Source organism: Labeo rohita, chromosome 12 (genome assembly GCF_022985175.1).
Source record: "Labeo rohita strain BAU-BD-2019 chromosome 12, IGBB_LRoh.1.0, whole genome shotgun sequence".
In the NCBI taxonomy this organism is placed as follows: domain Eukaryota; kingdom Metazoa; phylum Chordata; class Actinopteri; order Cypriniformes; family Cyprinidae; genus Labeo; species Labeo rohita.
This window is the reverse complement of record NC_066880.1, coordinates 13,073,487-13,145,575: the sequence shown is the minus strand read 5'-3', so window position 1 is coordinate 13,145,575 and position 72,089 is coordinate 13,073,487. Positions and strand designations below refer to the sequence as shown.

The window sequence follows — 72,089 nt, the reverse complement described above, 5'->3', positions numbered from 1 at the left end:
ATGCTAATCGTGTTATCAACATGCTAATCATGTTAGAAACATGTTAGCAACATGCTAATCATGCTAGCAACATGCTAGTAACTTGCTAATCATGCTAGCAGCATGCTAACCATGTTAGAAACATGTTAGCAACATGCTAGTAACTTGGTAATCATGTTAGCAGCATGCTAACCATGTTAGAAACATGTTAACAAGCCAGTGACATGTTAGCCATGTTAAAAACATGCTAGTAACATGCTAATCATGTGTGAAACATGCTATCAACATGCTAATCAGGCCAGAAACGTGCTAGTAACTTGCTAATCATGCTAACAACATTCTAGTAATTTGCTAATTATGCTAACAACATGCTAATCATGTTAGAAACATGCTAATCGTGTTAGCAACATGCTAATCATGCTAGCAGCATGCTAACCATGTTAGAAACATGTTAGCAGCATGCTAGTAACTGCTATCAACATGCTAATCAGGCTAGAAAAGTGCTAGTAACTTGCTAATCATGATAACAACATTCTAGTAATTTGGTAATTATGCTAACAACATGCTAATCATGCTAACAACATTGTAATCAGCCTATAAAAATACAAGCAACACGCTAATCATGCTAAAACATGTTAACAACATGTTAAGTCATGTAAGCAATGTGTTAAATCATGCTAGCTGCTTTCATAGTTTTACAACTGCTTCAAACTTTCAGGCTAGGCTTTCTCAAGCCAACTTAAAGTTTGTTCTCAAACTTTACTCATCTAGTTATGTATTATCTGTGAGTGTGAACACACTTTGTAGTGCAGTTTTATCGTTTACTGCACGTTGTTATTCTTCACAATACTTCCCTATGTAAGCTAATAAACCGGAAGTCTCACCCATAGGCTTACTTCTGCATTGAAGAATAAAGCGGACAGTTCATGTAATTTAAATGTAATATACACTTTTATAAGCTCCCAAAAAAAGCACTCAAGTGGGACTCTTTACAAGACAGATTTTAATTTAAGTTGACATCAAGATGACTCCAAGATAATATGGCAGAACATAAGCTGTAACAATATCAAAAACTGCAGGACATTTCCATCCCCCATTGCTTCCTCTAATAAAAGAGCTATAATACAAAATCTCCATTGTGGTCCAATACACTGATCCTGTGTGGAGTTGGTAATTTAAACATTAAAACAGAAGAGAGGTCCCAAATAAGGATGAGATCTGTGTGATAGTGAAAGTGACTTAACATCCTGTTCACTTGTACATGACCAGACCTCCACAGAGGAACTAACTAAATGAATAAAAACCCTTTCCCTCTCAGCACCAGACGGATGTGCTGTCCACACATTCTACAACACAAATGGGTCGTTCCAGAGAATCTGGATGAAAAAGAGCTGCACTATATAAAATGCAAATAACTGATTTATGTTAAAGGAGTTGCTTTTTAAAAAAAAAAAAAAAAATTAATTGTATTTAGCATTCAACATATGGATAAATAACCAAGGTAATTTCATTTCATATTTTGATCCCTCAGGTTTTGTATTTTTTTTTTTTTTTTTTTTTTTTTTTTTAATACAAAGGTAGGGATAAGTTCAATAATAAATCCCAGTGAGCCATGAAAATATTAAATGAAACGCTTCAGTGAAAGTAGAAAATCAGATTAGCTATAATTTTTGAAGGAACATCTCCTTTAAATTCAAACATGTTGTTTACAGTAGTGGAAAGGATCGTACTTAAAAATAAAACAGGGCATCACATGCTTTTTATACACAATTTTAGCTTCTGTCCATGTTATCCTCCACTCTGCCGACACCACAAAGGCAACATTTTGTTCAGCAGCAATATTGGACACTTGCAGTCTATAAGGACCTTGTTTGAAGGTTCTAGCGTCGTCTGAAGGCTCTGGATATTCTCCAGGCATTTGGTTCCTCGTAGCGATTGTAGAGGGGCTCCAACCGCTGCTGTTTCTTCTGCTTGCTGAGGCGAGTGGGATCAGAGACTTTGAAGAAAGCTGGAGCAAATTCTACAAGCCACCTCGGGTCAATGGTGGTCACTTCCCTCATGTACTCCTTGGTGGTCAGCACAAGCTCATGGTACACCACCCTGGGGAGAAGAACGCAGTAAAACTAGCTTTAGCACAAGCAGCATGGAAACTAGTTGTATTATTGATCTCTTTGCAAACATACCATTCTGGTTGGCGATTGAATAGCGCGCTGGAAGGGTGGATGTAGACCACCTGCTGGTCTATGAGGGTTCTGTAACCTTCTTGAGGGTCCTTTTTGGCTGCGTTTCGGAAGAAACCACTGCAGATGGCCTTCTGTACACGTACCGTGGCTTTACCACATGACACCACATCCAGCTTGTGTCTGAAGACAGAAAAAAAATGTAATTACGGAGTGTAAAATCCCAAGAATGATAACTAAAGTTTTAAAAGTAATTATATTCTGTTAGAATAAGGAAGTCTACACAACAACTGCTGTCTATGCAGGGTCAGAAAGCTCTTGGATTTCATCAAAAATATCTTAATTTGTGTTTCAAAGATACAAAGAAAGGTCTAACGGGTTAGGAACGGCATGAGGGTGTGTAATTAATGACAGGATTTTCATTTTTGGTCGAACTATCTCTTACCTGTCCATGATGCCCAGCATCTGTTTGCGGATATCCTGTGCACGACGGAGAGATCGTGCCTGGATGAAGTTTTCATAGCACCAGGGATTGGAAAACTTGTTGTTCTTCCAGGAGTTGTAGACAGCCAACAAAGTCAGGTGGTCCCCCTCAGGCTGGTGAAATTTAGCCTTCTTCTGGTCTGCCAGAGCTTGTTTGTCCTGAGATTTAGAGGAAAATCATGATTATCATCTTTGGGATCAGTCTGCTTGGATACCTAAAACTCTATGTAATGATGTTCCTTGACCATTCGTGGATCTGTTAACGTGTGTGGGCTAAAGAAGTACCTTTGGTCTGTAGAAGACATTCTGTACTGAGAGCATAGACACAATGGTCAGCATCTCTTCACTGCAGCCAAGATGGACGGACATGATCAACATCTTACAAAGCATGGGCTCCAGAGGAAACTCAGCCATCTGATAGGAACAGTGACAAGAAACTTAATACTTCATTTCGAAAACTGAACATTTACAACTAAAAGTAAGCACACATTCACAAACATAAGAAGAGAGACACATGCAAACTTACTCTACGACCAAGACGTGTGAGCAAGCCTTCATCATCCAACGCTCCTAGAGTGTACAGCTGCTCCATAGCTGTGATGAGAGTCTCCATAGGTGGAGCATCCATGAAATCAAATGACAGCAGGTCATTGATGCCCATTGCCTGATTGGAGGAAAATAATTATCAGCTTATCTGCGCATGCCAGAATTTTAATATTGTTGCATCCCTTAAAAAAACCCCAAGATGGCTCAGCATTAGAACTGTTGAATTGTACCTTTAGAGACAGTACAGTGCTGGCCAAGTTAGTTCTCTGAATCTCAGGTACATTGGTGGTGAGCATCTCATCTCTGTAGGCACGTTCTGTGTAGAGTCTGTAGCACTTCCCCGGGCCTGTTCTACCTGCTCTGCCTGCTCGCTGCTTAGCCTGGGCCTGTGGACCACAAGAAAGAGGTTTAGGAGAAAAGTGTACTTGCAATGTACAGCTGAGGTCAAAAGTTTACATACACCTTGCAGAATCTGCAAAATGTTAATTATTTTACTAAAATACGAGGGGTCAAACAAAACGCATGTTCCAACAATGACTGGATGGTTTTGAGATCCATCTTTTCACACTGAGGACAACTAAGGGACTCGTATGCAGCCATTACAGAAGGTTCAAACGCTCACTGATGATTCAGAAGGAAAAAACAATGCATTAGGAGCCGGGGGTGAAAACTTTTGAACAGAATGAAGATATGTACATTCATTTGCCCTACAGAAGCTACAGAAGATACTTACATGTTTCCAGACGACAAAATAAGTTAAATTTCGGCCGATACGTTTCGGTGCATCCCTAGTTAAATTTACCCCTACCTTCAAATTCAAAAAGTTTTCACCCCCCTGCTCTTGATGCATTGTGTTTCCGTTTGAACCTTCTGTAATAGTTGCATACGAGTCCCTCAGTTGTCCTCAGTGTGAAAAGATGGACCTCAAAATCATACAGTCATTGTTGGAAAGGGTTCAAATACACAAAAATGCTGAAAAACCAAATAATTTGTGGGACCTGAAGGATTTTTCTGAAGAACAGCAAGCAGTTTAACTGCTTTTTATAAATTCAACTTTTTTTTTGTGGTCTTTTATGTGAAATATCTTATTCAGGTCAGTACTAAAAAAAACAACAACATGCATTTTGTATGATCCCTCCTATTTTGTTAAAATAATTAACGGTGTATGTAAACTTTTGACCTCAACTGTATACCACATGTAATCTGGGTCATTAGGAATGGCCGTTACCTGGGAGATGGGGGTAACCACTAGCTGATCAATGCCAGTTTTGGAGTTATACACCTTCTGTTTGACAAAACCTGGATCCACTACATAGTAGATTCCATCAATTGTCAAAGAAGTCTCTGCAATGTTAGTAGCAATGACCACCTATAAAATAAAAAAAAAAAGAGCATAAAGTTTGTTAAGTGATCCAAATTTTCAAGCAAAGATGTTTTTTTAATGTCAGAGGTGACCATAGAGACAAGTAAGCATTAATGGTACCTTTCTACTTCCAGGTGGTGCTGGGTCAAAGATCCTAGTCTGCATTTCACTGGGCAGGGCAGAGTAGACTGGAAGGATGATTAACTCTGGGACATCAGGACCGAGGGATTTCATTCGTTCGTACAGGATCTCACAAGCAGTGTCGATCTCCTCCTGACCCGTCAGGAACACCAAGATGTCACCTGCACATTAAATAACTCTAATTACAGGAAGTTCATTTTTAAAGGCTATTCTGTGAAAAATTTCACAGGTTCAGAAAAAGTTACCTGGCGGTTCAGTCAGGTGAATCTGCATGACTGTGATCAGACTGGCATCCAGATAGTCAGTTTCAGGTTCTTTAGTGTACAAAACCTCTACTGGATATGTTCGACCAGGGATAGTAAAAATAGGTGCTTCATAAAAGTATTGTGAGAATTTCACGGCATCCAGCGTAGCAGAGGTCACGATGAGCTTCATGTCAGTTCGCTTCTGTACAGTCTAAATAAAACAAAAAAAAATAATAATAATAATAATTAATTAAAAAGATTGACAAATCTAAGCAATCTAAGTTTGTCACTCTCAAACAATTTTGCCCCATGTTTTTTTTAAGGATAGACAGCAATGTACTGTTTACTATTCTTAATAGAAAATTCTTCTTAATAAACACATATTTTATTACTAACTTAAAACAAAAATTTTACTGTTCAAAAACTTTTGACTGGTGGTGTAAAATAAAGGTTTTCTATTTTAATACACTTTAAAATGTCACACAATCCTCCAGAAATTGAATATGATGATTTGTCACTCAAGTAACATTTCTTCTCTTTCAGTAAAAGCTGAGATACATTTATTTGAAATAGAAATTAATTGTAATGATGCTAAAGTATTTACTATCACTTTTGATCAATCTAATGCATCCTTGCTAAATAAAAACATTTTTTCAAATAAACAAAAAATCTTTACTGAACCTCATCAACTTAGTGGACAAAGCCTCAATTTGCAAACCATACCTTCTTGAGCAGGCCAAAGAGCACGTCTGTGTGAATGGTTCTCTCGTGGGCCTCATCCAACATAATGATGGCATACTGGCCTAGATCAGGGTCAATCAGACACTCTCTTAACAGCATACCGTCTGTCATGTACTTAATGACAGTCTCAGGACTTGTGCAGTCCTCAAAACGGATGGTGTAGCCAACCTGCACAGACACAAAGAAATTAAGGCTCCGTTTCAAAATATTATGCTCAAATATTAAATTATTGTTGACTATTCACCTACCTCTTGACCTAAACAGCAACCGTACTCTTCTGACACTCTTTTAGCCACAGACATGGCTGCCACTCTTCTGGGTTGTGTGCACCCAATCTTCCCCCGTGTTGTGTATCCAGCCTCAGCCAAGTACTGAGTGATCTGAGTGGTCTTTCCTGAGCCAGTCTCACCAATCACAATCAAGATCTGGTTGTCATGGACAGCCTGTAAAGACAGATTGATTGAATCTATGAACATAACCAAACAGAAATCTAGCTCTGGATGAATATACATATAAGTTAAAGTCAAACCTGAATGAGCTGCTCTTTCAGCTTGTAGATGGGAAGACTTTCTCTTTGCTCAAGGATAGAAAGTTGAGTCTTTTTTCCATATGACGCCTTGTTGCCACCAAAGGCGTGTTTCTTCCATTCTGGGATGTCATTGGGCATCATACCTATGCCCCTCATGTTGGCAGCAATCTGCCTGCCGTCGGCTGTATGGATAGTGAGCGTGTGAAGACAGAAAAAAGCATTTATTAGAGATGCACAAACATGATAACAGACAAGAGCTCATACAAAGCCAGAGGGCTTACAAGCATCAGAGATAGGCTTGTTATGCGCAGACCAGCCACCATCTGCCACGATAGCAGAGCTCAGGAAATCAGATGGCCATCTATGAACTCCCCAAACCACAGTATGGACAAATAGGAAGGAAGTTTATCTGGAATTATCAGTGTCTTTCAAATTACATAACTGCTTGTCCTTTTTTTTTAAATAGAGGACATGGACTACAAAGCTTCCATTTGCTCACACAATCCTAGTTCAATATATGCTCAATAAGACAGTTTTTAATTTTATTCCATAAATGTTACTACTGTTCTGTGCATGTCCTGTTCAATATCTCAGAATTTATTTATCATATGTACACTGTCAGTGACAATTTGCACATTGAAATGCTTAGGTTGAGGCTCAGGCATTCTACATTAGTGCAATACAATAAAAGTGCAATATAAAAACGAACAAAAAAAACCCCCACAAGTTTAAAAGTGCATGTACTATACTTAAAGAGGTTATCGGATGCCCATTTTACACAAGTTGACATGATTCTTTAGGGTCTTAAAGAAAAGTCTATAATATACTTAGCTTAAAAATTCTCAATGGTAGTGTAAAACACCCTTTTTACCTTGTCAAAATGAGCTCTGCAAAAATCATCCCATTCTGAGGAATTGTTCCTTTAAACGCAAATGAGCTCTGCTCGCCCTGCCGCTCTCTACTCTCTGTGGAGTGACGAGCTGCTCTGCTCTGAGAGATTGTTTACTTTACGCAAACCTTGCTAACTAGCATGTTATTAGGAAAGGTGATTGCAGTGATTAATGAAAAAAAAAAAAAAACTTATATTCACTTCTGCTGTAGGTGAAGCTGGATCACAAATGATTCACGCAAACACAGACGTATTTATATAGATCGGGAGGCGCATTCCCTTCACAAACAAACGTAATCCACTGCATCTTCAGAAGCTCAGATGTCGGGGGTAAATGACGACCACTATGTTCATTATTACATCCAGCAACACAACACCACAATCGGAGATATTGTTGTCTAATTTACATCCCTGATCCGGCATTGAAACAATGGAGGTCAGACTGTTAAAGCTGATCTGAGGTAAGACGCTCATGTCAATCAACCATCGTGGGAGTGGCCTCTGTCGGTGTCACAGAGCATCTGAGAATGGCTCGATTTAAAAAAGGGGATATTATTTTTACAAATTAAAAACCACTGCATGGATTTTTATCATTATAGGGTAGATTTGTACATACACTGCCAACACACATTAATGTTCAAACGTGTAAAAGTGAAGTTTGCATCCGATGACCCCTTTAAAGGAATTTAAAGGAAAATAGTCATCCTAAGGTATATGTTTTTGTACACATATTTGTAAAAAGTGTAGAGAGTACTACAAAGTGTTTAGAGTTCTAATGGCCTGTAGGAAGAAGCTGTTGTTCAATCTGCTGGTTCTGGATCGAATACTCCCATAACGCCTGCCTGATGGCAGTTTAAAAAGCAGGTTGTGTGCTGGATAACTGGGTTCACCAAATAATTTTGTGAGCCTTCTTCAGACATCGTGTGTAAAAGATGCCCTGTAAAGTAGGTACTTTGGTGCCTATAATGATTTCAGCTGCTCTCATGACTCTCTGGAGAGCCTTGCGATCACTAATGGAGCAGCTTCTATACCAGACAACCAAGCACCCAGTCAAGATATTTTCAATGGTGCATCCGTAAAAGTTTGAGGATTTTGGAGGGGAGGCCAAACTTCTTGAGCCTCCACAGAAAATAGAGTCTCTGACAGCCAGATTTTACTAGTGACGTGACATGCAAGGACCAAAACAGGTCATCAGAAAGATGCACACCAAGAAACCTGATGCTCCTGACACTTTCCACAGCAGTTCCATCAATGTGTAGGGGAGTGTGGCTGTCCACCTGCATCCTCCTAAAGCCCACAATTATCTCTTTAGTTTTGCTAATGTGTTAAAACAGAGATTACTTTCCTTGCACCAGAGCGTTTTTACTTCATCTCTATAGGCTGTCTCATCGCCATTCGTAATGAGTCCCAAAATGGAGGTATCATCAGCGAACTTAAAGATGATGTTCGTGCTGTCTAGCAATACAGTCATGCGTAAACAGAGAGTAGAGTAAGAAACTTAAATCACAACCCTGTGGAGCACCTGTGATTTTGACGTGTTGATGCATTTTGTTGATATTTAAAAGTAATATTTACCATTAAAAATCTACAAGTATGCTGCCAAGTTTACAGGATGACTTACACCTCTATTAGATTAGGAAGTGCAACTTGAAGTGGCATTCCATTGCACATTTTTTAGAGTAGGAAGATATTTTGACTTCCTGAATTAGAGTGCTTCATCATTCCTCATTCAAGATTGCAAGGATGAAGTTTGAATATCTTACCGTCAGGCAGCGGGTCCACCCAGTGTTTGTTAAGGCCCATGGGGATTGAGTCCATTTCAGCCTCCCGTTGCGCCTGTTTTACCTCCCGTCGCTCTTTGGCCAGGGCGCTCTGCATCATGGCTGCTTGGGAGAGAGATCCATCGGGGTTCTGCCACAAAAACAGAAAATATTCAAGTGTAAAAATCACAGACTGTGTCCTGTTTCGTGAAATCAATAGCTTTGCTTCCTACATTGCTCAGGTAGCTGTAAACTGAGAGTTTCGGTGGTTTGACCTACCTTGACAATCTTGACAGGACTCATGTCCATGCTCTGTTTAGTGTGTCCCCTCAGGAATGGAGGTTCCTCTTCCACCAGCTCAATCTCCAAGTCCTCATCTGAGAAACAAACCACAACACAAAGAAAACTTGAGACGGCTACTCAGGCAGCTAGAGGTATTTCAACAACTTTTGTGATTAGAAGCAGGATTTTATTTATTGGCATGGTAAAAAGGATAATGCAACTCATACCCTCCTCATCATCAACTTTAGGCAGAATTCCTGTCTCTTCATCAAAGTCTGGGAATTCCTCCTTAGACAACACATTGGCAGCAATCATCTAAGAACAGACAGATCAAGATGTTAAAATATGAACACAAGCAATGAATGTTATAATAAGAAATTAATAAAAGATGACCATGCACCTGTTTGATTTCCCACTTCTCCGGATCGGAGATCTTGGTGAGTCTTTTGCGTTCCAATGTGTCATCCTCTACCTCTGGAGCATGACCCAGGTTGAGGTTGCTGGGTTTATCAGGATTCCACATGGTTGACTCTTCCTGACCTTCTCCACCCACATTTCTCCTCCTGTTAGGGTTCAGGTCTTCTCCAGTGTCCTGGTCAACATCCTTGTAAAAGCAAGACAACCCAACAAAAATTAGCCCACATATAATGCACAGTGATCAGTCAATATATAATCAGGCTGAGCAGAAATTGTCTTTTATAAAAGCAAGATATAAGCTAAATATACAGTCAAATAATTAATGTATACAGAGTCTGAGTGAAAGTGCTTAATACTACTACTACCACTGCTACTACTAATCATAATAAGCAGCAATAAAGTAATATTCATTATTATTATTATTATATTATTACAACCATTTTGATTTTCACTAAGATTGCAATTTACTACAAAAAGGAATTTACATATTTAAATTTGTGTTAATAATGATAAAAAAAATACATATTTTAAATTATTATTATTATTAACACATACAAATTTAGACACTACAATAATAATTGATGTTGCTGCAACTGCTGATGATGATAATTACTGCTAATACTACAATCATTATAATTAACATTATAATGTAACAATCCAAACTTTGTACATTTATTTTTGTTTACTGGCCTGAAAATATGCAGAATCTCCAAAATTAATTTTATTTATTTATTTGATTTAGGAATTTAACAACTTCTCTAAATTGGTGATTTTTGTACCTCAATGGCCACGGACACACCGCAAGTTTCACGAGTGACAACTGCGTTTAAATGCGGAAGTGAGTCCTGTAAATTAATGTTTCATGTGTATGGATCAGCAGTCACTCCCGCATTTGTAACCATAGTAACATTTCGGGGTCTTGCGTAAGAATTTAGCTGTTTGTTATCTGCCATTTTTTGGCTAAAGATTCTCTTTATCCAACGATTTTAACTAAACTACCGCTGATAGACGTGCTATGTTTTGTTTATGCTCGGGAAACTGCTTTAGAGAGCGCCGTCTTGCAGTGTTGCCATATCCTCATATTTACAAGCACTTGTAGGCATGTTGTTTCATCTTAGCTCATAAAGCTAGGCACTTTATGGAGTTAATAAAATGGTCTGTTGTGGACATGTTGCGGTTACAAAACAAAATATTTGGGTGTTATAGCTTTTTTTGTGTTTGTCCTTGTTTGTTGTGGTTTTTTTCTATGAAAATCTGGCAACACTGACACTTTACCTCAGGGCTTGTGAGAGCAAATAGCCCCGTGTCAGAAGGTGCCAAGATTACGACTTCTTTCACTATTGCATCTCACGTACAGATGAAGACACATTTCTGATGTGCGTTTAAATACGTCATCAACAACTAGCTGTTCAGTTCAGTTCCGTACACACCGTGTAGAATTTCTCTAAATGCAGTTGCCACTACCTGTTTCTTTCAGGAGTTAATGCGGTTGTCGAATGCAGTTGTCACTCCCGTATTTTACTGAATTGTGTGTACAGAATGCAATTAGGGAGTAAACGGTGAACTGAACACTGAATTTAGCTGCCATTAAGAGCTCACTCACCTTCATACTGAGACTTGTTTTGGACCCAGTGAAGGACAACACCTTGACTTTGACCCTTTGACCTTTGCTGACCACATCTGCCACATTTGCTACCCGACCTTCTCTTCTGAGCTCAGAAATATGGACCAAGCCTTCCCAGCGTTTCCTTTATACAAGAAAGATGTGAGTAAAGTTGTGTTTAAAAACAAAACTAAAGAATATCATTAACATTCAGACTAATTTCATTAGTCCTAAAAGTAGATTTAAGGCCCGTCCACGCCAAGAATAACAACAAAGATAACTACGTTAGTGTCCACACCAGCGGACAATATCGTCTGTTTATTCTAAGCGTAAGCTAGTCTGCCGCTTTAAATTCTCAAGCTGGTACAGCAGGATTGATTCTGATTGGCTGTCAATGTTTTTATCCTTCATCAGCTGGAGAAAAATCATTCTGAAAGTGTTTCTCTGTTCTTATTGTTATCATTCTTGGTGTGAACAAGCCTTTACTGTATCTAAAACATACCTGAGCCCTTCCAACTGCACAAAGCAGCCAAACTGCATTATGCTGGTGACTTTGCCGTTGTAAATATCCCCCACAGATGGCTCCGCCGGTGGGGGCCGGTCCACATGTTTGTCCTTCCAGCGGTCCGAGCCTTTGTCTTTGTCTTTGTCTTTGTCTCCACGTGCAGGACTCCTGGACCTGCTGCGAGAATGCCAGCGGCTCCTGCGCTTTCTTCTGTCTCTATCATTAGAGCGAGATCTGGAACGGGAGCGAGAGCGATGGCGTCTCCGTCTGTCTCTGTCCCTGTCCCTATCTCTATTTCTATCTCGATCCCTGCTCCGACTGCGGCTTCTGCTCCTCCGCTTCTTCTTACTGCTGCTGCTGGTTTCAGATCTAAAATGGATGGCACTTGCATGTTAAAAACCAACAATATTCAGCTAAGCGGCATCTATTTTATGTTTGAGAAGGTCCTTACCTGTGTTTACTGCTGCTAGGTTCTGAACCACTAACACTGGGCATAAACATCTCCAACTCTTTCATGGCGTCAGCTGCAACTTTCACATCATCCTCATCCAGCATATTCTAGTTAGAAGAACAGATATGGTTTACCATCCATAAGTAAAAACACATTTACAGTTATTTAGTAATAATACAATGTACAATCAAACTTACCCTAGTACTAGGATTGTCAGGTCTGCATAGAGCTGGAAACAGCTCTTTAAGCTTGTCCTTTTCATTCTTTGGCTTAACTGCAGAATGAGAGGCTGTGCAATAAAGATCACACAAGAAAATTATTATCAGAAGATATAAAAATATAGCAATATGGCACGAAAATGGCATACGCTTGGCCTGAAGATAAAACCCTGAATGCGCTTACCTTTACTGGTAGATGCTTTTGCAGGAGGACGCATGGTTTGAATGAGACGAAGCAAATTGCTGACAAGCGAATCCTAAAGGACAGAGATGACACAGTGGGTTAGATATCCCAAAAACTCCAAATGTAATTACAACACACAAAATCAAAGGAACAAAAAAAAAATATCCTTACTGTGAAGTCGGCTCCATTTTTAACCAGCACTGACTTAAATGCATCAATGTTTGGATGTTTCTCAGCAAGACTGATTACAAACTCAGCTGAAAAACACATAAACCAACAGACTGTTATTACAGACTTCATACAAAAAAACTGTGCCTGTGTCTTTAACATCACTAAACCAGCCCCTTACCAAAATTTACTGTGGTAATCAGAGTCTTTGTCAAAAAATATTTGATTAAAGTAATTGTTTCTACCGTACAAACAGCTTTCAAATATCAAAATAAGAAAAAGAAACAACAAGAAATGCAGTTCGACCACATAGTAAAGACGACCACGCTACTGGCAGCAACCAGCCTATTTTTTTTCTTTGAAATACCAAAGTATTCTAGATAAACGAAAGGTGTAACATAATTGAGACTGAATCGTATTTAACAACACAAACACATTTGTATACAAACACTGAATCCACAGGTAGAAACATGCTAGTAAGCTATTTACGACACAGCTAAAACGTGACACGCGGTCAAGTTAAATTTATTAACTTACCAAGGTCCTTATCGTTGATTCCTAAATGGTTATCAAGTTCAGTACAAACTTTAGACACCAAAGACAAATATTCGAGCTTTTTGAGCTCGTCTTCTCCGACCTCTGCCATGTCTTCAGCAATGTTGTTATTTCGTTCACCGGAAGAAAGCGGCCACGCTTCCTCTTGTTCTGTAACTTCCAATTCCGGGTTACATTAGAAGCCTCCGCTAACGGTCAAATGAGGAATTGTTTTGAAGGGAGACAAATCCAAACCTGTAATGAAATAAAAATGACATTTAAATTACATTTTCACATAAACTGTGAATACTTAGTACTCGCGTACTATAAACTTTGATGTTCGTAATATCACGTTAAACGTTAATAACGTTTATTTTCTCTTTCACACCTTTAGGAAATCACAATACACTGAGATAATATATTCAATTATAATTTAATTAATTTCATTTTAATTACACTAAATATTTTAAAAAAAATAAACAATTATACTGTGATGTTTGGTTAAAAAATCGTCATCAATTTGTCTAATACAAATACAAAAAAACAGCTAAAAGCAGTAATATTGTGAAATATTTTTAGTATTTAAAGTAACTGCTTTCTATTTGAATATATTTTAAAATGTAATTTATTCCTGTGATCAAATCTACATTTTTAGCATCATTACTCCAGTCGCAGTGTCACGTGATCCTTCATTCTAATATGTTGATTTGCTCTTCAAGAAACATTTATTATTTTTACTATTATTATTATCAATATTTAAAATAGTTGAATACATTTTTTCAGGATTCTTTAAAGAATAGAAAGATCCAAAGATCAGCATTGGAACCAGTATTTATTTATTTATTAGAAATTAGGTATTTATAGAAATTAATACTTTTATTTAGCAAGGGATGCTTTAAATTGATAAAAAAAAGTAATGATAAAGACATTTATATTATTACAAAAGAGTTCTCTTTCAGATAAATGTTGTTCTTCTGAACTTTCTATTCATCAGAGAAACCTGAAAAAAATCTACTCAGCTGTTTTAAACAAAAATAATTAAGCAGCAATCATTTTTAAGCAGCAAATCAAAATATTAGAATGATTTCTGAAGGATCACTGGAGCAATGATGCTAAACATTCAACTTTGAAATTACGCACTATCCTTGTAACTCTTTTATTAACAAGTTTAGAAAAGTTGTCTCACCTAAATGTTCATTTTGTAATTTAGAAAATAAAACACTTACACACTTATTTCATAATTGTAAATACTCTGAAGATTTTTGGAAGCAGGTATCTAGGTTGGTTTTTGATATATTTTATAAAATAATTAAAATAGAATGATCTTTTTTTTTTTAGAACTGCAATACTGGATCAGATGTAGTAGATAACACTTTAAAGGTGTTAATACTTCTTGGGAAGTTCCATATACATAAAACAAAAATAATGTCTATTACTCCCTCTTTTCATTTTTTTGTAAAGACCTTAATATATGTGACCCTGGACCACAAAACCAGTCTTAAGTCGCTGGGGTTTATTTGTAGCAATAGCCAAAAATACATTGTATGGGTCAAAATTATAGATTTTTCTTTTATGGCAAAAATCATTAGGAAATTAAGTAAAGATCATGTTCCATTAAGTTATTCTGTAAAATATAGTAATATACATTGTTACGAACATTATTTGCAGAACTGTAAAGGTGATTTTCTCAATATTTTGATTTTTTTGCACCCTCAGATTCCTGATTTTTAAATAGTTGTATCTCGGCCAAATATTGTCATATCCTAACAAACTATATATCAATAAGAAGCTTATTTATTCAGCTTTCATATGATGTATAAATCTCAATTTTGAAAAAATGACCCTTATGACTGGTTTTGTGATCCAGGGTCACATATTTTATGACTCATTGATCTCAGGTACTACGAACAAGAAATGTATAAAAACGTCTCTAATATTAAAAAATGTTGTTTGTAAAATTTAATTTTTACCCTCCATGATGCATACTTGTTATATGTGTCCCCCACTTCTGTTTATTTTATGTTTGATGTTAAGTATCTTTGTATTTTTGTTCTTGAAAGAGAAATAAATAACAATAATAATAATAATAATAAAAGCTTTGAAATTACGGGAATGTATTACATTTTAAAATATATTCAAATAAAGAAAGTTATTTTAAGTAGTAAAATATTTCATATTTGTACTGTTTTTGCTGTACTTTGGATCAAATGAATGGAGGCTTGGTGAGCAGAAGAGACTTCTTTAAAAAAAACATTAAAAATCTTACTGTTCAAAAACTTTTGAGTGGTAGCGTATATTTTGCGTTAACGTAAATTAATACGTAAATTAATACGAATAATTTGGAAATAATTCTGTAACTTACTCTAAATGTCACTACAGACAGATCAGGTAAAAATGCTAATATTTTCATTTGTTGATTTTGTTTAGAACACAATCTAGTGCGACATCTAGTGCCGCAAATATGAATTTCAGGTCACTCCACTGACAGTTCACTGCGTGAATCCGCACCAAGGGCAGGTCGGTGCGGATCTATGATGCTGAGACTGGGTTTCGCGTGGTCTACATCATCAACCACCACCAAACACATCGCACAGGCCAGACTCTTCACCGGATCCCTTCTGCGAAAAGACACTCCTCATACTTTACACAACAGCCGGTTCTCTGGACCACCACAAGCCCCCCAGGTTGGCCGAAAGTCAGTGCTTGCCAGTACCAAATTGTCCTGGGACAGCTTCAGGTAGGCACTGACCTTTGACACCGTCATTCATTCACACCGTGCTTCATGTCTGAACGCGTGCTTGCACAACCGATTATAAAACGTCTCAAGCTTCGTTAGCACTGCAGCTAATACAGAGACCTTGATTATACGTTTCAAACAAGTAAGCTGATGCCCAAAAATTCTGTCTAGGACAAATATTAATGTTAAATGCATACAAAAATGCTATCTAGATAGACAGCTTTGGAACTTTTGAGACACAGCCATTGTTTATGCGCAGTATAAACCTATGCTATGATACTGTGACTGTTCCAAAGTTTGTTTACAAACAAAAGCTGGCATATCCTCCCTTAAACTGGTTTCCTGGCTAGTTTAAGCTGGTCTTAGCTGGACAGCCACCTGAAAAGTTCTCAAAACCATTCTAAATTTTTATTATTTCCTCACCCCTGTTTACCAAGGGTCCCCCAGAGAGTGGCACACAGTTAGAGCACTTTCAGTATTTATTTCATTTACCACAGATGTATTCAATGATTGTTTTAGGTCTTCTGGAGCGGTTTTCTTCAGCATGGCATCTGGGAGTGATGGACCGGGCAGACTAAAGACCCCAAAACACACCAATCGCCTGAGTAAAGAGAAATCTTCATATCTATTACAACATGCACACAACCCTGTGGACTGGTGAGGGGCTCTGAGATCTTCAGGCTTACTGTAAAACAGTTTAGATTATTAATTTTTGGAGTTATTGTCAAGAATAAGCACCCTGTGAATGCTTTCTGAAACTCGCAATTCCTAATATATCTTCCCTGTATTAATGTATTGTGACTTTCTTGTATTAGTGTATTATCTCTTCCATTAAAAAGCATGGAACTTTAACTTGGAACCTTAATATGAGTTTTATTAGATTTTAATTTAATTTAAAGTAATATGTATACATTGGTCATCACTTTGTCTTATACAAAAGTGCAATATTTTACACTATATTTTGTGTTAACTTAAATACAAACCAAGTTTAGATCATGGCTGATATGTTTTACCAAGTATTTTGTTTAGTCATGTTCTGGTGTTTTTTTCTTTACCAGGTATCCTTGGGGACAAGAAGCTTTTGATAAAGCAAGGAGTGAAGACAAGCCCATTTTTCTTTCAGGTAACATGATCCATGTTGTATTAGTGTTATTTAACACACAAGCCTAAATATTACAGCATGTTTTTACTGCTTATTATTGTTATAGTGGGTTATTCCACCTGTCACTGGTGTCACGTGATGGAGAGGGAATCGTTTGAAGATGAGGAGATTGGAAAAATCCTCAGCGAGAACTTTGTCTGTATAAAGGTGGACAGAGAGGAAAGGCCTGATGTGGACAAAGTTTACATGACATTTGTGCAGGTTTGGATCAGTAGAATTCATTTTTGTCAGTGCTGGAACATGCAAAGTGTCATGTATAATTGAAATATGATGAATGCTTTCTGCCCAGGCAACCAGTGGCGGTGGTGGTTGGCCAATGAGCGTGTGGCTTACACCACATCTCAAGCCATTCATAGGTGGTACTTACTTCCCACCCAGAGACAGTGGAAGAAGACCTGGACTGAAAACTGTGCTTTTACGAATTATATCACAAGTAAGAGCTATGAATAAAAGTTATTATATATTGATTATTTAAAAAAACAGTGTAAACAGTACATTATGTTTATAATGTGATGTTTAGCAATAAAAAAAAATTTATTTAATTTTTTTAATATTTATAAAATATATATTTTATTTCCCGCCTCCCTGTATACCAAGGCCCCCTAGTGAGCGTTGGCACTCAGTTAGGGCAGGGGTTTTCAAACTGTGGTCAGGTAGCCACAAGAGGGTGCTACGAGATCCATGGAAAAGTGTACTAATAATGCTAAAAATAATAAAAATAAAAGTAATAATCATAATGACAAAATAAGTTTAACAAATTGGATATTATAACAATTGTTTAATTCTATTAACTGTCAAATTTTCTAGTTTATAAATCTAACAGTGGTCTTAAAAATATCAAATTAATAGAAAGTATTTTTTTCCGGATAATATTTAATATTATTTATAATTTATAATATTTAAGTTTTTTAAAAGTAAATTAATACTTAATGAATTAATAACTGCATAATAATTAGTATTCAGGAATGATGCAATGACTTGATCAAAAGTGGCAGTAAATACTTTTACTTTGTTATAAAATAAACTGAAAAATGCAGTTCTTTTGAACTTTTTATTCTGAAGAAAATATCAGGATTTCCACAAAAAATGAATCAACTGTTTTCAACATTAATAATAATAATAATAATAATAATAATAATAATAAGGTTGAGCACTTTAGTAAATTAGCATATTAGAATGATTTCTAAAGGATCATGTAACACTAATGGCTGCTTAAAATTCAGCCTAAACTAAATTTTTAAATATATTAAAATGTGTTATTTTAAATTGTAAGAACTTTTCACAATATTACTATTTTTCTTGTTTTTACTTTTTAAATGCAGCCTTGGTGAGCATAAAAGACTTTACTTCAAAAACGTAAAAAAAATCGTATAATATAAATATGTTTTAACAGCATTATGTTTATTTTTATTTTTATTTTTTCAAATTATAAATGGGTCTTTATACATGAAAATATACTGCCATTCAAATGTTTGGGATCTGTAAGATTTTTAATATTTTTTATTTAAGTCTCATCGAGGCTGCATCTGTTTCGTCAAAAATGCAGAAAAACTGAAAAAAAGCAATAATGTGAAATATTATTCCAATTTAAAATAATGATTTCTATTTTAATAATCTTTAAAATATAATTTATTCCTGTGATCACAGCTGAATTTTTAGCATCATTATTCCAGTATTTAGTGTCACATGATCCTTCAGAAATCATTCTAACATGCTGGTTTATTATTTATTATTATTATTATCAGCGTTGAAAGCAGTTGTGCTGCTTAGTATTTTTTTGCAACCTGTGATATTTTTTCAGGATGTATTGGTGAATAAAAAGTTAAAAAGAACAGTGTTTATTCAAAATAGAAATCTTTTCTAACAATATAAATCTTGACTGTAACGTTTTATTATTTAACTCATCCTTGCTGAATAGAAGTATTTAATAAAGAATTCAAATTTACTGACCCCAAACAGAACGGTCGAGTATATCGTTCCATTTATTTTAAATAAATGCTGTTTTTTTATTTATCAAAGAATCCTGAAAAAAAATAATATTCTGATAATAAATTAGAATATTAGAATGATTTCTGAAGGATCGTGTGACACTGAAGACTAGAGTAATGATGCTGAAAAATTAGCTTTGATCACAGGAATAAATTATATTTTAAAGTATATTAAAACAGAAAACTGTTATTTCACATTGTTATAATATTTTACAATATTACAGTTTTTTCTGTATTTTTGATCAAATAAATGCATAAGATACATCTTTAAAAAACAGCAGTGTATATAGCTGCCTTTATATCTACAATGGCATCCTTTGGTTGAAAACCTTGTACTTTGGTGCTCTGATATCTGAGTACCTTCATACTGTGTGATTTAGTGGCAGAGCAACAGAGAAACCCTGGAATCTAGTGGAGAGAGAGTCCTGGAAGCCCTCAGGAAGGGGACAGAAATCTCTGCCAGCCCTGGAGAAACTCTTCCATCCAGCCCAGATGTTGCCAACAGATGTTACCAGCAGCTGGCTCACTCTTATGAAGAAGAATATGGAGGTTTTCGAGAGGCACCGAAGTTCCCTTCACCAGGTAAACAAAACACTGAAAGGATTTATCACTACAGCTTGTACAGTATTTACAATCTGTCATAAATTTATTAGAATACAAAGAGTCACAAAGAGAATAAACACAATATCATGTTGTCCACCTGTCTTGTGAGTTAATTACCTGTCAAATACGCACCTGCATTAATAATGTAAATGGGACTTGTGTTTTTCTTTTCTGCAGTGAACCTGATGTTCCTGATGTCATTTTGGGCAGTAAATCGGGCCAGCTCTGAGGGAGCAGAAGCACTGCAAATGGCCCTTCACACTCTCCGAATGATGGCATTGGGAGGCATTCATGACCATGTGGCACAGGTGACATGCAAAAACTGTGTATACAGAACCAGTGTCGACTATTTCAGAATTACAAAACCAAACACAATAAACTTCTTTCTTTCAGGGCTTTCACAGATACTCCACAGACACCTCCTGGCATGTTCCTCACTTTGAAAAGATGTTATATGACCAAGGCCAGCTTGCTGTGGCCTATATTACTGCATACCAGGTGGGAATATGTATGTGGGGGTACTCTGTGTGTTTAATATATTTTATTATACAATATATTTCTGTGTTTCTTATGTCACTAGATAATTGCTTATGGCCAGAAAGCAATAATAAAACACTGTGGTGTATTTCTGGAGTTTGTAAACAGAATAAGGACTTTATACTTTATATATTGCTTATTCTGTGGTTCTATATCAAAAGCCTAAGTTAGAGATTGTTTACCCGAAAATTAATACTTCCTCATCCTCAGGCCATCCAAGATGTAGATGAGTTTGTTTCTTTATCCAAACAGACTTGGACAAAAATAGCATTATTTACATCACTCTTCAATTGACCCTCTGCAGTAAATGGGTGCCATCGGAATGAGAGTCCAAACAGCTGATAAAAACATCACAATAATCCACAAGCAATCCACATGACTCCAGTCTATTAATTAACTGTATATGCTGTTTGTTTGTACGTTTACCAAGGTGTTTTTTTTTTTTGGCGAAAGTACTAGTCCTCTATCCATAATATTGCTTTCTTCAGTGAAAAGTCATCTCATCTGAATCAGGAGAGAAATATGCACTGTTCTAGACAAATATGTGGATGGATTTTGATTTGAGAAGACAACAGTGGATTAACTTTTTTGTTCTTGTGTATTATTTTGATGTTTTTATCAGCTGTTTGAACTCTCATTCTGACGGCACCCATTCACTGAGGATCCATTGGTAAGCAAGTGATGTAATGTGATTTTTTTCCCCCCTAAATCTGTTCTAATAAACAAACAAACTCATTTACATCTAGGTCGGCCTGAAAGTAAATTTTCAGCGAATTTTAAATTTTGGGTAAACTTTTCTTTTAAGATGATTTTAAGATTTGTATAATGAATCAACAAAATGTTCTATAGTTATATATGTGGCATTGGCTTGGCTGGGTGTGGTGTTATTATGGTTGTTTATATCCGCAGGTGTCTGGAGAACGGCTGTTTGCAGATGTGGCTCGTGACGTGTTGCTTTACGTCTCCAGAGACCTAAGCGACAAGGTGAGTCTTCTTCTCCCTCATTAGATCCCACATTTGGCACCAGTCATGCTGAATCAGCACTAACCCACAAATGCATTGAAAAATCGCCCAGGTCAGAGCCCTTTTTGAGGTCAGCCCTCTTCCATTCTGCAGGGTGCCAGCCATCTTGTGATGATGAATGGTTTGATGACACACACAATTAAATTTTAAAAATCGTATTTGTAAAGATTCATGGAGTAATTAGGTACTAACAATGCTTACCTTGAACCTTATTTATCTAGGATTTTTTGGTTGTGAGAGTTACTTAGAGGTCAGTGTTTTTCTTTGACCTAAAATATACATGTTTGTACAAAGAAAGTTAACATTCTTGCTGTACTATAAATCACCCCCCCTTGTTGTTATTCTGTAAATAACAACCAGAGGTTCACTGTGTGCTGAAGTTATGTAAAGTAACATGTTTTAACAAGAAAACTTGTGGCTAAGAAGTAATGACCCTCTCAAGAAACCACAATGTACTTCGAAAACAGCCTACAAGTGGCAAAAAAATAAATAAACCACATTTGATTATGAGCATTGTGCTGCCCTCTGCAGTCTGGCGGCTTCTATAGCGCTGAGGATGCAGATTCCTTTCCTACGGTGGAATCCACTGAGAAGAGAGAGGGAGCGTTTTGTGTGTGGACAGCAGGAGAGATCAGAGAGCTGCTTCCTGACATCGTGGAAGGCACTACAGGAGGTGCAACACAGGCGGATATATTCATGCATCATTATGGTGTAAAAGAGCAAGGCAACGTAGACCCCGCTCAGGTTTGGGAATTTGAGGTTTTTATGAGAGCCATAACCTTTTTAACTATGTTAGAAAGATTCTTGGCTACAACACAAATTCTGTTTAATTTCCAATTTCCAATTTTGTCTAGTAGGTGGGTACCAGGGTCAGAAATGAACTTTTTCATTAAGGAAATATTTGCCCCTAGGGGTATTTTTTAAATTTGTGAGAGCAAATTTTATAATCACCTTATTATTATAAAAACCATATTATGTTGTCTTTAATGTCAAATAATTAATTTTACCTAATTACTTTAATCAATATTTTAAACGGCTTTCAAATTGTATCTAAATTATACATGTAAAAATCAGGTGCTCATAGGGCTGCAATATTATTACAAAAATCATTATTGTAGATTATTGCTTGTTATATTGCAATAATGATTATTAATATTGATATAGAAAACAATATAAACCGTTTTGTTTCATTTTCGGCACGTGGCTTCACAGACACACGTCGGTCCATGGTGTTAGCCAAGTCTAGCACAAGTTATGTAAAAAGTCCCGTTATAATCATTGAAGCTATGAAATTAGTCTTTTATTTACATTGTATCTGCACTGTGTTGCTTATTATGAGGCAATTGGCGAGCGTGCGCACTCAACAACAGCTCCGGTGTTTTTTAGCGCTGACTAATCTAAGAGCCTCTGATTGGCCAGTGCATTCTTAAGTTCAACAGAAACACGTTTGATTAGTTATAAGGCTCAATGCTGTACAAGAAAAGCGTGTAAAAGCTGATGCAGTGTGAGCAAATATACAGTAGCAGGCGAAAGTTTGGGAACCCCTTGCAGCATCTGTGAAAATTTTAACAAAATAAGAGAGATAATACAAAATGCATGTTATTTTTTTTATTTAGTACTGTTCTGAGTAAGATATTTTTGTAGGAGATGTTTACATATAGTCCACAAGACCAAAAATGTGGGGTGTGGAGGGGGTGAAAACTTTTGAACAGGATGAAGATCTCCAAATTTTTCTTATTTTGTTAAAATATCATTTTCTTCCATTTAGTCCTGCCCTTCGGAAGCAACAGAAGATACTGTTTCCCGAAAGACAAATTGAGTACAGTTTACCTTGATCTTCAAATTCAAAAAGTTTTCACCCCCCCAGCCCTTAATGCATCGTGTTTCCTTCTGGAGCATCAGTGAATGTTTGAACCTTTTTTAATAGTTGTGTTTGAGTCATGCAGTTGTCCTCAGTGTAAAAAGATGGATCTCAAAATCATACAGTCACTGCTGGAAAGGGTTAAAATATACAAAAGATGCTGCAGGACCTGAAGGATTTTTCTGAAGAACAGTGCTCGGTTTAACTGTTCAGAACAAACAAGGGACTCATGAACAACCATCACAAAACAAAAAACAGTCGTAGATCTTTCAGGTAACTACACACAGTATTAAGAACCAAGAGTTGCCAAACTTTTGAAGGTGGTTGTTTTAATAATTTCAGCTATTTTTTTGTCTTGTGAACTATATGTAAACATATTTTACGTAAAATATCTTACTCAGGACAGTACTAAATAAAAACACACAGTTTGTATGATCTCTCTTATTTTGTTAAAATTATTCACATTTTCACAGATTCTGCAAGGGGTTCCCAAACTTTTGCATGCCACTGTAAATGCAGTTCCATGAATTGACACTTTTCATTCATTTTAACATTTCATTTAATCACAACAGTCTTAATACATTGTTTAATTGTGCAGGGACATTTTTTGCCTCTTTGTCTTGAATTTATGGGTCATTTTTGTTCATTTTGGTGGGTTTTTTGGAACAAGCCCTCATTAATTTCCAACATGAATTTGGTTAAAACAAATAGTATGTTTTGTCTGATTTATTTTGTCCCTTGTTTTGAAAATCAACGGTTAGCATGTAATGTATGCAATACCTAATCTGCAATATCTTTGTTTATGTGCATTTAATGATTTGATACTAAATCTTATGCTGCTGGTGTTTTTGTAGGACCCTCATGGTGAGCTGCAGGGTCAAAATGTGCTGATTGTGCGTTATTCAGTGGAGCTCACCGCTGCTCACTTTGGCATCAGCGTGGACAGACTGTCCAATCTGTTGTCCGACGCCAGGACCAAGCTGGCTGAGGTACGGCGAGCGCGCCCACCTCCTCACCTGGACACCAAAATGCTAGCATCCTGGAACGGTAAGTTTCCCGCATCCTGATTGGAAGAAATGAAGAAATTAAATGTGTCACCCAGTAATATACTGCTGGAAATCCCAGAGCACTGAACCAGGAAAAGACTCTAATTAGAGTTAATTGCTTTTCATAGAGTGTTTTGAAATGGAAACAGCCATCAATTAATCAATGAGAGGCTGAGGCATGAAGAAAATTCGCAAAGCTTGCATCCCCTGAAGCTATGTGTACCCCCTTCCTATCTTTGCGATTTTATTGATTTCGTTTTGCGAACAAGGTCCAGTGTTCGACAAGCTCTGTAAATGTTTTTTTTTCTCGACTGGGTTTGCCTTAATAGCAGCACTATAATGTTAGAGTTCTTTCATGGGGTGCTTAGATGTGGTGCCAAGCCTTTAAAAGCCCACAGAGGGGACCTCTGGGTTGTGGTCTTTGCCCTCGCTGTCTTTAATGAAAGGATATCAAAGCCTTCGCAGGGTGCCAAGGCCCCTCTGGAGCTCTGGCTGACAAAAGTGCTCAAAGAATAGTGACTAATGAGCTGATATCTTAATTAAAGAAAGCCTGAGACATTGTTTAATGAAACTGTTCCTTCCAGAGCTACGCTCCATTACATTCTTAATTCATACCGACTGGATATTGCTACCTGCAGAGTAACCCTTCGCATTAATCAAACCTGATAGGCCCACTCGCATAGCTGTGAGACATGTCAGGGCTACAGGCACATGGAGCTCCGACAGGACTATTGTTAGTGATCCCCAGCCCTCCGAACACATTGTACTGTAGATCTTATAGTCTTAATGTCTCCTTTCAAAGCTCCTCTGTCTTGGCTGGCACCTATTGCACTTTTATCAAAACGTTTTTGGGGGGAGTTTCATTATCTGAGAGGCAAAACTCTTCCCTGCGAGTTTTAAATTATCTAGTTGCTGAGTTTGTTTGCTCATGTTCTTTTACTGCAGAAACCACAGACAGAAAATGGCATTCCAAGAAACTTGTTTTCTGAATTGAACACGCTCAAGTTTTCCAAAGCTTGTAATCTGTGTCCACTCCCATTTCTTTGGTTGGTCAGGGCTGATGTTGTCCGGGTTTGCACGTGTCGGAGCCGTGCTGGGCGACAAGGCTCTGCTGGAAAGAGCTGAGCGGGCAGCTTGTTTTCTTCGAGAACACCTGTGGGACGAAGAGGGCCAGAGGATTCTCCATTCCTGTTATCGTGGAGATAATATGGAGGTGGAGCAAGTGTAAGGATTATTTTTGGCTTTCCCAAAATATGTATTCAGCCTCCAAAAGCACCGAGGCTGATATAAGAACAGCTATGGATTATAAACAGCTAGTTTGTTAGCTTCAGTATAATTTCCCATCATTATGAAGGGAAAAGCCTATTTGGCCAATTTGTAATTGGAGGATGTAAAAAGAGTAAAAATGACAAGCACATAACACAATTACTGAAGAAACTATCAAGTAATTGTATACAAATAATACTAAAATACCACTGATTATGATGAGGGTGTATGTGCCTTTACAGTAGGCCAGGAAAACTAGCACACATTCTGTCTTCCTTCCAGGTCTAAATTGATTTGGCACATATCCTGCCAATGTAGAAATGACCCAGAATCAGCACAATACAAAGCTTTTCACGTATGAAATCGCCCACTGACACACACACAAATTCGCTGGCCTCATTCTTGGGGTAACCTCTCATTTGTACCTCTCATTAACACACTGTGTCAGCACATCGGTCATCCCACAATGCTGAGCGTGCTTCTCAGGTCACGCTGATCATTTTTATGAGTTAACCCACACACCATTTATGACTGATTTCAATTGGCTGCTTTCAGACCTTTTTAACTGAGCGATCCGCAATGGGGTAATGAAGAACTAGCTTTGTCATGTTGTTAAATCACATAATGCTTAATCAGGAACACTCCCTCTGTAATCGTCTGATTGAACTTTATATTCTGAATTTAGCGTAGGATGTGATGTTCCTTCTCCTGTAAAAATCTGTGGTTTGTTTTTAATTTCCTTTCAAGGATTTCCCTCGCAGGGAATAATTTACCAAGCGTCCCAGTAAGAAGATGAATTACTGGGGAATTAGTTGTGTTTCTGGCCACCTGATTTCATCTGTTGAAGAGGAATACTGTCTTGCCTTATTCCTGATTTTGAATATTCAACATTCATGCACAGGGATGTTCTTACAAAATGAAAATTTCATTATTTACTCACCCTCAAGCTGTTTAAGATTTTGTCAGAAATTCTCAAAAAAAAAAAAATGTACTGGTTGCTGTTTTCCATGCAGTGAAAGTGAACTGGGGTTGAAGCTTTCAAACTTCGATATAGGATGCAAAAGCACCGTAACTGTATAATAGACATAAATTTACATTAAAACAAAATAAGGTTTCATTTACAAATCATGCATCAGCTACTTCTATTCAGTAGCGTTTTCGCCGAGGAGGCAAGGGAGGCAGTGGCTCCTCAAAATTCATAGTAAAAAAATAAAAGAACGCCAGTATTACAAAATATAATATTAAAAAGTAGAAATCACTTGTTTTTCTAAAGAAACATAGCGACACCAGCAGATAAAGTTACAGCGGGAATCCTCGTCTCTCTCCCTTGAGTTTTAACAAACCCCCTAAAGCGTGCTGTGAGTTTGTTGGGGGGTAAATAAGAATGAATGGGGGAAAGTTATGTGAGAGGAGGCCATGCCTCTATCGCGACATGATTGAATATGACTGGTTATGACTGGCTGTGATTGGTTCATGCGGTAAATCCCACCTCTTGTGTTTGTGCATGTTCCGTGTCCGCAAATCATTCTGAATGAACAATATAATGCCGTTAATGGGAAGAATAACTTAAAAAAAGTAAATAAACAACTCACACACTTTCATATAACCACTTTCTTATGGCAAAATAAGACTTAAAGGGGTCATCGGATGCTAAGTTCACTTTTACATGTTGTTTGGACATTAATGTTTGTTGGCAGTGTATGTACACATCTACCCTATAATGAAAAAAATCCATGCAGTGGTTTTAAATTAACCTGTAAAAATAATATCCCCTTTTTCAAATCGAGCCTTTCTCAGATGCCTGCCCTTGTGGCGTCACACCGACAGAGGCTGCTCCCATGATAGTTGATTGACATGATTAGTTGTAACAGCCCAGCCTCCATGTCTGATGCCGGAGCAGGGATGTAAGTTAGACAAGAATTGAGCAATTGAGGTGTTGTGTTGCTGGATGTAATAATGAACATAGTGGTCGTCATTTACTCCCGACATCTGAGCCACTGAAGATGCAGTGGATTACGTTTGTTTGTGAAGGGAATGCACCTCCCGATCTACATATATCTGTCTATGTTCGCGCAAATCATTCGTGATCCAGCTTCACTTACAGCAGAAGTGAGTATAAGGGTTTTTTAATGAATCTTTGCGATCGCCTTTCCTAATAATGTGCTAGTTAGCAAGTTTAGCGGCTAAATGCTAAATGCGGCTAAAGTAAACATGCTCGTCACTCCACAGAGAGAAGGCAGGGGCGGGGCGAGCAGAGCTCATTTGCATTTAAAGCAGCCTCAACCAGAATGGGATGATTTTTGCAGAGCTGATTTTGGCAAGGTAAAAAGGGTGTTGTTTTACGCAACCATTGAAAATTTTAACCAAAGTATATTATAGACTTTACATTAAAACCCTAAAGAATCATATCAACTTGTGGAAAATGGGCAGCCGATGACCCCTTTAAAGTGGCATAAAAACATGATCTGTATGAGTTTTTAGTAAGTAATCAGTTTGGTGAAATTAAAAGTAAATCTCTGTCTGTGTCCAATATTTACAGAGCTTTGATAACTGATGATCCAAAAAAAATGTAAAAATAGTTGAAAGAATATTAAAAAGAATTTTTCTTTTTATTTATTTTATTTTTATTCTATGAAAAAGAATAGCTGGACATAAGTTCACAAATAAAAAATATTGCTTAAATTGTTACTGCCTTGAGTTATTTATGAATAAATGTAAAATGCTTAAAAACAGTAACTTGATGAAATTCATTCTTTGCTTTAATAAATAGAATGTTCATTACATTGTTAATGTAAAACTATAACATAGTTTTTTTTCTTTTTGTGATAGTGTAAGACAAGACACAGCAGGTAAATAGGGTAAAAAATAACTAATAGTTATCACCTTACTTACCCAGTTGATTGATTACATTGAAAATTGCATTTTTTGTATTACAAGTTTTCTCAAATGTTAGGTTTAAATATGCAAACGAGGCATTATTTAATTAAATATGCACTAATTTGCATACATTTCTAGTACAGAAATTTAAACACTGGATGAAGTCAGTTTCAAATGTTTTACAGAGGGAGTTCTGGGTCTAATTTTTGTCATTCCATAATTCAGAAAATACTTAGAACAGACAGAAAAATATTTTCACGTTTTTTTAGGGAAAAAAAAGTTGTATATAATCAAGCAAATTATATATGAACAAATCCATCTGTAAAAACCTTCAGGACATAGACAGGAATAAAAATGCAAAGTTTGGTGTGTAAGTGCTACTGAAGTGGAGATTTATGACTCAGTGTAGGAGAAAAAACTCGTTTTGAGAAAACGGCCTTTAAAAAATATATATTGTAATTGAAATTTATTGACAAAAATAAATAGACTGACAAAAAAAGAAACACTTAACAGTATTTTTGGATGTTTTCTTTCCACTAGTCTGAAAAAAAAAAAACTTTATGAAAAACAGGCGCATTAAAAATCAGTGTCTCCCCAAGAAAATGTGACTGGGACATTATTTTGCATTTGAAGAAAAAAAAAAAAAACTTTAAGGACTTAGCTGATCCTTGGTGAATTTAAGATTTTCAGTGAATGCTGGCTATTACGCTTTTTCTCACACAAAGCTATCGTATGACTTGGAATATAGTGTGTGAGTCATATGGACCATTTTTATTATACTTTTATGGTGCTTTTTAGAGCTTGAAAGCTTTAGACCCTGTTCTTTGTAATTGCTTGGAAAAGAGCATGGAAAACAGCCTTTGCTTTTGTCTTGTGCGGAAGAAAGAAAGTCATGTGGGTTTGGAACGACATGAAGGTGAGTAAATGATGACAGAATGTTCATTTTGGGGTGAACTAATCCTTTAAAGAGCCCTGTGCCATGCAGTGAAAACATTTAGAGCGAAATCTGGCATGAATGTTTGATAAGAACGAGACAGGTTACCTGACTGTTGTAGTTCTCAAATGGAATTAAGGGCCTTTTATTGTAATAGAAGAAATATGCTATAGTCTCTGGGCCAGGTAAAAATGTAGCGCCAGGTGAATTATTCATGAACCATCCAGTGGCTGTGCTGTTATTCCAAGGAATGTGGCAAATGGTCCAAATCTTGTTCAGCTGTATAAAAATCATACTGCATTGTGAGTAGATCTATCAGTTTGGAACAAGAAGCCTTCTGGCTCCTGAGATAGATAGAGGTTAGGCTCTTTTTTATAGCTTCGGTCTCCTGACAGGTTTGTGTGGAAGTTATGATGTGGCTTTGCTGCACTTTGAAGAGACTGTATCACCTGGTGAGAATACAGAGAACGAATAAGGAGGGAATGGAAAAATCCAGGGAGAGCTGTTCATTAAAAATTGACTGGCAGGCTGATTTGTTTTGTTGTCTTACTGAGAAGGAACTGAAACGGAGGAGTCATATTTTTCTCTGAACCCATAAACCCAGCTGTGGGTCGAGAATACCTGAGAAGAAACATGCCTCATGGTTTTATAAAGATCTAGTTAGCATGGACCGTTTAGCCCCTGCTGCTAAATGCCATAACCATCTAGACCCAGACCCATTTATATTGCAATAGATATTTTACCATCTTGTGCTCATATTTCGTATTAGGGATCAACAGAAGATCTTTGAAGCACAAAGGTTTAGTACCTAGTCACCAGGTTTTAATCCAAATTCACCTGGTACATGACATTTGAATAGTCCATTCGATCTGACAGCTTGAGACAATGACATGGCAGGGGTCAGATGTTGAGGGCGCTCTTCTCACAGGCACCTCATGACATTTTTCATCCCTTGGAATGTCAGTTGTTTGAACTAAGAACTATGGAGGTTAAGTTCCCAGCGTTAGACCCGTCTCGTCCGTCCTGCTGCCGACACTGTGCTATCTTCAGACCTGTCACTATCTGTTTCCTCACACTCAGCCGGCCACAGTGCCACCTCTGTTCAAGGGTCTGAAGACAAGGGTTGAAGGGCCTTGATGCGATCTGAATCAAATTTATTTTAGACTTCAAAGACTTTTGCAATCTTATTGGTTGACATCACCTCAAAAGGAATTTCAAATGGCTTTTATAACACAAAGGTCCTGCTAAATGTCTTTGTATGCATTTCAGTCAATGCACAGAGCTTAGCTTAGCGGCATCTCGCAGACGGACTCTTAACCACTTGATTTTGCATTGATTTTGCCAGGTTTTTTGGCGAGCTTTCCTTTTAATAATAGAAGTGGAGCGACAGACAAAACGACTGCTCCTGACATTTCCCTCCAATTTCATGTCATGGATTGCAACAGCCAGTTCTGGCAGCAAATCAACATGAAGCTCTCTGAAATAAGAATAAAAGTACCATGTGGACATGAGCAATTGTAATAGACTGAAACAGGATGTAATTCATGCAGTAACTTTACCCTGTGAGTGTGTGTGATGTGTATTTTTCCCATCGGGGCTGTTACGTGTTAACACGGCGCTTCGGTGAGGAAAAAGATTCACTTTCAGTAAACAGAGACTGCTCTGCCTCCACTTTCTTATTTTATTAGACAAGTAAGTTTAGGTGAACTTCAGGGGAAAAAAACTACTTCCTTTGGTTTTTAAAGGACTTTGTAAATAAAGAGTACATCCGGCCATAGAATGTCATGAGCCTGTGTTGGAGTAATATAGAATTTCAGGTCAAAGGCATCTCTATAGATTGCATACCGTCAACAATTCCTGCTTGTCCTTCAATTGATTAAACTGGTATAAAATGGACTTTCACCTTATCAATGCATCTTTTTGTTCTTATTATGAGTGATTCATCCATATATTTTTACATACATTTTCATAACTCAAAGTTTCCAGGTAGGGGTGTGCGATAATGACAAAAAAAATTATATCTCAATATTTTCTGGAATTTGCAGTTCAAATGCAGCTTCAAACAATCCCAAATGCGGCTGTAAACGATCCCAGCCGAGGAAGAAGGGTCTTATCTAGTGAAACGATCGCTTATTTTCATTAAAAAAAAAAAAAAAAAATAAAAAAAAAAAAAGGGTAAAACAACGATATAGGATGATTTTGAAGTTGAGGGAGAACATGAGATGGGAGTTTTTTGACATACCCTAACTGTCATGAACCGGAAAAAAAAACAGAGTTCAGGGAAAGTAAGACAAGACAAGCGTTTGACATTAAAAGTATATAAATTGTATTATTTTTAAGAAAATAACTGATCGTTTTGCTAGATAAGAACCTTATTCCTCACCTGGGATCGTTTACACCGCATTTGGGATCGTTTGAAGCCACATTTAAACTGCTTTGTAAGATTTTGTAAAAGAGCATAATAGCACCCCTTTAAAATAAACGTTAATTGAAATGAAATAAAATATAAAAAGTCAACTTTTGTTTTATTATAGCCAGTTGTAGTTTCAGCTAATTTGAACTTAGTCCAACTTGGTGAACTAAAATAGCTAAAACTAAAACTGAAATAAAAATGATTTAAAAACTATGCAGATATATTTAAAAAACGAATAAAAACCTAAACATAAACAAAAATGACAAAAACATAACAAAAATATTTAAACATTTACCAAAAATTAAAAATGGAAAATCTAAAAATTAAGTAATTTAAAATATTAATAAAAACTGTAATAGTTTTATAATGATACTAACTCTGGTTAAACTTTTTTTCTGTATATCTGAATTGGATGTGGCACGCATTCACAGTTGTAGCTTACTTCCGTATTTCAAATAAGGTTTATACAAGGTATCTGTAGAGTTTATGAGTTTCAAATTCCTGCTGTAAACCTTCCAGACAAGAGTCTGCTAGGCTTCTGTTGATACTTGCATTACTGTAAATGCGTTTGCCATTCTTTTGGAGTTTAAATTATTTCTGTGGTAAATTGGCAGCATGCCACAATTGCAGTCAATAGAGCTTATGTTATGTCGATCAGCACAGCGTAGCTTAGCCCGACATTATTACATCGGTCAACCCGACATTAATAAGAAATTGAATTTGTATTTGTGTAAGAACAGAAAGTCTTCCCCTTTCCTACTAATGTTCTCTATAATATTCTCCCCAGTGCATCTCCCATCGCAGGCTTCCTGGATGACTACGCCTTTGTGGTGTGTGGGCTGCTAGACCTGTTTGAGGCCACGCAAAGGGTCCGCTGGCTGCAGTGGGCTGAAGAACTCCAGCTGAGGCAGGATCAGCTCTTTTGGGATTCCCAGGGAAGCGGCTACTTCTGCAGCGACCCATCAGATCCGACGCTACTGCTGGCTCTCAAACAGGGTAAGGAGTAAAAATGTGACATCATGTGTGACGCTACCCTGTATTATGGGTGTGAAAAGCCTATGGATCGAGGCTTTTGCTTTGGGAATGCGTGGGTGGCTATGAGTCACGGAAAGGATGATGAAGATCTGTAGCTGTCAGTCTACATTCTACATCACTCCACTGCTGATAGCACCACCACACTGCGCTCTTATGGACCCTCGCCTGGGTAACTCTGTTTCAGCCAGACATGCCCTGCTGAAACCGCCCAATTCTCTCCTTATGTAACCTCATCACTGTCTTTTATTATGCTGTAATGTCCTTCTTTCTATTCTATCTCACCCAAACACACTGCCTTTTTCTCGACACTTCTTTTCCAGTCCATCTTCTGATGAATTCTGAAATGTTCTCCTCCGCCCTCTCCGTGTTTCTGGGTAGAACTTGACCAATATAGCAGACTGATCCAGTACATCAAAGACTGCTTTGTTAAAGCAATTGATATTTCCTTGAAGTAACACCACATCCCTTTTATTTCACGCTGTGCACCATTCATCACCTTCTGCGTGACATTGCTGTGGAAATGGTATGAGAGAGTGATTTTTCATTCTTTTTTTGTCTCCCACGACAACACAAAAAAGAAAAAAAAGATCTGCACACATACTTCGAACTGTATAAGTGCCGGGGCTTAATGTCCCGAATGGCTTGGCTCCATATTTTCTCCGCAGGAATTGGAAGTACGAGCTGATGTGAGTGAATAGTCGCACCAGCGTGCCTGGGCCGTGACTGATGGCACTGTGAAAATGGCAGTGACACCAATGAGATATGGATGAGGGCCGAGAAAGCTAACTGTTATGTTTTTGTTGTTGCTTCTGATAAATTAAAATGGACATAAGACAGATTTTTCATCTTTTCTGAGTGACTGGGCCATTATATAGTGAGCCAAGCGTGCAGAGTTGGCTCCATTAGGAGCCATGCGGTGCTGTCACGTGTCAGAACCGAGTCCCTTCACCTCTCTCTGCCGGTGGAAGACGGATTGCCTCCCAAAGCATCTGCCACTCTACATTTTACGCCTTGCATAAAGTAGACAAAACCAAAACGAGTCAGCTTTGCCGTTTCGTAAAAGGCACAGACAGTCTAGCCACAAATTTTTTTTTTTTAAATAAAGCTATTGGGTTTCTTTATTTTGGGCTTGAGTCCTTCAAAGATTTTTGTTGCAGTATTTCATAGAAGGCTGTTTTCCATATTGACCACATGCAATGCTGTGTTCAAGTCCTCCTGCGAGGTTCTACATTATGAGTGATCATAGTCATAATTCATTTAGCTTTTCGCTTCCACACAAGGACAGGAGGCATTTTAGGAAGCTGCATTACCATTAAAAACTTTTTCACAAGACGTGAAAAATGTAGCGCCATGTACGTTTCTTGACATATTCGATGTGAAATGCCCACTGAGTGGCACTAAAAGAGTGTTCATTTTTCCCCCCAGAACGTATGTGACCGTTGAGTGGTGCTATAACCTCAATGCTCTGTGACGTTTTAAAATAGTGCCATCTGCACTACACCTAAACCTACCTCATAGTATGAACAAAAGCAAATGTGATGTAAAAATCTGATCGCAGGCATGCCCTTTTAGCTTGTTTTTCGATCTCTCATCTTACGTTTTTCATTGTGATTCATGTTTTTCACGGGATTCGTACCCAAGGATTCAACATCCTAAGTCCAGTTCTGTGCCGGCTGAGCTACCGAGCAAGCTTGTTAAGATGGTGTTGTGCCCGTCGGATTGCCCGGGGGTTAGAATTAGGCAAAACACCAGAAAGCGAAACATATGGAGCTGTAATCATAATTGTGTATGAAAGCGATTACAAGTGCACGCTGTTTAACATTATCACTTTTTTTTTTCAAAATCATCTGCTGTCTTATGCTGTCACACATTCTGCATCTTCCTCGCCTGTGTTTTTGATTAGGAGATTCTGGACTTTTAAATAACAGAAAATTCTGTGTTTGCCAGGAAACGTTGTCTCTTAAATAACAGAAAATTCAGTGTTTGGCGGGGAAGCGCCTCTTAAATAAGGGAAAATTCTGTGTTTGGCGGGAAGCGCTGTCTCTTTTTAATGGAAAATTCAGTGTTTGGTGGCGGGGAAGCGCTGTCTTTTTAATAACGGAAAATTATGTGTTTGGTGGGGAAGCGTTGTCTCATAAATAGTGGAAATTTCTGTGTTTGGCAGGGAAGCATTGTCTCTTAAATAATGGAAAATTCTGTGTTTAGTGGGAAAGCGTTGTCTCTTAAATAACGGAAAATTCTGTGTTTGGGAAGCGTCTCTTAGTTAACGGAAAATTCTGTGTTTGGCGGGGAAGCATTGCCTCAAATAGTGGAAAATTCTGTGTTTAGCTGGAAAGCGTTGTCTCTTAAATAACAGAAAATTCTGTGTTTGGGAAGCGTCTCTTAGTTAACGGAAAATTCTGTGTTTGGCGGAGAAGCGTCTCTTAAATAACGGAAAATTCTGTGTTTGGCGGGGAAGCGTCTCTTAAATAAGGGAAATAACACTGTCTCTTTTTAATGGAAAATTCCATGTTTGGCGGGGAAGCGTCTCTTAAATGACGGAAAATTCTGTGTTTGGTGGGGAAGCGCTGTCTCTTTTTAATGGAAAATTCCATGTTTGGCGGGGAAGCGCTGTCTTTTTAATAACGGAAAATTATGTGTTTGGTGGGGAAGCATTGCCTCATAAATAGTGGAAAATTCTGTGTTAAGCTGTAAAGGGTTGTCTCTTAAATAATGGAAAATTCTGTGTTTGGTGGGGAAGTGTTGTCTCATAAATAGTGGAAATTTCTGTGTTTGGCAGGGAAGCATTGTCGCTTTAATAATGGAAAATTTCTGTGTTAGTGGGGAAGTGTTTTCTCATAAATAACGGAAAATTCCGTGTTTGGTGGAGAAGCATTGTTGCTTTAATACCATAACATTTTGTGTTTGGTGGGGAAGTGTTGTCTCACAAATAACAGAAAATTCTGTGTTTGGCAGGGAAGCATTGTCGCTTTAATACAGAAAATTTTGTGTTTGGCAGGGAAGCGTTGTCTCAGAAATAACAGAAAATTCCATATTTGGTACTCCGTATTATCAACTGTTAATTGTTATTGGATGCTTTATGTTTTTGTGGAAACTTAAGTATTATCTTATTTCAAAACTAAAATCGTATTGAACCTAAACTTTCTAACTGTAGTGTATTTCAGGAAAGTACAAAGTAAATGCAACACAAAGGATGCACATTTGTGGCAAAGTAGGAGTATTTTCTAACAAGCTTTATCACTAAGCTATACAAACTAACCAGTACTTATTTTATTCCACCATAATTTGTAAACTGACACACTCCCAGCTCGTCAAGCTTTAAGAAAATCCAGATTTGTGGTGCCGTTAATGTGCGATCAGCTTGTAAATACAATCATTCTGACATGACTTGCACGCAGTAAATGGCCATGTGTGGTGCATGTGTCTTCTAAGGAGCGGCGAGCTACCTGATATCATCTGCATGAGTTTAGTTGGGACAGCATTGCTGCCTTTCATCAGTCATCGCTTCCATCCCTCTCAGCTTCCAGATGCAATCAGCTCATTACATTGTGGCACGAGGCACGGGAACCCACTCCCAACACCGCCTTTGCACATACACAAACAAAGAGCAGATAAAGTAAATCAACTCACAGCTCTAGAGCCACTTCACTTGTGATATCAGGCACTTATAGCTCTGCTTAACCTGATAAATGGGCCCTGGTTAAATTGATATTGGAACCATCAATGTTATGATGCCATTTTTTTTTTTCAAAAGTCTGACTGTTCACATCAGTGTGTTTGAAACTGGACTTTGCTGGACTGGTTATCTGACTGGAAGAGCATTGTATCTTTTTTCTTTTCTTTAATTTTTCAGATCAGGACGGTGCCGAACCCAGTGCGAACTCTGTGTCAGCCATGAATTTGCTGCGACTCTCCCACCTCACAGGCCGGCAGGACTGGACACAGCGCTCGCAGCAATTACTGACTGCCTTCTCTGATAGACTGCTTAAAGTCCCAATCGCCCTGCCAGACATGGTCCGTAGTGTCATGGCCCAGCATTACACTCTCAAACAGGTAACTGCAGTCTGGTCTACGACTACTGAATGTGAAGTTTAAAAGTCCAGTTACACTTGTCACATCATGTCCAAATGATGCAATGGCAATGAAATGTTTTTTTCTTTTTTTTCAAGCCTCCTTGACTCTGAATACTACAATAAGACAGACATGTTCACAAGTCCCTATGGTAGAATCAGACTTCAATCTCAAGTCTTTTAAGGCTAGGTTTCTAGCCTTTGGTCCAAGTCAAGTCTTGACAGTTTTTCACTATTTGCTCCTGATTAGTTTTAACACTTAAGATTTTTAATATTTATGATTTAAGTAAAACTTATTTAAACTGTAAAACAAGTATTTATTTATTTATTTAGTTAGGTAGTTAGTTAGTGTTTTTTTTAGATTATTTGTTAATTATTTATTACTTCTATTTTACCATTATTATATTAATATTTTAATGTATTATTTAACATTGTTTTACATATTAATGAAAATAAATAAATGAATTTTCATGATTCATTATATTTATTTATTGTTATTATATGTAAATACTTCTTAACATATAGTAATAATGTACAAATAAAAAAATAATAATTTGTGTTATTATTTTTATTATTATAAATGTATAATTTAACATATTTACATATATATATAAATAAATAAATAAATTAATTAAATAATTAAATAATTAATTGTGTTTATAGACTGTTATATGTTAATATTTCCTAATATAATATGTGTATTGTTTTACATATTCATACAAATAAATATTTAAGTATTTAATAAATAATTAAGTAATTAATTAATTGATTAATTGATGATATTTATATATAGTTATTATATGGTAATATTTCTTAATATAATAATAATAATAATAATAATAATACATGTAAATAAATAAATAAAATATTTATTATTAATTATATGTATTTTATATTATTATTATTATTATTATTATTATTATATGTTATATGTAAAAGTTTATTAACATAATTATTATTATTATTGATGTACTATTTATTGTTGTTTTACATATTCATATTTATTTATATATTGTTAAACGTAAACCTTTTTTAACATATAATAATAATAATAATATTATTATTATTATTATTAATGTATTATTTAACATTAATTTAAAAAATAAATATTTTTTGTTATTAATTAGTTATTTATGTAGTTAAATGTATTTATTTTTTAACAAATAATAAAAATAACAACAACAATAATAATGTTATTATTATTATTATTTTTAAACATTGTTTTACATATTCATCTAAATAAACACATATTTATTATTACATTTATTTACTTATATATTGTTGTTATATGTAAATATTTCTTACCATAATAATAATAATAATAATAATAATAGTTATTATTATTGTTGTTGTTATTATTATTATTAATAAATATTGTTTAGAAATGAGTTCTTTTTTTTATTGTCCAGAAGTGTACTAAATAATTAGTGAACAATGCTTTTTGCCTTAATGAAAATTAATTACGACTCCAGGCATAACTAAACTGAACTGATAGACCATTGATCAGGCGACTCAGTTCTCAATGATTTTCCTGTTCCATCTGGTGTAGATGTCCTGCAGGTTGACCGATACACCCGCGGTGTTATATGCAGCTGACCGCACCGCACTCTGCATGTCCTTGCGGTCCAATGTTTTGTTGCTACTGTACCGGATAGTAATACAGCCTGACAGGAAGCTCTCAATTGTGCACGCAACTTTAATGAACTCAGCATCTGGAGAGCCGTTCTGAACTTCCCTAGGCACGTGTGGGCCATGCTAAGCCTTCTGGAAGACTCAGTTAAAGGCCCTATTGATTATAGTTGTGTCAAAACCAGCCAGTGAATCTGGTTGACCACAAAAGGCTTGCTGAATAGAAAATCTGGCAGGGAAAACAACAAACCAGCAAGCGAGACACAGCATATGCTGGTGACAAACCATGGCTGGATGTAATGAAGTCCCACTGAAGAACCTCCTCACTTCATGCTCTGGAAACCTGGAAGTGAACTTCTCTCCAGTGGGGACTGTCATTTCTAAATGCATCAGCCTCGAGGAGAGACGGAGTAGATTGAGTGCCATGCTGAATGATTTTTCTCGGTCCTTGCCAGATGTTCGTATGTCATATTACTGGAAATAAGTATTTTGCATCACATTTTGGTTTCAGCTGATCATTGAATGATTTTTTTGTATTTATTGATATTTCCATCCATGTTTAATGCTATAATAAACGAAGATATAAAATATAAAATAAGTATATAAGTATTTATTTAAAAAATAATAATAAATAAATATTAAGGGGTCCCTTGCTCCAAAAAGATTGAAAAACCCCTGGTTTTACATATTCATATAAATAAATAAATAAATAGATTAATTAATTAATTGTTTGTTTATTATATGTACATATTTATTAACATATAGTCATAATAATAACAATAATAAATGTTATTATTAAATTATTATTTAATAATTATTATTAAATATTGTTTAAGAAATAATTGATGCTTTTGTATTTAAACTGTAAGTATTATTGAATATTAAATAGTATTTATTAATGTATTTATTTGGCATATTTGTTAATTACTTATTTAATTTTACAGTTACATTATTATTAGTTTAGATGTATTGTTTAACATTGTTATACATCTTCATTCATATAAACAAATAAATAAAATATTTATTAATTATATTTATTTATATATTAGTATTATGTAAATATTTATTAATTATTCAATTAATAAATTAATTATATTAATAGTAATTATTAATTAATAATAATAATAATGTAAAATGTAAAATATATAAATAAACAAAATATTTATTAGTAATATTTATTTATATATTGCTATTATATGTATATATTTCTTAACATATAATAATAAAAATTATTATTATTATTATTATTAAATATTGTTTACAAATGGTTTATTCTTTTTTATTTGAACTGTATTACATATTAAATAGTATTTATTAATGTATTTATTATTATTATTTATTTATTATGTATATTATTATTTTAATGTATTGTTTAACATTGTTTTACATATTCATATAAATAATTAATAACATATTTATTATTAATTATGTTTATATATTAGTATTATATGTAAATATTTATCACCATAATAATAATAATAATAACTCTATTTTTAAAGTATTATTTAACATTGTTTTGCATATTCATATAAATGAATACAAAATAAATGAATAAATAAAATATTTATTATTAATTATATTAATATATTGTTATTATATGTAAATATTTATTAACATGTAACAATATTAATAGTTATAATAATAATAATTATTACTTTTAATGTATTATTTAATGTTGGTTTACGTACTATGTATATGTCTATTTTTATTATGTGTAAATAATTCTTAACATATAGTAATAATAATAATAATAATATATATATATATTTTTTTTTATTTATTTATTTATTTTTGTCCAGAAGCATAGTAAATAATTAGTGAACAATGCAAGTAACATTTCTTACTACTATTAATGTTAAAAACAGCTGTGCTGTGTTTAGTATAAGCTGTGTTTAATATTATTGTAGAAAAGTATAAAAGTATTGGGGAAAAAAATCTTACCGACCCCAAACTTTTGAAAGGTATTTGTCTGAACCCTAAGCTAAGCTTCTTTGGGATATCAGTATGACCCTTGCTGCTTCTGCTATAAAAGTACATCCAGTAGGATTGATAGCCAGTTCATCAGTCCTCACTATGAGGACCGTTAGCGCTTGGATCTGTCACATATCAACTAGAATGATGCTGCTGGATAAAAGTTTTCCCTGTCAGGCCATTTTTCCAAAGTTTCCTCCTGTTCCCGGACAATTGTATGAGCTGTGAACATGTGTCATGGCCATCAGAGCTCACCAGCGGCAGAGAATTCATCAGAGTAGGAGGAATAACAAGCTAGAGGTCCAACTAAGGGCAGCCCGCTCCACATCACACCTGCCCACCTCATTACAGCACCATACAAGCAGTCCTGACCCTTTCTTCTTCTCTTTCATTCTTTTCGCATTTGTTCATTTGGTGGTTCATACAGCATGTTGTTTTTTTTGCTCACAAGTTTGTTGTTCTGTTATGTGTAACAGTCTCTTTTTTTCTTGTAGATTGTTATCTGTGGCCCGTCTGATACTGAGGACACTGCAAGTTTGATTTCCTGTGTCAACTCCCTATTTCTGCCCCATAAAGTAAGTGTACTTTACTCTCTAAAGAACAGCACTGTTAGGACTATTAAGGTCACTCTAATTGGGTGTTTCAATCAGTCAGTTTGACTTTAAAATACTATATGAGACGGGGTTATGTATAGAAGCCTGTTTCCGCCACTGAATAAAAAAAATAAATAAATAATTGCAACTTTTTATCTCACAATTCTAACTTTCTTTCTCACAATTTTGAGTTTACATCTCACAATTCTGACTTTTTTCTCTGAATTTCGAGATATAAAGTCGAAATCGCATGATATAAACTCGCAATTCCGAGTTATAAAGTCAGAATTGCGTGATATGAACTCACATTTGCAAGTTATAGTCAGAATCGTGAGACATAAACTTATAAATCTGACTTTTTTTCTCAGAATTGTGTCATATAAACTCGCAATTCTAAATTTTTTCTCAGAATTGTGAAATATAAACTTGCAGTTGTGAGTTATAAAGTCAGAATTGTGAGACATAAACTCTAGGGCCCTATGATTTCTGAGATTCGAAAAACAGATTTAACAGTTTAACATGTTAAAGTTTGGTTGAAATAATCAAAAGTAGGTCATTACACTTACATCGTGATATGGACTAATATTTGTAAATATTAAGCCACAAAACAACTATTTAAATATAAATTCTGCGTGTCTCTGTGTTAATGAATCAAACTCGCAATTCTGACATTTTTTCCTCAAAACTGTGAAATGTAAACTCACAATTGCAAATCATAGTCAGAAATGCGAGATAAACTCTTATATTAATTGCAAGTTTATATCTCGCAATTGTACCTTTTTTCTCAGAATTGTGAGTTTATATCTTGCAATTGTGACTTTTTTCTCAGAATTGCAAGTTTATATCTTGCAATTGTGACTTTTTTCTCAAAATTGTGAGTTTATATCTTGCAATTGTGACTTTTTTCTTCGATTTTCTTTCTTAGAATTGCAAGTTTTTTTCTGCAGTTGACTTTTTTTCTCAAAATTGCGAGTTTATGTGTCACAATCGTGACTTTTTTTCTCAAAATTGTGAGTTTATCTCAATTTTGACTTTTTCTCTAAATTGCAAGTTTATATCTTGCAATTGTGACTTTTTTCTTCTATTTTTTTTTGTCTTAGAATTGCGAGTTTATTTCTGCAGTTGTGACTTTTTTCTCAAAATTGTGAATTTATATCTCACGTTTCCTACTTGTAATGATTTAGTCCACTGAAGGACAAGTTGAAGTTAGAACTCAAGTGCAGTTTATTTACAGTGACGACAAAACATAATCCAAAAGACTTGACTTGACCTGAACAGACTTGACATAAACAGACTTGATTTGGCTTAAACAGACTTGGCATGAACAGACTTGACTTTGCAAAAACAGACAGAAACAGACTTGGCCCAAACAGACTTGACTTGGCAACTCACCAACAGCAGGGTTACAACATCAATACACAACAAGAGACAATGGCTACATAAGGGGTATTTATATCAAACAATGAGGGTCACATGACAAGAACCAACCAATGAGAAACAAGACATATGACTTGGACAACCAATCAGAACATGACACATTGAACAGAGGAACCAATAGCAGGTATACATGAGGGCAAGGGAAGCAAGACACTAACAGCATAAATCAAATTATAAAATAAAAGACATGAAAACAAGAACATAAAACAAACCCCACGTTACATTACTTTATAACACAGAAAATCTCACAATTCTGAGATTTTTTCCTCTCAAAACTGGACTTTATAACTAAAAAAAAAGTCAGAATTGCAAGATACAGACTTGCATTTGCGTGAAAAAAGTCTGAATTGACAATTGTGAATATCTCACAATTCTTGTTTTTTTTGTGAGTTATAAAGGGGTTTTGAGGGGTAAAAAAGACTGATATGTTTTCAGAATATGCATTTCTGAGAAGAAAAAAGTCAGAGTTATGAGATGAAAAGTCGCAATAACTTAAAAATCAGTGGCAGAAATGGCCTTCCATAGTTATAGTTTAGCAAAAACTAAAACCAATTTATATATTAAAAAAAAACTTGAAATAAAATAAATGTTAAATGAAATAAAAAAATAAAAACTTCTTATTGCAGCTAGTTGCTGACACTGGAGACTGTTCTCATTTTAATTTAGTTTAACTTGATATACTAAAACAACTAAAACTAAAACAAAAATCAATAAAAAGACACACACACACACACACACACACAATTTTTTAAATAAAAATTACAGCTTAATTAAAAACAATGCATAACACAAATCTGCCCACAAGTGACTTTTTTCAAACATCACATATTTCAAACATTTTTTTTTATGTTTTCTCAAATGATTTGTTTATTTCACAAATGTTTACATTTTAAAAAATCCAAATTGAAGAAACAGCCGTTTTAAAATATCTTTTTAAGCTTTGTTTTGAATTTCTTGCAAACTTGTGTCTACAGATATGCCAAGAACTAAAATGAAGGTCTTTTTTAATCTAGACATACATACAATAAATTAATTTGGAGCAACACTGGCTGATTTAACATTTGACCTTTTTTCAGATTTTACTGGCCCTTCACTGAATGTAGATTTTTTTTTTCTCGTACATGACACGTTCATTGGTTTACACAGAATGCCTTGTGCATTGGAGCACAGTCATGCTAATGAGTTCACTAAAGTAATCTCCAGCGAAAGGTCAAGTTGTCAGATTTTTAACCTATGCGTGCCGACGCACACACTGCGAGGCAAAGGGCCGGGACAACGGCTACCCGCCGCACCACATTTTAAATTTCGGAATAATTAGTAAATAGTTAAGAGTTTTCTGTAGACGTTAGCCTTAGGCTTGGCTTTGTGGGGATTTTTTTCTTTCGCTAAAGGTCATAGCTCAGGATAGCATTTGCACTCTTCCTGCCCTTTTCCCCAGCGCTTCCGTGACTGCTCTCTTCTCTCACACGACGACAGAAAGAGCAAACACACACGTGCTCGCCGCACCTGGCCTTACGGGTTTTAAGTGTGAAATACCAATAGCAAGCACAACAGAATACACACCGGGGTCTAACCTTTTGCCATTTATCATGGTAGTCTAACATCTTTTATTGTATGTGAAAACCCCTAGAGAAGCAACCCTCCGTTTTCTAAAGGCTGGAATAATGAGTTAGTTTTTAAACTAAATAGATGAGAGGCCTTGTGAATGGAAAGTAGGCTAGGGCCGTCCGGTTTCTCTCTATTTCTGTTGTTACAGTAGGTGGCTCTGTAGGATGGTGTTGGGACAATGTAAGCATGTGACCTTACACTCCATCAGTGAACCCTGAACGTCACATTTTGTGTCAAAGGCTGAGTTTGATCTCCTCATGGTGCATCATTTATTAACATCGTTCCTCCCTGGTGGGGCGAAGGGGTTGGCACATTCATCTTCTTTCTCATTATACCCGCACTTATGTAATCTTAATGATACCGACTCTGTGAGTGAGAAATATAAGGTCACGTCGCATTCATTCATTCAGCTGGCTCCGTGACCTAGAGGTTTGTTTTTGTTTGTATTTTATTCGAAGACTTAATTTAAAGATTTATTCACTTTAATATCCTCTTATTGTGCGTGTTTTTGGTTTTCATCCCTTTCGTTGGGATTTAATAACTTTGTTTGCTTCTAAAACAAATTTTCTGCTGACATAACCAAATCTGTGTAGGTAGAGAAAATGAGCAGTATAAAAATATTATTATTAAACCAGTTCAGATTGAAAAAAATCAAGTGCTTGTTTTCCATTGTGTATTCTTTCAGAAGTGTGTCACATTTTAAAAGTTAATTGCATTATGAATGTTGTTGTAGGGTGTTTCATATCTGTATATTTTGGTCTTATTCGTAGTAGTCTAATAGGTTTCAGAAATGCAATGTCTCTCGCTCCTGGCCAGATGTAATATATAGCTGGTTATTTATGATCCCTTTTTGCCATGTGCACAATATGCAGCATGGTTTTCTTTCTGTGTTTCGGAGATACTGGGATGTGTGAGTGTGTGTGTGTCTCCTGGTGCAGGGAAATCCTGCTTCTGTCAATGATTTGTGCAAATCCGTCTCTGCCAGTCAGGTCACAATAAAGCACATTTACTGTTGGTTAAGTATGGGAATTTAAAAACACAGCTCACCCTGTAATGAACATTTATTTGCTTAAATTCATGTCATATAAATTACTTATGACAGATTTTTCCACAAAAGGACATTTTTAAATATATCCTGGTTGTTCTGTTTAATATAATGATAGTAAATTGAGGATCAGGTCTGTCAAACTCCAAAATGAGAAAAAAATGACAAAAAAGAGTTCAAGCCAATGGTTTAGTGATCTGTTGTGAATAATGACTTAAATTTCAGCCTGTTTGTCACACAGCTATTGTATGGCTTCAGAGGACTTGGAATATATTGCATAAGTCATATGGAATACTTTTATGAGTACTTTTATAAGCCCCAGTCCTCACTTCTGTTATATTGTAAAAGTGTCCAGGATATGCTTAAAAATTCACTTCATGAAGTATGTCCTGCAAAAGAAAGAAAGCCATTTGGATACTGAATGAAATGAGAGTGAGTTAAATAGATTGTTCATCCAAAAATGAAACTTCTGTCATTATTAAAGGGGTAGTTCACTCAAAAATAAAAATTCTTTCATTATAAAAAAATAGTTCACCCAAAAATTTAAAATTCTGTCATTTTTAAAGCATCAATTCATCCAAAAATGAAAATTCTGTCATTATTAAAGGATTAGTTCACCCAAAAATGAAAATTTTGTCAATATTAAAGGGTAGTTTGCCCAAAATGAAAATTTTGTCAGTATTAAAGGGGTAGTTCACCCTAAAATAAAACTTGTGCCATTATTAAATGATCAGTTTGCCCAAAAATGAAAATTCTGTCAATATTAAAGGGGTAGTTTGCCCAAATATGAAACTTCTGTCATTATTAAAGGAGTAGTTCACCCAAAAATTAAATTTCTGTCATTATTAAAGGATCAGTTCACCCAAAAATGAAAAATTCTGTCATTTTTAAAGGATCAATTTGCCCAAAAATGAAAATTCTGTCATTGTTAAAGGATCAGTTTGGCCAAAAATTAAATTTCTACCATTATTAAAGGATCAGTTCGCCCCAAAATTTAAATTCAGTCAGTATTGAAGAGGTAGTTTGCCCAAAAATGAAACTTCTGTCATTATTAAAGGATCATTTCACCCAAAAATGAAAAATTCTGTCATTAGTAAAGGATAAATTCGTCCAATAATGAAAATTCTGCCATTATTAAAGGATCAGTTCACCCAAAAATGAAATTCTGTTAATATTAAAGGGGTAGTTCGCCCAAAAATTAAATTTCTGTCATTATTAAAGGATTAGTTTGCCCAAAAATGAAATTTCTGCCATTATTAAAGGATCAGTTCACCCAAAAATGAAAAATTCTGTCATTTTTAAAGGATCAATTTGCACAAAAATGAAAATTCTGTCATTGTTAAAGCATCAGTTTGCCCAAAAATTAAATTTCTACCATTATTAAAGGATCAGTTCGCCCCAAAATTTAAATTCAGTCAATATTGAAGAGGTAGTTTGCCCAAAAATGAAACTTCTGTCATTATTAAAGGATCATTTCACCCAAAAATGAAAATTATGTCATTATTAAAGAGGTAGTTCACCCAAATATGAAAAATTATTAAATTATTATCATTATTAAAGGATAAATTCGTCCAATAATGAAAATTCTGCCATTATTAAAGGATTAGTTCACCCAGAAATGAAATTCTGTTAATATTAAATGGGTAGTTCACCCAAAAATTAAATTTCTGTCATTATTAAAGGATCAGTTTGCCCAAAAATAAAATTCTGCCATTATTAAAGGATCAGTTCACACAAAAATGAAATTCTGTTAATATTAAAGGGGTAGTTTGCCCAAAAATTTAATTTCTGTCATTATTAAAGGATCAGTTTGCCCAAAAAAGAATATTCTGCCATTATTAAAGGAGTAGTTTGCCCAAAAATTAAATTTCTGTCATTATTAAAGGATCATTTCACCCAAAAATGAAAATTCTGTCATTATTAAAGAGGTAGTTCACCCAAAAATGAAAATTCTGTCATTATTAAAGAGGTAGTTCACCCAAAAATGAAAAATTCTGTCATTATTAAAGGATAAATTCGTCCAATAATGAAAATTCTGCCATTATAAAAGGATCAGTTCACCCAATAATGAAATTCTGTTAATATTAAAGGGGTAGTTCGCCCAAAAATTTAATTTCTGTCATTATTAAAGGATCAGTTTGCCCAAAATGAAAATTCTGCCATTATTAAAGGATCAGTTCACCCAAAAATGAAAATTCTGTTAATATTAAAGAGGTAGTTCACCCAAAAATGAAAGTATTATGAACTATTTCTACTTTATTTCTGTTACAAATTGTATTTTTATGCATTATTCTACGATATAAAATCTCATAGAATTAAAGTAAATGTCTGGACTGGTGATTCGCCTTGGCGAATGGAGTGAATGGAGTCTCACTCATTTGTTCCCGGAGCATTTCAGCTCAAACAAATCCATCATAATGACATACACTGGAAAGAAAGACGGCACTGAAGGCCTCTGAGAGCTTGCTGTCTTTCACTATACTTTCAAATTCAGTTCCTGAATATAGTCCTACTTGTCATTTTGGAGTAAGAACGTCTGCTAAGAGCATAAATTGTACAGTCTCTGGGATCACAGCAGCCTGGTCCCGTTTTCAGTTTTAATCTAAATTCAATCATATGTGCTCATGTGTTCAATTCATGTGTTAAACAGGGCTCACATATCCCTTGGATTTAATACAAGGAGAGCAGAACTTGGCCCCGTTGCCTAGGCACAGCAAGACGACAACCAGAAGAGGCTGCAAGTAATGAGTTAGTGTTAGTGAAGCCAGAAAAAAAAAACAGCACAGAATTTCATCTGGTCAGGGACTGATAAAGGAAATGCTCACACGCACACACGCTTCTCATTGCCTGGCTGTGACGAAGCCTCAGATGGACCCTGGTCGGAATTGTTTGTTTAATTGACTTGGACATGATCGAAAGATCCGCCTGCATCAGGCCGTTGATTGCAAAGTCGGAAGGGCATACTGAAAAATAGATGACACTGTGCTATTGAGTTGAACCAGCAGTCAAAACATCATGCCAGCCTTAAATCCCTCGAGTATCACTATTCTGCGACGAATGAATAAACTGCTGCTTTACCATGTTGTATTCTGCTAAGAGACCAGCTTAGACTAGCATGGTTCGAGATTTATGCTAGTTAGTGTTGGCTTGTGCAGTCAGTATTAGCATACAATGCTATTGTATCCACAAAAAGTAGGAAATACTGCTGCTGCACATATAATATAAACCCCTATATATAATATACATCTGAATATGGAGCTGCATTGAGATCCTCGTATCTCTGGAACGGAATGATGCAGAGCCTTGAAAATTAAGTTTCCAAATGAGAAGTTTATTAAGAATTAAATTCTAAAATCATATTGAGATATCTTTAATACGTCTTGACTTATAAGCATGCAAACTTTGGAAAAATGCTATTTATGGCACTCAGACAAGTATGTTCAATGCAGCTGTTTTGACAGAAGGAAATGAGATACATTTCTAGTTTCAGCATTAGTTGTTCTTCAGACATTCCTCTTTAAAAGAAAATAAGTGTCAGCTGAATGCAGAATGACCCACATTTGGTTTTTGAGCACTAAAAATGTGTATAATTTACTCATGAACCCAAATTGAGATCCGAGTATCTCAGGAACTGAACCACGTAGGTCCTTAAAAATGAAGATGACAAAAGAAAAGTTTATTAAGACCCAATATCTAAAAGGGCATAAAGATATATTTAATATTTCTTGAGTTACAGGCATGCAAACTTTGGAGAAAAAAACTTGAGAAGTGCTCTTTCCCCAATTTTGAATGGTCACCATTGGCACATAATGCAACAAGGATTGCTAAAGTCAACAGGTTTTACAAATAGACCTACCAAACTCTGTAAAAACAGCATAGTGTTGCTGCCATTTTTTTTTAAAGAAAAAGAAAAGAAACTGTCAGCCGAATGCAAAGTGAACCACATTTGGTTTTTGACCACTGAAAATGTGTACAATTTACTCATGGACCCACACTGAGATCCAAGTATCTCTGGAACTGAACCATGTAGGTCCATAAAAATGAAGATGCCGAAAGAAAAGTTTATGAAGACCTAATATCTAAAAGGGCATTAAGATACATTTAATATTTCTTGAGTTACAGGCATGTAAACTTTGGAGAAAAAACTTGAGAAGTGCTCTTTCCCCAATTTTGAATGGTCACCATTGGCACATAATGCAACAAGGATTGCTAAAGTCAACATATTTTGGTAATAGACCTACCAATCTCTGTGTAAAAAGTATATAGTGATGCTGCCCTCTTTCTAAAAGAAAAATAAAAAGAAAAGAAGCTGTCAGCTTAATGCAAAGTGGCTCATATTTGGTTTTTGACCACGAAAAATGTGTACAATTTACTCATGGACCCACACTGAGATCTAAGTATCTCTGGAACTGAACCATGTAGGTCCATAAAAATGAAGATGCCAAAAGAAAAGTTTATTAAGACCCAACATCTCAAAGGGCATTAAGATACATTTAATATTTCTTGAGTTACAGGCATGCAAACTTTGGAGAAAAAAACTTGAGAAGTGCTCTTTTCCCAATTTTGAATGGTCACCATTGGCACATAATGCAACAAAGATTGCTAAAGTCAACAGATTTTACTAGTAAACCTACCAGTCTCTGTGTAAAATTAACATGGTGATGCTGCCCTTTTGCTAAAATTATTTTTACCCCCCTATAATTTGGCTCTGAATCTCAGATGAAAATTGTCATTTTGACCCTCTCTACAAAATAGTGGATTACTCAGTAAATTTACAAAGAAGACAAAGTTTACAAAGTTTAATATTTGGGCTTTCATCTCTACACATTTATCTTTTTTCAGCACAAATATGAACAAAATCTAAAATTTGAGCCAAGGACCTCTGGTTGAGTTGACACCGAATGACCCTGGTGTGATTGACTAAAGAGTTTACAAAAGGATCAATTATTGCTTTAGAGCGATGTTAGAGAGCATATTTATGTACGGTGGACTGACATGTCTGCTTTCAGTTACATGGGAAGATTAAGCTACATTTCTCTCTCTCTCTTTTCCTAATATGTGTTTTTCATTCATCAACAAAAGAGACACGTAATTAGAGAGGGATAAATGGTTCTCACCTGCAGAGTCGGGACATGAATTAAACGTAATGAGAGCCATCATCTTAAGTCACTGAATCGGCCAGAACCAGCGCTTTGTCTCCATGGCATTGGGTATTCTTTATAAACAAAGAAAAACAGAGCTTGCTCTTACTCATTATAGTCATATAAATCCTGGCAATGGAAAGATCATGCATCAGTGTTCCTCAAATACACACACACACACACACACACACACATACATATTACTTCCAAATATTAAAGGCACGGTCTGGTTTCCTGTGTGAAAAATGTGAAATTGAATCTGAGGCCTGGAGACTGTGGAGCTGATGAGATTTCCTGCTCGTAGATTGCGAGAGCGTTTAGAGCGGCGTTGCGCTCTGCTTCCTACTCTAAACCAAGAGCGTCCGTGTGACACTGGCTCACCTTGCGTGTTTGTGTAGATATAGCTGGGATAGATTTAACCTCGACTCACCAAGGGTTATCAAAACAGCATTATCATTTAAAGTTGCACTGTCTGGGTTGTCTGTTTGTAGTAAGAGGCTTTTGTGCACTGTCTTTTGTGTGCACTTCATAGTAAAGACCCCTTCTATTATCAAACATTTGGTTAGCTTCAAAAATTTGTTTAGCTTCACTGAAAACCTGTCCATTTATCTATGTTTATCGTTCTGTCAATCTATTGTTTTGTCTTTCTGTTTGTTATCATTCGATCATTATGTCTATTGTTTATCTATCATTCTTTTGTTCTGTCATCCAAACATTCTATCACTTGTTCTGTCGTTCACTCTATCCATCCATCCTTTTAATCATTCTATCAAGCATTCCATTAATCTTCTATAATCTAATCATTATATCAATCAGTCTATCTATTGCAATGTCTGCTGCTCTATCATTCTATCTATCGTTCTGTCTGTCAGTCATTCTAACATTCTGTCATTCTGTCATTAAATCAGTCTATCATTCTAAAGTTTGCTATCTATCTATCTATCTATCTATCTATCTATCTATCTATCGTTCAGTCTGTCATTCTACCTATCCTTCTACGTATCATTCTATCATTCATTGTATCGTTCTATCGCTCGCTCCATCCATCCATCTAATCAATTTATCGTTCTATTTTTTTATTTGTCTCGTTCTAACGTTTTCTCATCCATCCATCCATCCATCAAATTTTTTTCATCATCCATCAGTCTATCTATTGCTGTCTATTATTTTATTCTATCATTCTGTCTATCGTTCTAACTATCCTTCTATGTACCATTCTGTCACTCTATGTATCGTTCTATCAATCTAATGTTTGCTCCATCCATCCATCCATCCATCCGTCCATCCATCCATCATCCATTCATCCATCCAACGAATTTGTTGTTCTGTCTATCTATCTATCTATCGTTCCATTTATCGTTCTATCGTTCTATCATTCCATCGTTTGCTCTATCATTCCATCCATCCATCCATCCGTCTAATCAATTTATCGTTCTATCGTTTTATTTGTCTCGTTCTATTATTCTAACATTTGCTCATCCATCCATCCATCAATTTTTTTTCATCATCCATCAGTCTATCTAGTGCTATTGTTTTATTCTATTGTTCTATGTATCGTTCTGTCTGTCTATCTATCTATCTATCTATCTATCGATCGTTTGATCTGTCGTTCTAATTCTATGTATCATTTTATCATTCATTGTATTATCGTTCTCATGTTTGCTCCATATAACCATCGAATTTGTCATTTTTTTATCTATCTGTCCATCTTTTATCTATCTATCTATCTATCATTCGATCTGTCGTTCTATCTATGATTCTATGTATCATTCTATCATTCATTGTATTGTTCTATCGTTCTAATGTTTGCTCCATATATCCATCGAATTTGTCGTTTTTATCTATCTGTTTATCTATCTATCTATCTATCTATCTATCTATCTATCTATCTATCTATCTGTCTATCTATCTTTCTATCATCGTGCTATTGTTTTATTCTATTATTCTATCTATCGTTCTGTCTATCCTTCTATGTATCATTCTATTGTTCTATGTATCGTTCTGTCTGTCTATCTATCTATCTATCTATCGTTTGATCTGTCGTTCTAATTCTATGTATCATTCTATCATTCATTGTATTATCGTTCTCATGTTTGCTCCATATAACCATCGAATTTGTCATTTTTTTATCTATCTGTCCATCTATTTATCTATCTATCTATCTATCTATCTATCTATCTATCTATCATTTGATCTGTCGTTCTATCTATGATTCTATGTATCATTCTATCATTCATTGTATTGTTCTATCGTTCTAATGTTTGCTCCATATATCCATCGAATTTGTCATTTTTTATCTATCTGTCTATCTATCTATCTATCTATCTATGATTCTATGTATCAGTCTATCATTGTATTGTTCTGTCATTCTCATGTTTGCTCCATATATCCATCAAATTTGTTGTTTTTTTATCTATCTGTGATTCTATGTATCATTCTATCATTCATTGTATTGTTCTACCGTTCTAATGTTTGCTCCATATATCCATCGAATTTGTCGTTATCTATCTGTTTATCTATCTATCTATCTATCTATCTATCTATCTATCTATCTATCTATCTGTCTATCTATCTTTCTATCATCGTTCAAACATTTGCTCTATCATTTCATCCATCCATCCATCCATCTAATCATCTATTTGATTTATCGTTCTATCATGCTATCATCTATTGTTCTATCATTCTAACATTTGCTCTATCATTTCATCCATCCATCCATCCATCCATCCATCCATCGAATCTATCTATCGTTTTAATGTTTGCTCCATCCGTCTGCCTTGAAAAACTTTGCTTTTCTAGTCCAAATTACTTTGTAATTAATTAAATAAAAATTGCAATTATTGGCCCAGTTTGCTACATCAATTCAAATTCAAGAATTCAGTTTCAATTTAACAGGCATTCTTAATTTTTGTTCTTAATGGTGCACAACTCTAATATCTAAAATGATGGATGCTAGTCTATGTAAACCGAATCAGCTTATGAACATGTGCGGCCCTGCAGTCATCTGAGAAACACAACTAATTCTCTTTTCGTGACCTGAGACCTTGCTACACGCTTCACTGAGTTATACAAAATGAATTATTCCCGTTCCACCGTACGTACCGGGTATCCCCCGATCGGCGCTCGCCGTGCCTTTGATGCGATAATGCCGTGTTCAACCTCATTGAGCATTCGCTGCAAAGTATATTAGAGGTTTATGAAGACAGACCTAGAGAGGCTCGAGAGTGGGTTGCGAGGACCATACCGAAAGCGCATTTTTCACGATACATTAGCCAACCAGACTGGAAAATCTTTTTTAATTTAAATCCAATTATCGTATCATCTGTTCCTTCATTTCGGGGCGCAGGGTTTAATTGTGGGGAATGCGCTGTATAAGAATCTCCTGCTTTTGCAGTCTCATCTGTTCTTACTTATTTAATTCAAATTTGCTAGAGGACTCTCCAATTCAACACACTCTTCGAAATCAATTAATCCCACCCGTTGCGATCTGCAGGCGTGATTAAAATGGTTGGAATAAATTTATCCATACTTTAATTAGGCTAAAACCCGTGTTGATTATAAAGGTGGTACGGTAGGGGTGCGCATCCTCATGGGGCTTGTTACAGTAGAATACGAGGCATTAGAACAGCCACTCCATATCCCTGATGATGGCAACCAGCTGCTCACTTCAGTCATACGATTTCCTCGTGCTCATAGAAAGTCTGTTCTGAGATCAATTTAGTCCAACCAAATGCATAAGCATATATTAACGCTGTCCAGGTGTACTGTCGTTACCCAACAAAGAAACCGCTTGTTCCTTTAAAAGTTCATTTATTTATAACTGCAATCCAGGGATGTGGTTTTCATACAGTTATTTCTTTTAAGTACAGAGGAGTCTGGAACCTTTTAAGTGCTAATATTTCTAGTGTTCTTCTGAGATGGGATTTAGCCAGTACAGTAGAGCACGGGCCTTTGCACCGCGAAGAGTTCTCGACTTCGTCTGATTACTGAGACAAATGGTCCTGAATCCCTAACAAGGCCGCTGAGACTTCGCAAGAGCCAGAGAGGTCCCGAGGCAACCTGATGAGAACGAAAGAGTACAAAGCAAAGGTTTAAAAAAGCCTTAGAAGCTCAGAAACATCACGGTGGTGGATTATAGTAGATCCTGGAAAACTTCATCGAGGGGCAGTTGCACGTTGTGTTAAAACGTCACGTTTCTGGTTTTCTGAAAGAGTCTCTGAGAGATTTCTCTTTGCCTTGTCTTTATAATCATAATTAATGTCAGCTTATCTCCTGTCTCATATTCCCAAAGTCAGGTCACACATCATCATCATCACTCACGTCTAATGAACAATCTAACTCTGCATCTTCTTCTTCAGGGGAGATGCTAAAATACACCCACGCACACTCAGCAGCACTTTCCGTTACGTCTGTCACACACATTTTGTGCTTCGAAACACTTACTGAATAATATCCAGTAGTTTAGCATGTGAGGAAAGCCATTTTTATTAATTATATTAATAGATTCATTTTTTTTAAATATTAATTAAACATGTGTAATGCAATATTTTTAAAACACACCTACAGAATTTGTTCCAAAGTCTTTCTAAAGTACATTCTACTTTCTAAAGACAAGTCAGAACTCATAAGATTTATTATTTATAATTTCTAATTGTGTTATTTTGACAGTTTAAAATGGTAAGAAATAAAAGATAATTATTTATATATAAAATATATGAATATTAGTAAAACATATATATAATTTATAAAATATATTTTGATTTTAAATGTATTTGTATTTTAATATTATGAAAGTATACAATATAATGAAAGTTTACTTACCAAATCTCATAGAGCTAATATACATATATATATATATATATATATATATATACACACATATATTTCTTCTATTTTATTTTTCACATCAGTATGTTTATTTTTACAATACATTATTGTTATTTTCTATTGTTTCAAACATTTTCTAATAAAAAAATCTACGTTTTATCAATATTTCATTTTCATTTTTCATAAAATGTTTAAATCCTCAGTTTTGTTCCTAAATCTTTTTAACTTTTAATTAGTTTTTTAACAAATAACTTTAATTAAGTCAGTATCTTGTCATGTTATATTCACTCATTTTATGTGTTTATTTTTTTAAATATTTTTTTAGAAATATGTTTTATTTCTTACCATTTCTAAATTGTCAAAAGAACACAGTTAGAAATTATAAATAATAAATTAATCTCATGAGTTCTAACTAGTTTTTAGGAAGTAGAACATACTTTAGAAAGAATTTGAAGCAAATTCTGTAAATGTGTTTTATTTTTTACCTTTTTTCATTTTTTTCTTCTATTTTATGTCTTCCACATCAGTATTTTTACAATATTTTATTTTTATTTTACATTGATTTTGTTTCAAGATTTTTAATTAAAAAATCTACATTTTATCAGTATTTTTCTAGACCAGTGTTTTGTTGTTTTGTTGTTGTTGTTGTTGTTTTTTTGACAAACCTATCCACAAATATCTTAAATTTAGTCAATATTTCATATATTTCGTCATGTTATATTAATGAATTTTATTTTTTTATATATATATCAGTTATTTTTTACATATTTTCTTGACCAAAATTTCATATTTTGTAACAGTTAAGAGTTTATTATTATTTTTAAACAGCATTGTAGTTTTCAGGTTCAGTTTTTACAGGTAATGTATTTTATCTCTTCCACATCAGTATTGTTAATTTTACAATATTTTATTATTCTTTTACTTTTTTTTGGCACTTTAAATCCACAAATATCTTAAATATAGTCAATATTTTGTTAATATTTTGATTAATTATATTAATAGATTCATTTTTTATAAATATTAATTAAACATGTGTAATTTAATATTTTTAAAACACACCTACAGAATTTGTTCCAAATTCTTTCTAAAGTACATTCTACTTTCTAAAGACAAGTCAGAACTCATAAGATTTATTTATTATTTATAATTTATAATTGTGTTCCTTTGACCGTTTAAAAATTGTAAGAAATAAAAGATAATTATTCATATATATATATATATATATATATATATATATATATATAAATTTTACATGTATTTATATTTTAATATAATGAAAGTATACAATATAATAAAAGTTTACTCACCAAATCTCACAGAGCTAATATACATACTATACATATAGAGAAAGATATTTTATTATATTATATTTATTTATAATATTTTATTGTTTTTTTAGTTCTGTTTTGTGACAAATTTAACTAAAGAGAATAATTCAAGGTTGATTTTAAAAATCTTCACGTTATGACTAGCAGTTACAGGCTGTGTTCAGATTTTTGTCCTGATCTCAGACCAGTGTAGTGGCTCAGCATGTCAGCACCTGTCATATGTCACCAGTTCTCTGCATTTAACACATACTAGACAACAGCAGCCTATAAAATAACCTCAGAAGTGGCTGACCATGAGAGAGATGACCCCTGAAGGGGATAAGGATGTTGCAGTCTAGCTATGTCTTTGTCCATCTTCCTTAAATCAACTGCACTCAGATTAAACAAGGTCTTTGTCTGTGTTAATCAGCATCATGAATGAGAAATGCTTCTACATTAGTCTGTCTTATTTCCTCAGAAGCCATTTTTTTGCGATGCTAAAAAGCTTCTAGAAATAATTAATCAAATTCATTTGGTACTATTACTTCCTCCAAAAGCACAGAGAAGGTAGAGGAGAAACCTTTTTTGGATATCGCTTTCCAAATCAATCCTTTTAACTGAAAGTGCTTAGTAAATATCCAGCTTTTGAAGAGAATTGTATATTATTGGCCACATTGCAAGATACTTCCATTTCCATTCACTTTCCTAAACTAAGTTGAGAACTTAATGATACGATTACCTGAAATCACCCTGGAAAAACCTCAGAGAGAGAGAGAGACTTTTAGCCTAAGCCTACAGTCAGACAATTAAAATACCTCACAAGTCTTTTATCCTCCTTATGAGAGTATTTCCGCAGGTGCTCCACCTCCTGGGAAATTGTCACTTTAGAGTTTCTTTGCCACCGGATGAATCCCTGACAAGCTTTAATGAGCAACCCAAGAGAGAACTGAGTGCTTTATAGGAAATGGGCTTCAGACGGACAAGCCTGCGTTCTTCATTTTCAGCTAGCTTAGCCGTTTTTTAAAAATGGTGCAGTCTGATTTATGCTCGGCCTGTGTATTGCCCATTTGGGATCTGGACGTCTTGTGAGTCAGGGTCAGAGATGCGAGTTGACCATCTCGCGGGTTGATCTTGATGTATGCGTAGACCGACCTGTGCATCAACCTTGCAGGAATAGTCAACCCTTAACATCATTAAATCCTCTGCAGGTTCATGGACACTTAGAGCAGAAGAGCAGAGATTGCAGAGGTCAGACGGTAGATCAGATGAAATAGAAAAGAAGAGAATGTTCTTTGCTTAGGTGGTTGGCCTTTTCACACTTTTTTGCACACTTTGAGTTGTGGGAAGGCTGGAAATAGAAGCTTCGCCCTGTCACATTGCTTCCGAATCTGTCGAGTGTAACTTTGCTGACTGTGGTTGTGAGGTGAAGCGGATCTTAGGCTTTGTCCACATATTTACAGATATGTCTGAAAACAGTTTTCACCTTGATGGTTTTTTTTTTTTTTTTTTTTTTGACAAAAATATCCACAAACACGTATTTAGTCGGCGCCAATAGCCTTGTGGTTAGTGCGTCGACATATAGTGACATTGCACTGCGGGCGACCTGAGTTCGAATCCCGGCTCGTGGACGTTTCCCAATCCCACCCCCTTCTCTCTCTCCCACTTCGCTTCCCGTCCAACTACACTGTTTTGTCCAAATGAAGGCATAAAAACGCAAAAAAAAAAAAAAAAAATTTGTCAATATTTTATTATGTTTTTATATATATTTGTATTTTTTGATATATTCATTTTTTGACCGAAATTATATTATTTAACAGTTAACAGTTTTTTACAGGTAAAATGTTTTCTTTACTGTTTTTTGTTTGAATATTTTTTTTTAATAAAAAAAACTTGCAGTTTGATCAGTATTTAATTTTCAAGTTTAGTCAATATTTTGTCATGTTATATTCATTAATTTTATTCATTTATTTTATTAGTTTATTTATTTATTTATTTATTAAATATTTATTAAATAAAAAATTCTACATTTTATCAGTTTTTAATTTTTATGTTTATGTTTTTTTTTTTTGTTGTTGGTTGACAAAAATATCCACAAAATTCTAACGTTTAGTCAATATTTTATCATGTTATATTCATTAATTTTATATATATATATATATATATATATATATATATGTATATATGTGTATATATGTATATATGTATGTTTTATTTAAACAGTCAACAGTTTTAATTAAAAATGATAAATTAATTTTCCTAAACAGTTTTAATCCTCAATTTTGCTTTTAAATCTTTTCCAACAGGTAGTTCTTTTTTGTTGTTGTTGTTGTTATATTTGTTTTTTAACAGTATTATCCACAAATATTTTAAATTTAGTCAATATTTTGTCATATAGTATTCATTCATTTTATTTTTATTTATTTTATTTTTTTATATATTTATTTATTTTATATTTTTTATATATTTACATTTTTTTAGCAGTTGTTTTTTTTAACAGTATTATAATTTTTTTGACAAAAATGTATGCAAATATCTTAAATTTAGTCAGTATTCATTCATTTTATTTTATTTATTTATATATATATATATATGTGTATTTCTTATTTGTTGATACATTCTCTTTTTTTGACCTTTTTTTTTAGCAGTTAACAGTTTTTTTTAGCACAGTATTACAATTTACAGGTACATTTTTTTACAGGTAAAATTTATATTTTTTCTTATATTTTATCTCATCCAAATCACAACACTTTTACTGTTTTACAGTTTTAATCCTCAGTTTTGTTTTTAAATCACATTTAGTATTCCGTTGTGTCAAATTCATTAATTTTGGTTTTCCTAATTACAAGCAGGGTTTTTACTGCTTTTTATCCTGTCCACACCAGTGTTATCTATGTAGCCAGCTAGCTAGCTGACCATTTATTTAGACAAAAATATTTTTTATATATGCTGTAATTTTATATATAGATGTAAGCACTTCCGTCCACAAAATTTATATTTCAACATATTAGTCATACAACATTATAAGACAATTTATGTTTAATCAAAACATTAAAAACTCCCCTTGATGTTTCATGATTGTATCTGTCGCAGAGATACTTAAAATACCACCTACCTATTCTGCACAGTGGACTTTACCTTTGAGGGAAGTAGACGAAGACACCAGAATCAATGAGGTCATGATGCTCCATTCCTCTCCAACCAAGAAATAAACTTACGGCAGATAATTAAATGACTAATGGCTGTGTGCTCCACTTGTGCGCGCTGACAGCCTCAAGCTCTCCAGAGAGGCTCCATCCTGCCAGGAGAAGAAGCTGATGAAATTCCCCAGACTAATCAACTGTTTGTGTGTGTGAGTGTTTTGTGCCTGATTTTGTGTGTGTGTTTAGGCGAGAGTAGGTAGGAGCTGACAGTCTGGAAGAAGGATATCAGTGCATGCTAGCTGGGATGGAATCACAGCTTAGCTCATGGGAATCACAAAACAGAGGAGTAAGAGATGGATTCGTGTGCAGAAGGGTTTGTAGCAGAAGCACGAAACGCAGAAGCTGAGATGTAATCCAAACAACACCAACAGAGCCAGCAGCTAGAGAAAGACCAAAACACTACAGGACTAATCCAAAGACGTGAGACTACTGGCTAAAATAGAGACTCAGACAAGAGATCAGGTAACAAGATAAACAATGTTAAAATTGCTGTCAGAAAACAGGCAGTACTTCCAAAAAAGTGGCACTAGATCAGAGTATATGTTGTGTATAGGAGCAGTAGACTGAAATGAGAAATAGATGTAGCAGTGTATTAATGCTGGAATACACTACACAACTTTTAATACCACAACCTGGGCATCACACACAGAAGTGGCGCCTTCCACAGACGAGAATTTATGATTATTAGACCACTTTCCAAGGCTGCATGATATATTAAACCCAATTTAAAATCTACTGTGAATTCACAAACACTGTGATTAAATTAAATAAATATATGCGATGCAGGTTATATGCATTTTAATTATTGAAATACGTGTAGGTTACGTATGTGCATGTCAGAGCGGCACGTTCTCAGTAAATGCTGCTCCACACAAACTGTTATCATTTACATACTTCACTTGGATCTCTGCATATTGTTGTGAGTTTGGTTTTATTATAACGTTCATCTGAGAATGCCATTTCATCAGATTTGTAAATAAATCATTTATAAACCTACACAAACAGGTGAATACATCGTTCTTTCTAAATATGCTAAATAAAAGTTCAAACCCTCATTCTTAGTTTACACGTTTTGATGAACGTCCACATATTTAAGAACTTACAGTGACTGCAGCATTTCTGTCATAAAGAAATGGCCAAATATTAAAGATTAAGTGGACATTTTAATTAAGTGTTGTTTGGTCAATATTAAACAACGATTAGATTGTGTGGTAAAGTGTAAAAACACAGTCCTCGGGCATTTGGTGTCATCTGCAGGCATTTGTTATAATGTGTAATGTATGTTGTATCTATTGTTGATGATACGTTATGTATTTTAAGTTTTGTTTAATACAACCATAGGATTACTAGCTTTTGATACTTTATTTGAACTAATATTACTGCCTCGTTGCTATTATATGTGTATTTTAAGTCATTTTAAAAGTTATTGTTCACTTTTTTAGTACTACAATAAATTTATTTATAATTGACCCTTTGCAAACAGTTTGATTGACAGGCGATCTGACCAATCATAAAACATAATCATTATGTCCGACAAACAAATCAGACAGGAGAATGTTAACTTCAGTGGACTTATACTTGTGTGTATTGACGTCTTTTCGTGGTAGAAATAAAATACGTTCTGATGTTCATTCATGTTGATTTCATTTTTAAGTATAAGGTGATCGGTTCACGCGTCGATTAATCTAATAAGGCAATACACTAATCTGTCACGACACATTAAAGAGCCACAAAACGGTATTTATTGTTTGAATTTCTTGTAAAATGACAACATTTTAAAGCTGAGACCTTGTCTCATACTAAAAGAAACCTGTTCTGTCTTGTCTGTCGGCGTGTTGACAGTTTCCTTTTTGTTCCACAGTGTATTTTTCACTGCGTTAGAACATGATGTATAGTGTGAGAGTGCCACAATAGCAACAGTAACTAAGGAGGGCGGGTTTTTGCAAAGGGTCGATTAGTCAGAATAATCAGCCGAATACTCAATTACCAAAAAAATCCTTAGTGATAACCCTATTAACAAACTTAATCTTCGAGTCATTCTAAACACAAAAACTAAGAAACAAGGAGGCCAGAACAAGAGAAAACAATATCTTTTAAAACTGGTTCAAATGTTTTATATCCTGTAACTGTATGGAATCACAGTCCGAAGCTAAAAAAATCATGCGCATTATATACACAGTTTGGACCGGTGATTTTACAAGACAAGTGCTAGCAACTAAACAAGTATTGCTGATATATTTTATGTTGTAAAATAAAATGTGAAAATATCTCGAGCTTGTGTTAACCCCAGACCTTATTTTAGACCAGAGACAAGGTTGCCAAGTTTTCACAACAAAACACGCTCAGTTGGTACTCAAAACTAGCTAAATCGGGTTTCGGTGGGCTGCACGTTTTTTGGCGGGGTTCCTATGGTAAATCTCACATACCAGGGGATAAATATCGCATTATTGGGGTCGCTTAAACTCGTGGACATTAAAAAAAAAAACCTGCGGCAACTAGGGCTGCCCCCTAATAGTCGACTAACCATTAATTGACGAGAAGAGGTTTGGTCGACCAAAATTTTATTAGTCGCTTAAAAAAAAAATCCACATGATGTGGCGAAGTAGCTGGTCTACTTGGTAATGCAGTATATCGGGCAGGATGTCCATACGCTCGCTCTCAAATATGGCTTTTCATCTGAAAGATGTATGTAGTACCAACTTTACATGGCAGCCAAACCTAGAAAAATGTGCGCTTTTGAAGTGTCAATAGTTGAATAGTAGCGTGGTCACTATATGACAGATGGAGGCGCCAGTGCAGTCATTTGCTCTTAAAATACTCAGTCATTTTTGGTCATACAGATAAAAGTAAAAAGACCTTTCGAATCTGTGAAGACTACGTTTATTTGTGTGCACACACAATAACAACGAAACGTTGTGCTTTTATAAAATAATAAAAGCAAACAGGATGCGCTTTCTGCCGTCTCGGTCTCTGTGAACTTAAGTGTGAAACTTCGAAACTCCATGTATACTTGCCTTACAGGCATGAAAAATATATCTTTAGTGAGTGAAATGTCCACTTTCAAATGAACCAATTCAAGTAGAAAACAAATATTTTCAAATTATGTAATCCGTATGAAACATGCATTCAGGCACATCACTTAGAGTTTTATATTTATTACCTTTAGATTTTGAGTATAACGTTGTAAAATTTGAATATTAAAGGCCTAATATTAAGACCTTATTCCTGAAATATTACTACTTTAATCTTGAAATGTCATTTTGTTATTGACTTTATTCTAGTAAAAAAGGCCTGCTATGAGATTATTTACAAAAAGAGTATGACTTTATTCTCTAATTCATATTTTAGTGCTGCACTAAAATGTTGGGAATTTTAAACTGAGAACCGAGTTTGGTTTGAAACACTCCGTGGTGTTACAACAAACTTCACAAATGAACTGCGAGAAAGTCCAGTCTTTGCTTAACCCCAGGCCTCATGCATCTTTTCAGTTTATGTTTTGTCTGCTTGTCATTTTTTATATGTTGCCTCAGTGGACTGTCACAATTCTTTGAGTCAGTCTGGAGACAGCCCGCGTGAGGTCACGACAAATATGACAGAAAGGGGGAAAGTAATGATGCGGAATTGTCTCGGCCCCTGAGATGCAATAAAGGGAAGATCCTCGCAAACAGACAGTAACAATATATTGTGCTTAGAAGTCCAGGGACAGGTTTCGCAGAGTTGAGTTGTTAACCGTGCCTGTCAAAAAATCACACAAGAGCGTGTCAAAACCAGAGAGCGGAGAGAATGTCTGGCTCTCCTGGAATATCCTCCAAAAAGCTGGCTCTAAACTGAGCCTTGTGAGCTGTCCTAAGACTTAACCTCTGTCACATTCACGAGTCCTTTCCCGTGCCCTCCTCATGGATTTCACTGAGCTTTGGACTTGGCAGTAAAATCGTCTCACTGAGGAAAAGTAGATTTACTCTTTCATCCTTTTTCCTTCGGTGACTCTTGGCCACTGGGCAGCTCAGCCTCTTGCTTTTCTCTCTTTGCTGTCTCCTATCCTGCTGGGGTATTGTTCAGTTCAAGGTTTTTTCTTCTCTGCTACAGGAAGCAGAATCTAGTGTGGCTACCACAGTGTCCTCCCCTGCTGCTGTGCCAGTCAGCCCCCCTGACTGGACATGGCCCTGATTGAGTTATTTCAGACTTTCCCCCCTGTGAGAGAGGTGAAGGAGCGGGAGGGGTGTGATGCTCCAGTCTGCATGGATCAATTGAATTGAATTATTAAGGAACACGCTTTATTGCACAGATCTACAATGGCTTTTTAATGTTTTTTATTAAATATTTAAAAATGTAAAAATTTAAAAATACAGTCATTCTTTTTTATTTTAAAAAATAATCTTGTAAGAGGCCTTTTAATGTTCAAAATCAAAATCAAAGTCTTAGTATTGTGAGAATAAGTCTCAATTAAGAACATATATTTGTAGCGTTATTAGATGAAATATTTTTTGTCAACCAAATCTAAATCTAAACCTAAACCCTTCACATCCATCCATTATTGTGACTGTATTTTCAAAACCTGTCAACTTCATTCTCATTATGACTTTTTTTTTTTGTTTTTGTTTTTTTTAGGAATTTTAGGGATGACAAATTGATGAATCGCATTCTAATTAAAAGTTTGTGTTTACATAATATATGTGTGTGTATTGTGTATATTTTTATGTGTATATAGTACTCAACATTTGAAGTGAATGAAAAAAAGTTGTCCCAAGACAAGAACAGGTATTGTCTTAGTTTTAGGACATCTTTGATGAAAAGTTTTGATCCACTTCAAATGTTGACTAATAAGAATATATTTACATTAATTATGTACATGCATATAAATTTAAATTTAAAATGTATATGTCTGTATTTATATATGTATAAATATACACAGTACACACACAAATATTATGTAAAAACAAAGTTTTATGTTAGATGCAGTTAATCTCAAAAATCTGTAATAAAATCTTTATATTTTATTTAAATGCCTCTAATAACCTAATTTTGTAACTTTATTTTGTCATTACAACTTAATTCTCATACCATCTACTTTTTCAAGACATTGATAAACCTTTTTTTAAGTTTTTATTTTCTCTTCAAAAATATTTCTTTATAAAGTTTATCATTTTTTCATATACCTTAATCTCCTAATTTGATTCTGAGTTCATTCTCCGACCAGTATGATTATTAATTTATATATTAATATAAAACATTGTATCTTTATTCTTGTAACATAAAGCTTAATTATCAAAACATTGACTTAATTCTCTGAACATCATGACTTTCAAAACAACTTTATTCTCAAAACATTAGAACTTTATGTAACATTTCAACTTAATTCTCAAGACGACTATTTGTGTAACATTCTGATTACATTCTTAAAACATTACAACTTTATTTGTGTAACATTTCAACTTAATTCTCAAAACAACTATTGGTGTAACAATCTGACTACCTTCTCAAAACATTGCACCTTTATTTATGTAACAATGCGACTTATTTATCAAAACAACTATATGTAACATTCTGACTACATTTACAAAACAGTACAACTTTATTTATGTAACATTTGAACTTACTTCTCAAAACATTTTATTTGTGTAACATTCTGAATACATTTTTCAAAACATTATAACTTTATTTAACATTACAACTTAATTCTCAAAACAACTATTTGTGTAACATTTTGACTACCTTCTCAAAACATTGCATCTTTATGTAACAATGAAACGTATTTATCAAAGCATAACTATGTGTAATATTCTGACTACATTCTAAAAACATTACAACTTTATTTATGTAACATTTCAACTTAATTCTCAAAACATTACAACTTTATGTAACATTTCAACTTAATTCTCAAAACATTATATTTGTGTAACATTCTGACTGCATTATCTAAACATTACAACTTTATTTACATAACATTTCAACTTAATTTTCAAAACATAACTTTCTGTAACATTCTGACTACATTCTCAATACATAATTTTATTTATGTAACATTTCCAACTTAATTCTCAAAGCATAACTGTTTATGCAACATTCTTACTATATTCTCAAAACATTGCAACTTTATGTAACATTTCAGCTTAATTCTCAAAACATAACTATTAGTGTAACATTCTGACTATATTCTTAAAACATTGCAACTTTATTTACATTTCAACTGAATTCTCTAAACATAACTATTTTTGTAACATTTTATGTTCTCAAAACATTACAACTTTATTTATGCAACATTTCAACTACATTCTCAAAACATTAAATCTTTATGTAACATTTAAACATATTCTCAAAACATTGCCGTGTAGAACATTCTGACTACATTCTCAAAACATTACAAGTTTATGTAACATTTCAACGTATTTCTCAAAACACTGTAACTATTTGTGTAACATTTTGACTACATTCTCAAAACATTGCAACTTTACTGTTTTTATTACAACTTAATTTTCAAAGCATTTTGAATTTTCAGATAACAACTAATTTATTTTCAGACATTACAGTTTCATTCTCAAACTTAGATTGTATTTTTATTTTAACACGACACTAAGATTTCATCACAGTGCTCTGTGCCTGACGTTTCTGAGATTATTACCTGGTCAGCGATTGCACCACAGAGAGGTGTAATATTGTATTAGTAGTTGGAGTATGAAATTTTTTTTTTTATGCTGATGAGTTCAAGGTGCAGATGTGACCAAGGACAGGTCAGGGTCATCTCATCCCATAAGAGCTGTTTGCCTGTGGCTTGCTGTAACCCCCAAGGGAATAGAGGTCCCATATATAAACAAAGACCAGAAATGAACCATTGATGGGACTGTCACTATCATCGCCGTGCCCTGTACTTTATTGTGGGTTATTACTATCCAAGAAAGCATATGAGGCCTTTGGGTCATAAATTTTGCATTAGAGTAAAGGTATATGACTTGTGCTCTCCTGCTTCCACCATCTCACCTAATTGTCATCATGATGACAGTTATGACTCTGTTTTTCTTCCCTTCCCCCCCTTTTCCCCCCATCTTTTTCAGGTCCTGATGTTGGCAGATGGTAACACAGAGGGTTTCCTTTATAAGAGGCTGCCTATTCTCTCCACCCTGGTTCCGCAGGACGGCAAAGCCACTGCGTACGTGTGCGAAAACTTCGCCTGTGCCCTCCCAGTCACCTGCCCGCAGGAATTGAGGAGACTGCTGCTGGAATGAAAGCTGCCGTCACACTACACAAACATCACTGTGGGATCTCTCCATAGTCGGACCGCTAAACATCTCAGATTATTACGCAAGTAGCAAACTGCAGTCATCAAAAACAGTCATAAATGAAATGCACTGGAAGACGTTATACAGTGGCAAGGCAAACCTCTAGGGGTTGCCCTAGTTGTGATGTTCTGCCTCATTTTAGACCTATTATACAAGACGTTTGTCTTGGGAGATGGAAATACAATGATATTGTAATGTGAGGAGGAACGCTGAGATTAAACCTTTCATAGGTTTGCCTCATGGGCTCAGCTGATCTGTGTCAACCTGCTTTTTAAACGATCGAGCATGTTTCTCCACAACCTTTCTATGCAGTGCAGCTGATCAAGCCTGTATAAGCAAAATGCTGATGAATGCACTAGATTTAGAGTGAAATGACACATACAATGTATGTATACTAGAGCTCACGACTCAATAAATACTCACTGAGTAATCTTTTGTGATCTGGTTAATCTGTTTATTCCTTTTACATACTGCTTACACTTATGGGGGTCTCACACCACATTTGACAAGCATACTAAAATTCAAAACTATCGTTTTCTATGAATGTACGTACATCTTTGCTGTCGTTTGATGTTTATTGATGGTGCCCAGATGTAAATTTGAAGGCTGCTCAAAAAATTCAGCATTTAAAGGGTTAGTTCGCCCAAAAATTACGTTCATCTTCGGAACACAAATTAAGATATTTTTGATGAAATCCCAGAGCTTTCCAACCCTGCATTGACACCAATGCAACTGACACATTCAAGGCCCAGAAAGGTTGTAAGGACATTGTTAAAAATAGTCCATGTGACATCCGTGGTTCAGCCATAATTTTAAGAAGCTACAAGAATACTTTTTGTGTGCAAAGAAAACAAAAACAACAACTTTATTAAACCATTTCTTCTCTTGAAACATCTTAATTTGTGTTCTGAAGATGAACGAAGGTTTTATGGGTTTGGAACGACATGAGAGTAATTCATTTTTGGGTGAACCATCCCTTTAAACTGACAAAACAAAATATCCAAAAATCATTACTTAGTACAAACACTACCATTCAAAACTTTGAGGTCTAACATTTTTTAATATTTTTAAAATATAGTCTCGTATGCTCACCAAGGCTGCATTTATTGATTAAATATACAGTAAAAATTGTATTATTGTGAAATTTAGAATAACAGTTCTTTTTAAATATGTTTTTAAAATGCAATTTATTCCTGTAATGGCAAAGCTGAATTTTCAGCAGGCATTATTCCAGTATTTAGTGTCACGTGATCCTTCAGAAATCATTCTAATATGCTGATTTGGTGCTCAAGAAACATTTCTTATTATTGAAATCAATTGTGATCAATTCAAAAGTTAAAAAGAGCAATGTTTATTTTAAATAGAAAGTTTTAAGAATTTAAGTCTTAACTGTGACTTTTGATCAATTTATTGCTCCCTACACTAAATAAAATGTCTTTTCAAATTTATTGACCCCATTGTTGACTTTTGAATGGGACGTAGTGTACGTAATGTAAGCTAAAAGACACATTGTGTAGTTTTTCAGCTACAAGTTTGATCGCTTGAATAAACCTTCTTGAATACACTATGTAGGTCTATATAAAAACTGCATTTCTAATCAGTGAAGTGCAAAACCTAAATAAATTAACCTAAATTCATTGGTTAACACTCAGTAAATTCTAAACACAACCAATTTGCAAGGCAGTAATTTAATTATTTTTATTGAAAAGTGTGAAGTTGCAAATCCTGTCCCCATTCCTCTATACTGCCTGATCAAAACCGTCCTATCATAATTATTTTATTAAGTCATGTCTTATTTTAACTCACCACAAGAAAGCTTCTTAACCACTAACAGCTAAGCTGAGAACACGAGGAAAAGTATACATTTTTAGCTTTGGAAATAGTGTTTTCACAACGCGTCATTGGCCATATTGGCGGCACTGAATGTAAACAATGCCACTGAACCGAAGGAAACTTAGCTGATTATTGCTGCTGAAAATGGTCAATTATTGTCATGTTTTGGGCTGTTCTAATTGGTCGGACCGGAGAAAACATTCGGAGTACTATAGACTACTGGAACAAAAGGTGTTCGTGTTTAGCCAGGATTGAACCAGGATTTACAGGGTAAGTATCTTGACAACATTTCTGTTTGTTCTCATCATTTCCAATCATGTAGGTGAAATATTAGGCTAATATCTTAATTAATACGGCCTGTACCTATCTTTACCACCTGTTAACCCTGGTGAAAAAACAGCATATGCTGGTAGGTGTGTTTTGATGCTGGGATGCTGGTTAGGTATGTTTTGATGCTGGTTTAAGCTGGTCCTTTGCTGGTTTATGCTGGTCCTTGACCAGCAACATGACCAGCATAAACCAGCAAAGGACCAGCTTAAACCAGCATCAAACATACCTACCAGCATATGCTGCTTTTTTCACCAGGGAACTTTAGTTTGTCAAAATATTGCGCCCTTTCCTGCTTGCTAAGTCCTTCTCTATATGATTTAGCAGGTTCCAAACCTTTTCCCATGGTTTAGACAGCATAAATTAGCAGAAAAATGTATTCAGTAGTACATTAACCTTGCAATTCATGCTGTTGTTTACATCCGAGTAACTGACCAAACCATGCCATAAGTGCAAACCCTCCATTGAAGGCAAAATATGTAAGATTTTATCATTAAAATATCCAAAAAACATTAGAACAGTGTTATACATTTCACTGAATTGTGTACTTACATTATCCCAGATGTGAGAAATAGGCAATTTTAAGTAGTGTCCGTCCCTTGTAGTTCCATTGTCTGCCAATAACATCATACACCCTCGATTTCCGGTTTTATTTTGTAGGTAACGTTAATATGAAAACACAAGAGACGCTTTAATATGTTATGCGTTTTTTTAGACAGGTGACGAACGCAAAGAATAGTATTATAACAGAACATTCCATACATTCAAATAAATAAAGTATGACAAAACAGCGCTGCTTTACCCCACATATGCATGACAGGAAAGAGCGGAAGCGGTCGACCGTGGCATGATAAACGCTCCGCCGCTTTCAAGCTGTGCTCGTCTCTCATTAGCAATCGCTCCAGCGGCCGTTTCACTTCCACATCTTTCAACCCCATCCTGCTTCATACTACCGTGACATTAATAAATCTTTAATACATTACTCATCCATGAACGTGATTTCTGTCCGAGTCCTGTCGTATTGCATCGGCTGTAGGAATGAAGACTAGAGAATATGCGCCCTCGAACGGCGAAAATTACAATAGTGTGTTTTTTAATTAACGTATTTATAAGATTAACAATAAATACACTGTAAAGTGAATCTAATCAGGCATCAAATAGTTAACAAAGTTCTCAGGCAATGGACAATCTCTGCGGGATGATAGGATCTTGTATTTACAGGGATCAGTGCAGCGTAAACATCTAATGCAAAGCAAACTGAGTGAGTGCCACAAAAAAAAGACTAAGAAATGTGGCATTGCAGTCACACTGAGCAAATGTGTGTAATTATAAGGACATTCAGATATGTGAAGAGGGAACACCTCTCTTTAAGTTGGTGAGAGCTGCTGAGGGATGCGTCTGTTTCAGCGTGACAGCTCCTTCCTCTTCCGCCCCCGCGACTTTACCAGCCGTGGGTGACACAGAAAGACAAAATTAACCCATCTGCAGAGCTACAGTACCAGTCCATTGTGAAAAATCCTCTGGTTTGAGTGTGCCCTGTTTCCTGTGTTGTCGTTATGAGTGCTGCATTGTACAGATGGCGTATAGCAGTGACACAGCCCAAAGCTAGGAATAGACAACAAAAGAAAAAACTCACCGCAATCCAATCTCTAGTGTGAGAAAAAGGAAGAAAATGTGCCCTGGCCTTGCTAAGCAACACGGCAGGCTAATGCAGACATATCTACTGTCAATACATGCTGATTTTGGCTGCCTGTTCTCTTCTTGTAGAATTGCCGGGAGCCACGTTTCCCACTGTTTGTGTGCAGATTTTTTCGCGGAGGAGGAAGGTGAAGAGGGGGCTCTGCTCCAGTTATGTCGAGTCCTGTCTTTGTGACTTGTCAGGAGTTTGTACAACCATGCTTTCGTCTGTCTTATCGTTTTTTCTCATTCCTTCAGCCAGCTCAGGATGATGAAGAGCTCTTTGGAAGCACAGTATCTGCTTGTTCAGGGACCTATGGAACCTCAGTTTGGTAACATCATGATAGGACATCTTTTGTTGTGTCTGCGGTCCCTCCAGCAATCAGTATTTTGTTTACAGCTGTTCGCTGACAGGCTACCTGTTGCAAGAACCTGTCACATTAGAGGGGGACTCCATGTACAGATCTCTCTAGTTTAAATCCGTTTTGAAAGAATAGCTGGCGTGTAGCTCGAGGGCCAGGACTGTAAGAGCAAAGTCCCTTTGGAGATCATTACTGCATAAGATTTGTGAGCGTCTCCGAACCCTCCTTACCTTTGCAGGATAGCTGAGTAATAAGGCCACAGGAGGCTCACCGAGCCCAGAGTCCATGAGCCAGCCTGTAGACAGAACCTACTAGAATTACAAAATATGAAATAGAATATTAAAGATTAATAGTTTTATTATTATTAATTTATAGAATCATACAAAACAGAGGAGTTAAGAGTTGTAATTGGAAAATGTTTAAATATAGATTTTAGATTGCAAAATCTGCAAAATGTTAATTATTTTAACAAACTAAGAGGGATCATACAAAATGCATGTTATATTTCTATTTAGTACTGACCTGAAAAAGATACTTCACATAAAAGATGTTTCAAAATAGTTGAATTAAAAAAATTACCCTCGTGGGCAGCGCGCCAACATATGGCGCAGTTGCGCTTCAGGTGTTCCATGTTCCAATCCCGCCTCATGGACGTTTCCCGACCCCACCCCCTGTCTTTCTGTTCCACTATAGCTTCCTGTCAGTCTCCACTGTCCTATCTATAAAAAAAAATTATCCTGTTCAAAAGTTTACATACACTTGATTCTTAATACTGTGTTGTTTACATGAATGATCCAACGCTGTTTTTTTTTCAGAAGCTTCTTGTTTGTCCTTAACAGTTAAACTGCCCGTTGTTCTTCGGAAAAATCCTTCAGGCTTTTGAGATTCATTTTTTCACACTGAGGACAACTGAGGGACTCCTATGCAACTATTACAGAAGGTTCAAACTCTCACGGGGTGCTTCAGAAGGAAACACAACACAATGAGAGCCTGGGGGTGAAAACTTTTGACCAGAATGAGGATGTGTAAATTTTTCTTATTTTACCTAAATATTGTTGTTGTTTTTTTTTTGTTTTTTTAATTTAGTA

General features: G+C 35.2%; 2 protein-coding genes across 5 annotated transcripts; one reads left to right on the top strand and one right to left on the bottom strand.

Moving 5' to 3' along the window:
- Positions 1 to 1,413: 1,413 nt before the first annotated feature.
- On the bottom strand, positions 1,414 to 13,390 carry dhx8 (DEAH (Asp-Glu-Ala-His) box polypeptide 8). The gene is made up of 23 exons (XM_051124457.1): positions 13,222 to 13,390; positions 12,688 to 12,773; positions 12,517 to 12,589; positions 12,312 to 12,403; positions 12,115 to 12,221; positions 11,661 to 12,032; positions 11,159 to 11,303; positions 9,539 to 9,742; positions 9,366 to 9,453; positions 9,136 to 9,233; positions 8,860 to 9,007; positions 6,208 to 6,389; positions 5,927 to 6,121; positions 5,661 to 5,846; positions 4,938 to 5,148; positions 4,672 to 4,853; positions 4,417 to 4,557; positions 3,419 to 3,574; positions 3,169 to 3,306; positions 2,928 to 3,056; positions 2,605 to 2,801; positions 2,163 to 2,342; positions 1,414 to 2,079 (listed from the first exon to the last, which is right to left on the bottom strand). Exons 1-23 carry the CDS (start codon positions 13,328 to 13,330, stop codon positions 1,860 to 1,862), a joined length of 3,639 nt encoding a protein of 1,212 aa, XP_050980414.1. The 5' UTR covers positions 13,331 to 13,390; the 3' UTR covers positions 1,414 to 1,859.
- Positions 13,391 to 15,690: 2,300 nt separating this feature from the next.
- On the top strand, positions 15,691 to 67,219 carry spata20 (spermatogenesis associated 20). Of its 4 annotated transcripts, XR_007828868.1 has the most exons (17): positions 15,691 to 15,955; positions 16,475 to 16,612; positions 17,014 to 17,078; positions 17,164 to 17,318; positions 17,407 to 17,550; positions 19,486 to 19,687; positions 19,886 to 20,016; positions 20,102 to 20,206; positions 21,155 to 21,229; positions 21,800 to 22,012; positions 23,984 to 24,176; positions 25,231 to 25,399; positions 32,453 to 32,661; positions 36,554 to 36,753; positions 40,865 to 40,945; positions 59,715 to 59,990; positions 66,578 to 66,699. XR_007828868.1 is itself a non-coding variant. In XM_051124697.1 (16 exons), the coding sequence occupies exons 1-16, from the start codon at positions 15,750 to 15,752 to the stop codon at positions 66,746 to 66,748; spliced, it is 2,457 nt and encodes an 818-aa protein (XP_050980654.1). In that variant the 5' UTR covers positions 15,691 to 15,749; the 3' UTR covers positions 66,749 to 67,219. The 4 variants fall into 4 exon arrangements, 3 of the variants coding, with proteins under 3 accessions (XP_050980654.1, XP_050980655.1, XP_050980656.1); XM_051124697.1 differs by lacking the exon at positions 59,715 to 59,990 and having other exon boundaries at positions 66,578 to 67,219; XM_051124698.1 differs by lacking the exons at positions 59,715 to 59,990; positions 66,578 to 66,699 and adding an exon at positions 59,419 to 59,705.
- The last annotated feature ends 4,870 nt before the right edge of the window (positions 67,220 to 72,089 follow it).

Bases quoted from the DNA above. Each gene is read 5' to 3' on its own strand.
- dhx8 (XM_051124457.1), bottom strand. From the start codon at position 13,330: ATGGCAGAGGTCGGAGAAGACGAGCTCAAAAAGCTCGAATATTTGTCT. The intron at 9,743-11,158 runs GTGAGTGAGCTC...TGCTTTTACAAG, and splicing joins AAACAAGTCTCAGTATGAAG to GATGTTGACCAGGACACTGG. The intron at 9,008-9,135 runs GTAGGTCAAACC...TTTTTGTGGCAG, and splicing joins GTCCTGTCAAGATTGTCAAG to AACCCCGATGGATCTCTCTC.
- spata20 (XM_051124697.1), top strand. From the start codon at position 15,750: ATGATGCTGAGACTGGGTTTCGCGTGGTCTACATCATCAACCACCACC. The intron at 21,230-21,799 runs GTGAGTCTTCTT...TGCCCTCTGCAG, and splicing joins CCAGAGACCTAAGCGACAAG to TCTGGCGGCTTCTATAGCGC. The intron at 32,662-36,553 runs GTAAGGAGTAAA...TTAATTTTTCAG, and splicing joins ACTGCTGGCTCTCAAACAGG to ATCAGGACGGTGCCGAACCC.